At 37.7% G+C, this 72,089-nt stretch overlaps 3 protein-coding genes across 3 annotated transcripts; 1 reads left to right on the top strand and 2 right to left on the bottom strand.

Moving 5' to 3' along the window:
• Nucleotides 1-4,597: 4,597 nt before the first annotated feature.
• Nucleotides 4,598-9,286, bottom strand: LOC100888266. The gene has a single exon (XM_030978500.1). The coding sequence runs from the start codon at nucleotides 9,284-9,286 to the stop codon at nucleotides 4,598-4,600; it is 4,689 nt and encodes a 1,562-aa protein (XP_030834360.1).
• An 11,412-nt stretch (nucleotides 9,287-20,698) lies between these two features.
• LOC115921233 lies at nucleotides 20,699-26,156 on the bottom strand. Its single transcript, XM_030978499.1, has 3 exons — nucleotides 26,148-26,156; nucleotides 25,196-25,336; nucleotides 20,699-21,027 (listed from the first exon to the last, which is right to left on the bottom strand). Exons 1-3 carry the CDS (start codon nucleotides 26,154-26,156, stop codon nucleotides 20,788-20,790), a joined length of 390 nt encoding a protein of 129 aa, XP_030834359.1. The 3' UTR covers nucleotides 20,699-20,787.
• Nucleotides 26,157-27,843: 1,687 nt separating this feature from the next.
• On the top strand, nucleotides 27,844-70,028 carry LOC115918440. Its single transcript, XM_030978498.1, has 18 exons — nucleotides 27,844-27,982; nucleotides 28,918-29,031; nucleotides 30,336-30,523; nucleotides 33,195-34,730; nucleotides 36,745-36,932; nucleotides 38,424-38,572; nucleotides 40,720-40,856; nucleotides 41,907-42,014; nucleotides 43,585-43,743; nucleotides 52,022-52,218; nucleotides 53,046-60,106; nucleotides 60,585-60,872; nucleotides 62,281-62,414; nucleotides 62,578-62,741; nucleotides 63,389-63,475; nucleotides 64,696-64,825; nucleotides 65,070-65,165; nucleotides 66,267-70,028. The coding sequence occupies exons 1-18, from the start codon at nucleotides 27,844-27,846 to the stop codon at nucleotides 66,438-66,440; spliced, it is 11,049 nt and encodes a 3,682-aa protein (XP_030834358.1). The 3' UTR covers nucleotides 66,441-70,028.
• Nucleotides 70,029-72,089: the final 2,061 nt, after the last annotated feature.

Raw genomic sequence — 72,089 nt, 5'->3', positions numbered from 1 at the left:
CTTAATTTTCTTGACTTGGACAGGGGTAGACAATAATGTCTTACTGCCACACAAGCCTTAATTTTCTTGACTTGGACAGGGGTATATAATACATGTAATGTCTTTCTGCCACACAAGCCTTAATTTTCATAACTTGGACAGAGGTATATAATACATGTAATGTTTTTTTATGCCACAGAACTGGCTTTCTGTACTGGCTTTCTGTACATTGGATGAATTTAAACTTTGAAATTCACAAACTTTGAGATTCCAAATATCAAAATTCATTAAGATTTCCCAATTCCACATCAAAATTCACTTTAAATGCAGACATGTAATTTTTTTTTTTCCACAGAAGCCTTAATTTTCTTGACTTGGACAGAGGTATATAATACATGTAATGTCTTTCTGCCACACAAGCCTTAATTTTCATTACTTTGACAGAGGTATATAATACATGTAATGTCTTTCTGCCATACAAGCCCTCGTTTTCTTGACTTGGACAGGGGTAGACAATAATGTCTTACTGCCACACAAGCCTTAATATCCATGACTTGGACAGAGGTATATAATACATGTAATGTCTTTCTGCCACACAAGCCCTAATTTTCTTGACTTGGACAGGGGTAGACAATAATGTCTTATTGCCACACAAGCCTTAATTTTCATGACTTGGACAGAGGTATATAATACATGTAATGTTTTTCTGCCACACAAGCCTTAATTTTCTTGACTTGGACAGGGGTATATAATACATGTAATGTCTTACTGCCACACAAGCCTTAATATCCATGACTTGGACAGGGGTATATAATACATGTAATGTCTTTCTGCCACACAAGCCTTAATTTTCTTGACTTGGACAGGGGTATATAATACATGTAATGTCTTACTGCCACACAAGTCTTAATTTTCATGACTTGGACAGAGGTATATAATACATGTAATGTTTTTCTGCCACACAAGCCTTACTTTTCTTGACTTGGACAGGGGTAGACAATAATGTCCTACTGCCACACAAGCCTTAATTTTCATTACTTGGACAGAGGTATATAATACATGTAATGTTTTTCTGCCACACAAGCCTTAATTTTCTTGACTTGGACAGGGGTAGACAATAATGTCTTACTGCCACACAAGCCTTAATTTTCTTGACTTGGACAGGGGTATATAATACATGTAATGTTTTTCTGCCACACAAGCCCTAATTTTCTTGACTTGGACAGGGGTAGACAATAATGTCTTACTGCCACACAAGCCTTAATTTTCATGACTTGGACAGAGGTATATAATACATGTAATGTTTTTCTGCCACACAAGCCCTAATTTTCTTGACTTGGACAGGGGTAGACAATAATGTCTTACTGCCACACAAGCCTTAATTTTCTTGACTTGGACAGGGGTAAATAATCTTTCTGCCATGACAAGCTCCTTGGCTTTTCATTGGTTCCTCCACAGCATTGGAATATTATTGCATTACCTGTATTATATGTGTGTGATGTTTCTATTCAATGAGGAAAAAAGATAAATCAATTTTTTGGTCATTCAAAAGTCACAAATAAATAGTTGTATACTTTTTGGACATCAAGTTTTTTAGGCACACAAGCCTTAATTTTCTTGTCTTGGACAGGGTAGCTGATCATCTTTTCTGCCACACAAGCCTCAATTTTCACGACTTAGGCGGGTAAATGATGTGTTTTTGCGGGACACAAGCCTTAATTTTCCTGACTTGGATAGAGGTAGACAATAATGTCTTTTGGGCATACAAGCCTTAATTTTAATTTTAAAAACCAGTCTCAACACATATTGTATTAAAAAACACACAAGATGCATTTTCATTTAATTTTAGACAAACACACAAGAAGTTGGGAATTAAGACACACAAGTAGTCTTTAGAAGGAAAAAATGAAAAGACACACAAGATACCCCTTTTTTTCAGACACACAAGACAAAAATCTCACAAGCATACTGTCGTGAGTAGTACCGTCCGTCCGTCCGTCCGTCCGTCCGTCCGTATGTCCGTCCCGTTTGACCGTTATCACAATATCTCAAGAACCATTTAAGATTTAAACTTAAGACTCGGGAATAGTATTTATCACCATAGGAAGACGATCTGATTAGATTTTGGAGTACGTAGGTCAAAGGTCACAGGTCACAGAGGTCAACTTATGAAATTCCTTGTATTGAGTTTGTTAGCGCGATATCTCAAGAACCATTTGAGATTTAAACTTCAAACTTAAGGATAGTATGTATCACCATAGGAAGACGATCTGATTAGATTTTGGAGCACGTATGTCAAAGGTCAAGGGTCACAGAGGTCAACTTATGAAATTCCATATATTGAGATTGTTATCATGATATCTCAAGAACCACTGGAGATTTAAACTTCAAACTTAGTGATAGTGTGTATCACTATAGGAAAACAATCTGATTAGATTTTGGAGCACGTATGTCAAAGGTCAAGGGTCACAGAGGTCAACTTATGAAATTCCATACATTGAGATTGTTATCATGATATCTCAAGAACCACTGGAGATTTAAACTTCAAACTTAGTGATAGTATGTATCACCATAGGAAGACGATCTGATTAGATTTTGGAGCACGTAGGTCAAAGGTCAAGGGTCACAGAGGTCAACTTATGAAATTCCATACATTGAGATTGTTATCATGATATCTCAAGAACCACTGGAGATTTAAACTTCAAACTTAGTGATAGTGTGTATCACTATAGGAAAACAATCTGATTAGATTTTGGAGCACGTAGGTCAAAGGTCAAGGGTCACAGAGGTCAACTTATGAAATTCCATACATTGAGATTGTTATCATATCTCAAGAACCATTTGAGATTTAAACTTCAAACTTAAGGATAGTATGTATCACCATAGGAAGACGATCTGATTAGATTTTGGAGCACGTAGGTCAAAGGTCAAGGGTCACAGAGGTCAACTTATGAAATTCCATAAATTGAGATTGTTATCATAATGTCTCAAGAACCACTGGAGATTTAAACTTCAAACTTAAGGATAGTATATATATCACCATAGGAAAACGATCAGATTAGATTTTGGAGTACATGTATGTCAAAGGTCATAGAGGTCAACTTGAAAATTTCAGACTACATGTATAGGACTTGTCATGATATGTCAAGAACCACTTGAAATATGTTCCGTTACTTAACCCGTACTTAACTGGGCTATTTTGAGCACCTCCCTGACTGGGGGGGGGGGGAGGGGCCGATTGCCTCGAAATTTGGCACGCGTCTTGAGAAATTGCGCAAAGCAAGAGACCTCACTATTATTTTGCTGAAAATTGCTTATTTTATCAATTATGCTAATTTATGCAATTGCATAAAGGAAGAGACCTCACTATAATTTTGCTGAAAATTACTTATTTTATCAATTATGCTAATTTATGCAAATCAAATTCATGAATAATGATTTTTATTAACAATTACATAAATAAAGCTTTTACAGAGTTGATTTCGTGGCAAAAAGTTTCTAAAAAGCCTATCGGGCATTATCACTTAAAAAAAATTGTCCATGTCTATTTCAATTCTTATGTATTTCATTGTTTTATGAATTTCTTTTGTATTCTATTGTTTTTAATTCTTAATCTTATGTATTGTATTGTTTTAGGACTTCTGATACTTGAGGTTGTTACGTATCAATATTTTGCTTGAATAAATGATAACTAAACTCTAAAGAGTAAAATTATGCTGATTTATAGACCAAACTAGAAACTTCACTTTGCCATTCATTTTGTACACAAAATGACAAATTTCTCAATTTTCGGCTTGACCTTAGGTCACAATAGGTCAAGTAACTCTCTAGCTGAATGTCTGATTTTCAAAAACTTGGTGTCAAAAGATCCGTAAGACTTAAAAAAAAAAACTCATGAAGCAGCATCGCCGAAAACATGGCGGTTCATGCGCAACAAAATTTGTTTTGGGGGGGGGGGGGGCTCCCCCCTCCCTCCCCCCCCCCCCCCCCCCCAGTTAAGTACGGGTTAAAAACTTTTTTTAAATATGATAGTGTGTATCACCTTAGGAAGATGATCTGATTTAATTTTGAAGTGTCTAGGTCAGAGGTCAACTGACAAAATTTTAGGTACATATAGCTTTTTTAATGCAAAACCTCAAGAACCGTTTGATATATTTCCTTCAAACATGATGATAGTGTGTATACCCATAGGAATACAATCCGATTTAATTTTGTAGTAACTTGCTCAGGGGTCATAGGTCACAGAAGTCGACTCATAGAATGAATTTCCAGGTGTTGGCTTTTTTAAAGTTAAAATCTCTCTAACCACCTACATGTAGACATATAAACATAATAGGTAGATGATCTGATTACATTATGGACTAATTACATGTAGGTCAAATGTATAACCATAGAAAGACGATTCGATTTTTAGAATACAAAGAAAAGAACGGGATGGGTGGGGGTAAAGAAAAATCATTTGGCAGTGATCATTTTGTTTGGCCCACAATTATGTTTTATCAACCTATGAAATAATAAAATATTGAAGCGTTTAAAGTAATTATTCAAGTTTTAATCAGTGGGATACTATTGATTGAATGTAGTTAATACCTGAAAATGAACTTTTGGACCACTTACCTTAGACTGCGATCCAAATGACATCATGATCACTATAGTAGCTTGCAGTTTGCCATGTGGTGCAGGGTGTGTTGGAGTATACATGATCCAGCAGTGATCCACTGACATGTGTTGGATTGGTGATACATTGCTGAAATCCATAGTGTTGCAGTTCATGCTGGACTGCCATTGAATGCTGATCTTTTAGCAGGTTAAGATTGAAGTCTCCAACAATTATAGCCGGTATTTCTGTTGCTCCTACTGACCTCAGGAGTAGGCTAAATCTGTCACTGAATTCTACCAATGAAGATTTGGGATTTCTATAGACAGTCACCAAATGAAATGGAGAGCTATTGACTGGATGTAGGATGATGCTCTGAATTTCCATCCCAGGTTTGTCTTGTGATGAATCCAAGGTCTGATACCTTACAGATGAGCTGATATACATGCACAGACCACCACCCTTCTCTGTGTTGGATCTATCTCTGCGTAATTGGTGATAGCTTGGCAAATTGTACGTGGAAGCAGTGTGATGTGATTGAAGCCAGGTTTCTGTAAGACACACAGCAGTACATTTGTCAAGGAATGGAAGTCCCTTGAGATCATCGTAATGAGCAGGTAACGATCTTATATTGTGCACAGCAATGACTTGTGTTTGGCAAGGATCCTTGAGTGCAGTCTCAATTTCATCATGGAAGAATTGAAATGACATTTCATTGCTCATTCTCATCAACTCTTTGGTCACAGCTCTGCTTGCTTTAATCTTACTTGGTGTGAGCTGCAAAAGATGAAGACCTGACATCTTTGGTACTCTACTCAAAGCAACGTAGCATTGTCCATCATTGAACTTCCCTTCCATAGATACTACTATATCCTTGACAGTGAGTCCTTGCACCTTGTGTATAGTGGTGGCCCATGATAGTCGAAGAGGAAATTGTTGCCTTTTTATTTCTAGTCCGGGATTACGTGCTGAAATTGAAAATTTTGCTTCTATGACACCAATAGGGACTGCAGTAGGGTGTTGAGCCTTATTCATAGAAGTCTTTTCTCTAGCCATTGCCCCAACTCTTGGATTGTCAAACTGGACTAAGACTTCCTTAGGACTGGTAACTGAGGGATTGAATTCATTGAAGCTGACAATTGTTCCTAATGCACCATTTACAAGACCATCGTTCACATCAATATTCCTAATGAGCATTACTCTTGCCCCTATCTTCAATTCTAGGACAGCTGGCAATCCACCAGTGAAACGTGAGTCTTTGTTCATTACATGACCTTTCAGGGTATTAGGTTTCCTATCTATAGCAACACATTTCCTAATTCTTCCTTTCAGGTGTGCAAGTTTGTCCTCATTGTATGCATCAACCTTTGCGTTCGTTGAGTACACATGCAGTGCATCTGACAAATCATTTTTGTCTTCTGACGAGATACAGCATTGCTGCAAATTTGCTACATCGTCTTCTGTGTGGACACCTTCTCTTATTCTGTTCAGAAGTTCTGCAAATTCTTTATCATCTTTTTGTCTCATGATTTCTGTGAGCTCTGCTATCAGGAAATTGTCCTGCCATAGAGATCCTGCCAATCTAGCGAACAGGTCTTTTACTTCTTCAAAGACAAATCGCTGACACACTGGGGCTAACTGGTACAAATCTCCGAAGGCCAAGACTGTTATTCCACCAAAGATGATGTCTGTACCTTTTATTTCCCTTAGACGCTGATCTATTGTCATCAACATGTCACATCCTACCATTGATATCTCATCAATGATCAGGATTTCAAGATCTTGTAGTTTGCATCGAAGTGTGTTCCTTTTTTCATCACTCAACTTTTTGTATCCTTTAGTTTGGCCAAGAGGAAGGAGAAACAGTGAGTGCAAAGTACTTCCATGAATGTTGAATGCAGCAGTTCCTGTAGGTGCTGTCAACAGTACTCTGTGTGCATCAGGATTGGTTCCTTCCCTCTGCAAGGTACGTAGAGCCATTTGCTGAATTGCTAAAATCAGATGAGATTTTCCTGTTCCTGCTCCTCCAGTTACAAAAAGGTGTATGGCTTTGGCTTTGCAGGTTGTCTTGCCACTTTTCATGATATCAGTGCACCAGTTTTGCATGTAGTCAAACACTTTGCGCTGTTCCTGGTTGAGAGATTGAACTTTACTTCTGTATATCTCATCAATAAGATATTCAGGTCGACATTCCACAGCCAAAGGTAGTGATGCACATATTTCAGATTCGTTTATGTCTGTGTCTGTGTGTTCAGAGCTCGGTTGAAGGAAGCTGTATTCAGGGTGTATTTGACACTGTTCTTCATTGACCTCCGCGTTTTCTTGTTGAGTTCCTGTATCTAGCGTGTCCCAGGCATGAACAGGAGGCCCCTCTTCTTCATGTCGTTCAAGAGCATTTTCAATGATTTCTGTGAACGATTCTAATGCTGATCTTTTTGACTCAATCTGATCTGATATCGTGTGATAATGATCAGCATAAGTCAGATGATTGTTCTTGAGGTCAGTTTCCTCATTTCGCCATGGTAGGTACAGCATCAGCATGTGGTGGCAATATCTCTCTTCTTCTTGATTTTCACTGAACTTGTGATACCTGACAATACAAGGCTTGTTACGCTTCTTCATGTAGCCTTTTTTGTCTGTTAATTTGATAGTTTGTTTCGAAGTCGATGATTCTTTGAGTTGATTCGGTTGGAAATCATTCTCAGTTTCCATGTCATCAGTTTTGTAGGAAGGGACGTACCATCTTGCAAACTCGGCTAGTGTCAATTGCTCTAATTCTGTTGGCCGATGCTCATACTTCTGTGAGAATGTTTGTGCATACACATCTTCACTATCTGCATCCATTCCTTGTAGAACACACTTTGGTTTCAAGAACACTACCCTGTTCTCTGGTAGATCAGTCTGGATGAACACTGTTTGAAATGTAGACCTATACAGTGGTAGACCTAAGACACGATAGACAGTTTCTTGTGCACTCACTTCACGAACGTTTAGAAAGCATGAAGCTATATGCTTCATTCTTTTCTTAATGTCTGCATCACGAAAGGCTTTACTGACTTCCCTCAGTGCTAGCCCCATTTCTCTTTCATCCTTTGTAATGTATGATACAATGTAATGGATACATGCATAAGGATTGCACACATACTGAATATCCATGTTTGCCTGCCAGGCTTTCAGGAGAGTTGGGTTGTATGTGTTTATGTTGGTTTCTTGAGGTGTTCTTGCATACATGATGGATTTTCCATTGGAATTGACACGTAATGCATCTAGATATTCATCTTCACTGGTGTTTACATCACTGAGTACATCTTGCACTGATAATCCCTCTTCAGTGGTTTCATCCAGTGCATTTTTCACTTTATTCATGGTCTCAGCAGATGCCTCTACTATTTGTTTTCTTATGTTAAGATCTTCTGTGCTTGGTGTGTCAGCTACAACTGTGACAGGAGCAATTGGACGTGGATACTGAAATCTACAATTCTTGCCTGTCTTCCTGCATGAGGCTGAATGAGAGTGTCGCTGTAGAGTTGAAACAAGGCTGTGCATTAGTTCATCATCTTCTGATGGAGGAAGCTGACAAGTAACATACTTATCTATGAATCTGGAAATATTTTCCTCAGTATCTTCATGACTTGGTGCATTTTCTACCCACAGAACACAATGGGCATGAGGTGATCCCCGACCTTGGAATTCTATCCTTATCATGTGATTGGTCACCTTCCCTAGTGGCTGCAAGTCAGAAAGAATCACATCTCTGAAGAAGCATTGTAGTCTGTGATCAAAGTGTCTTGCAGCAGTTACTGGATTTGAAGCCAACAACTTGCACTTTTCTTCCCATGTCATTTTAGAAATGTCCTCATCTGTGAGAGTCCGTCCCTGCTGAAGTGCAATCACCTGTAGTGTATCTGTCCATCTAAGATCAGCTGCCGATAGTGTGAGGAACCACGTGAACATTCCAAGTTGTTTGACAGCAGCTAGTATTTTGTACATAACTCCTTGCCAGTAAGGTGGTGATCCACGCACTGTCTGTAGCATGTTATAGGCTTTGTCTCTGAAAATGATGCGATTGAGCTTCTCACTATCATTTACTATGCCAGCTGTCACATGTTCAGAATCATCCCTGCTCAGTCGCACCTTTCGTAATGCAATAGAAATGTTGTCCATGACCTGTTTGTACTCGGTGACAAACTGTGCGAAAAACAGGTATTCAATGTTTTGTGCAAATCTAGCATCTTTATTCAAAAGTCTGGCATTGAAGTACTTCTTTGGAGAGAGCTTGATGGTTCTGTCAACAGTGAAACCAAATTCACCAGTTGGAAACAAGGTTGGAAAGGCCTGCTCTTCACAATGTTCATCCATCATTATTGAAATAGGTTTCTTCCCTTCACCTGGAGCAATACTGAATATGCCATCAGAATTCATGGCCGGGTCTGTAGGCTGGATACATGTATCAAAGTTGACACCACGTAGTTGATCTCTTGGATCTTCATCTTCTGCCTCGGTCTGTTCACTGTCTCGTTTATCACATTCATTGGACTGGTAAATAGGATTATCCCCATCATTTTCATCATCAATGTCCATTGTAGAAGTTGACAGTACTGGTAGTTCATCAGCAAAGTGACTGCTATCTACCCCAGCAGGAACATCATTGGTAGATCTCTCTTTCTCTTCAAGTACTAGTTCCTTCCACATTTCTTCATCTTCCTCCATGCATTGCTTCTCCCACTCTACATTTTCTTGACTGTCTTTGTAAAATTTGTTTATCTGCTTTAGCATCTCTAGAGCACTTAGTACCACATTAGGTCTGATGTTTTCATAGGTTACATGACTTTTATACTGGATTTTCCTTTTCAACTTTAGGGGGATGATTCCAGCCTGTGAAGGAGTGCGAGGTAGACTTCTGCAAACTACTTCTGCTGTGACAGGTACATTCACGACAGCACCTTTTATCCCGCTTTGTTTTCCTTTTGGAAGTGCCAGTATTTTCATAAAGGGATATCTCTGTGCAAGAAGTCTAGATTCTAAGCTTGTCAGTTCTTTTAGGTCTTCTGGAATATCATGAACCCCCAGTTTATTTGATACACACTGAGGAGGCATTTTCTCTTTCTTTAAATATGTATTACAGGTTTTACATATCCATTCTATTCCACCAAAACTCTTGAAGTTGCTTGTGCATTTGTCAAGGAAAGATTCATTAGTTGGAAATGCACTTTTTCGGAAACAGAACACTGAATTTCTGTATAGTTGACGATGACAACATGTGCACACGTGTGCTGAAGCTTCATTTTTATGTTGCCAAAAAGTAGAAATCACCTTGTCGGTGTCAGACGAATGACGCATTCTTTTCTTCCGAGTAACATCTTCTTCTTGTAGTTTTCTCTTCTCACCTGTTTGCAAACCTTTGCGAACAGAACTTTTCCTCAGTCTGTCTTTTTCGTTTTCATATACCTTTGTGCTATTAGTTTGCTTGTGACGTAAAGATGCTGATCGCTTTCTTTCCTTTTCTGCTTCTATTCTCTTTACATCATCAGGTTTTCTTGATCTGGAAGAAGCTTTTCTTTCCTTGTCCTTTTCTGCATTTCTTTCTTTAACATCATCAGGTTTTCTTGATCTGGAAGAAGCTTTTCTTTCCTTGTCCTTTTCTGCATCTCTTTCTTTAACATCATCAGGTTTTCTTGATCTGGAAGAAGCTTTTCTTTCCTTGTCCTTTTCTGCATCTTTTTCTTTAACATCATCAGGTTTTCTTGTTCTAGAAGAAGTTTTTCTTTCCTTGTCCTTTTGTTTTTCATCAACCTTTGTACTATCAGTTTGCTTGTGACGTAAAGATGCTAATCGCTTTCTTTCCTTTTCTGCTTCTATTCTCTTTACATCATCAGGTTTTCTTGATCTGGAAGAAGCTTTTCTTTCCTTGTCCTTTTCTGCATTTCTTTCTTTAACATCATCAGGTTTTCTTGATCTAGAAGAAGCTTTTCTTTCCTTGTCCTTTTCTGCATCTCTTTCTTTAACATCATCAGGTTTTTTTGATCTGGAAGAAGCTTTTCTTTCCTTGTCCTTTTGTTTTTCATCAACCTTTGTACTATCAGTTTGCTTGTGACGTAAAGATGCTAATCGCTTTCTTTCCTTTTCTGCTTCTATTCTCTTTACATCATCAGGTTTTCTTGATCTGGAAGAAGCTTTTCTTTCCTTGTCCTTTTCTGCATCTCTTTCTTTAACATCATCAGGTTTTCTTGATCTAGAAGAAGCTTTTCTTTCCTTGTCCTTTTCTGCATCTCTTTCTTTAACATCATCAGGTTTTCTTGATCTGGAAGAAGCTTTTCTTTCCTTGTCCTTTTCTGCATCTCTTTCTTTAACATCATCAGGTTTTCTTGATCTAGAAGAAGCTTTTCTTTCCTTGTCCTTTTCTGCATCTCTTTCTTTAACATCATCAGGTTTTTTTGATCTGGAAGAAGCTTTTCTTTCCTTGTCCTTTTCTGCATCTCCTTCTTTAACATCATCAGGTTTTTTTGATCTGGAAGAAGCTTTTCTTTCCTTGTCCTGTTCTGCATCTCTTTCTTTAACATCATCAGGTTTTCTTGATCTGGAAGAAGCTTTTCTTTCCTTGTCCTTTTCTGCATCTCTTTCTTTAACATCATCAGGTTTTTTTGATCTGGAAGAAGCTTTTCTTTCCTTGTCCTTTTCTGCATCTTTTTCTTTAACATCATCAGGTTTTCTTGTTCTAGAAGAAGTTTTTCTTTCCTTGTCCTTTTGTTTTTCATATAGCTTTGTGCTATCAGTTTGCTTGTGACGTAAAGATGCTAATCGCTTTCTTTCCTTTTCTGCATCTCTTTCTTTAACATCATCAGGTTTTCTTGATCTAGAAAAAGCTTTTCTTTCCTTTTCCTTTTCTGCATATTTTCTCCTAACATTATCGGGTTTTCTTGATCGATATAAAGCTTTTCTCATTTTCTCCTTTCGTTTTTCTTGTGATTTTAAAGGAGTGGTTTGGTCAGCGGATTCCTTTCTACACTTCTCTGCTAGTACATGTATGTCATGCTTCCCATTTCTTTCTTTTATAGATGCATGTGCTTTCTGCTTATCTGCTTGATCACGGAAATATGTATGCATAGCATTGTTATTGGGGTAAGGTATTGATCTGTCTTGTTTGTGTATAGGGGACAGTGTTACTGGTGTCACTTCAAATTGGTCAGTAGGTATATGAAGAGATTGTGCCAGGTTGTGGATGTGCTTTACTACCTCCTCTATTCTGGTGAATGACATAAGAATTGCATAGCCATCTGTAGTACTAAGTCCTCTGTCATCTCGACTGTGGCTGTCAAAGAAGAAATACCTATCATTACAAGACATCAATCCAGTTGTATAGCTTGGGGTTGTAGAGCCAATTGTAATAAACAGTGAAGGGTGTAGCATAGAACCTTGTACAATAGCATCTAATAGGGAATATTGTCCATTCTCTGGATTTGTCTCTCTTTCAGTAAGGATCCCTGCTAGTACATTTCCTTTCAATAATTCATAGGTGTTCTTATTAGTTTCCTGATACTCTGGCAACTCGTCTATCATGAAATATCTTTCTGATGTACTTTGGCATTGTTGAAGGGTGTTGTAAATTCTTGCTCCAGTATGAAGAACTTTGTTCAAGATGTCGGTTGTCCAGTTTGAAAGAATGTTTTCTTGTGCAGTTGTGAAGAACTGCAGTACATTGCATGTACATTGCATCCCTGCTGCTGTACCAAAGATCCCATCTCCTTGATGATAGTCTGCAATGGCTACCAGTGATTGGGTTGAACATACTGAGGTACTTGAACGTGCACATTGCATTCGACCTCTGGCCAATGTACCTCTCTGCTTTGCACTCTGCTTTTTCACTTTCATCTTCATTCATATATTGGGACATCATTGTAGACAAGTGTGCCTGGATTGGAGAATATGTTATTATATTATTCTGACAGTTATATTGTTTTCTAGTTTGATGGTCTACAAGATTCCACACCAAAACATTTCAAAAGGGAATACATAAAGATAATCTTGTCAAAATATATCACTCCCTCTACTACATGTACCTAGGGGATGCCATTTTCTTGAGAATGTGATGTACCAGATGGACTCCTATTCCACTATTTCAAAACAGATCAATCATAAATTTTCTTTTTCAAAGCCTATTCTATCTTCTTTCTAATACATTATTTTTTTTAACAATTAGGATCTTATGTTATTGAAGAGTAACAAATTACTCAAATATTAAAATATGGTTGTTGCAAAAAAAATTCCCATCAGAACATTTACATGTATTAAGTCCGTCTCATGACATATTGTCAACAACAACAACAAAATAAAACAAATTGCAGCCTCCATGTATTGCTTTGAAACCATACATACATGTATTGACCAGATGATCTTGATGTATTCCTCTTTCGAATAGTTCTGAGTGAAATATTGCAGACCACACAACCATGTAACATCTACAATGTATGAGACTAAAGTACATTTTTTTTTATTTGAGATGGTTTCCCTTTAACATGCTATTTCAATTAAATGTTGAGCTGCGTCATTTGGGCTATGTAACTGGGTAAGCTAGGAAACTTTTCCCAATATTATTTCAAGAACCACTGAAAAATTCCTTCATGATCTTGTTTCGTCTTATGGAGACTACTGTAATACATGTAGCTTATTCTACATGTGTATAATATGCCTGATTCCAAGCTTAAAATACATGTACTTTAAGAAATTATTTCATTTCAATGCTGAAAACTTTTTTGTTTGTTGTGTAACAAAATAATTTGCTCCCAATAAATGGTCATTCTCTGACATTCAATTCCATTTTCATTACAGTTGTCAAATTGAAATTAATGATGATTCAATAATTCTTATGTGATACAAAAAGGGATTTTGTCATCTATTCAAGGGTCCTACATGTACATAATAATCACTTACATATGCCATATAGGTTGTTATGATGTCAACAGTTTCCATGATCCGCATGCATGTTCTCTTTTCTCATCTGTTCAGAAACTAAAAAGAAAGGGAACAGAGAAATGGTTAACAAAAAGTTTCATATGGCCTGCAATGTATGTAATACACTGCTTACATACCATAGCACAGACCGTACCACATGAATAGCTTGATAATGATTTCAGTCACCATGAATTGTGCTAAATAGATGAAGATATTCTTTCTGCTTGGCTCTATTTTTTTTTTTTTTCATTTAGAGATATAAAAAGTGTTGTGGGAAAGTTATTTAGGAAATCAGAATTTTAGCACAATTGTGTGTAAATTGACATTTATCAAAACTATTCATATGATTGATAATCTTTTTAGCCATTTTACTTTCAAATTTTCAAGTGCATATATTTATTTCACAATTTTTATTATTTCAAGTACAATGTATATGCACATTGTAAATAAAATAAAGCCTGTTACTGACAGATGAGTACTCTTAGTGCTAACATTTTACTTGATAAGTACAATGTTTGCCATGATATGTTTTGAGTGATATCATTTTCCAAGAGTATCTATATCTTAGATTAGATGGTCTTTCAGCCATATTGCTTTCACCCTTTTCTCTGCACAAATGCATTGCTTATAATATTGTTAAAACCAAATAATGAAATATTTCAATTTTGATTCACAAGTAGAAGTGATTTTACTCGGTTATGCATTTGTTTAATTAAGCAGATCACATCTTTATGATGATAGTGAGAGCAATATGTTACCGGCACCACGACAGGGACGTAGACCATTGTATCAAAGCATGTGCAATTTTGTATTGCCTTCACAACATACAAATTTGTAGGCCTTTTAAAGTTATATTGAACATGCTTTGATTGGTGCCATGTTTTTCTTTTCTCTCTCTTTATTGGATTCATGTCAAAACAAAGATTACAAAGATAACTTACATGTAACTTGCTTAAGGCATATTCTTACATCTACTTTCTTCTTCCTCGGTTTGGCAAATTCTTTATCTCTTCAAATAGCATTAAGATCTAATTTCTCAATATTTTCCTCTCTAAATACAGTAACATATTATGATTCGTTACAAATGTAGCCTTTATACCGCCACATAACCACCAAAAGAAGTTGTCACCAGATTGGTTTACATTTGGAAAAACAAGCATTTTGAAACCTCAGAAAATCTTAGTACACATGAATGAAATAAAAAGTGAACATATTTGTTGATAACCTTGTAACTGACCAAACTAATCCATTTTCAACCATCAATATATCTGGAAAAAATGGTGTAGACAAAATCCAAACTATTTGAGGTGTTATTCTTACATGTACATGTAGTTGTATTTCAAGACTTGTTCAAGACTTGAGATGATGCTTTACAAAGAAATTTCAAAATTAAAAATCTGAGATAACAATGCTGAACAATTGCGGTGCTCGAACGTTGTACGGATATTAACATGTCTTTATGTCATCAGTGAAAATTAGAATTTGACTGTTAGACCAAACGTAGCACCCTCTATCAGCAGGTATCTTTAGATCATGTAATGTGTAGGTAACGATCTAATATTGTGAACAAGCAATGAGTTATGTTTGGCAGTCCTAATTTCATGATGGAAGAGCTAAAATGAAATTTTATTTCTCATTTCTCATCAATTCTTTGTTTACTGCTTTGCTTGCTGACAAACCTGACATCTTTGGCACTCTACTCAAATGAACATAGCATTGTCCATCATTGATTGACTTTCCATCCTAATACTATACCTTTGACATGTTTGACAGCGAGTCCTTGCACGTTGTGTATTGCAGTGCTTGAAAGTGGTAGAGATATTAAGATGGCTTTCGTATATCATTACCCCCTCCCCACTCCCCCATGGAAAAAAAGGGATGGTACGATTTCACTTACATTTTCATGTGGAAAAAATGGTTCACTCTTTTTACACATGTAGGCATACAAGCATCTAAAGACTGCAAAAATTGATGATTAGAAGCAGTACTATACATGTATAAGTGTAAAACAATTTAAAGTTTACTCAATAATTTTCTCTTCTCATTTTGTTTGTTTGGTTTCTTATTAAGTTACTTTTTGTGTATTCACTTTGTTATAAATAATTTGAAGCTTATGTTCTATTTCTAAACATTTTTTTGAACAATAGATAAAACAATACATGCAAGTTCAAGGAGCTGATAGAAAACAATTAACATCAAACATACAGTAGTAACACTTTATTTACATGAAATCTAACAATTGAAAAGCAAACACAATGGGCTTTTCACCCATTCAATATACCAGGCACCTTGCGGTAACTTGGTCCTAGGACTAAAAGATAAACATACATTCTCAGCCCTACTTGACACAAGCCAGGGTTGTCTTCCCCAAAGGGAGCCTGATCGGCTAAAACAACAGCTTCTAACCTCCCCTTGTATTCAGCTTAATTAATCTACTAATGTACATGTATGACAGTTAGAAAGAATATATGAAATCTTCTTTTACCCATACAATGTTTGTGTTGAATATTAAAACCAATGAAGAAAAAAAAATAAAGTTTACAGTATACATGTAAGATATACATCAACCAGTAATATTGTATATCCTTCTCCTTAAAACATAGTATGAGCATGTTCAACATGGAGAATGTGGAGCACTGCAAGGCTTTCTTTTTAATGTTCCTTTCATTTCTAAAGTTCTCCTGTATCCATCTTTGGCATGGCTTTAGCTTTGGCTTCTACCTCTTTGTCATCTTCCGTGTCTGGAAACAAGGTCTGTGAAGTTGCTGCAGATTCTGTGTGAGTGTTTGACTCTCTGTCATTGTCATCATCGTCTGTGTCTTCATATAATGCTGACAAACTAAGCTGAGAAGACTGTAACTCATCTTCAACCTTCTTCAATGATTTCTTCTGATTTTCGATCTCTTTTGCCATGCTCCAATTCTTCTTCGATAATTCACAATTTCTTTTACGCAAGTCTCTGATGGTTTGGTCTGTAGTTGTGATTTTATCATCTATTGCTTCTGCAAAACCATGAATTCGCTTTATGCCATCAGCAACATTATAGCGACCTCCACTCATTCTAGTACACATTCCTATAATGCATAGTGTTGCGCTTTGAATTTCCTTCAAGGTATCCATGGCTGGTACTTTGTCCTGTGAAATAACAACAGAACGTTATGTAAATTTAAGATGAGACATTCTAATACTGTTTTTTTTTTTAATTCTTATTACGATTTTAAAAAAATTCAATTTTTAGGCCAGTCTGGAAGGCTTCTTCTTTTTGTTTGTATGTAAAATATCTACGGTTTGATACTCACAATTTAAGTTGTAAAAAGGACAGCAGATCAGAAGGACTGTCAATTTGTATCCATCAGTTTCTTGAGAAACAAGCTGTTGGCTGTTAAAAAACAAAGAAAGCTAAATCAGACTGACATGCATTTATCATTTCATATCAATCTGAAAAAGTGGTGATTGCATTGAAATGGGAGTACTGCTTTGATTTGACTCATTGTAATTGAGCACCGTACATGTACATCCATTTTATCTCTCTCTTTTTTTTTCTTTCTTTTTTTGTCCATAATTTCAAGCTACATGTACATGTACTGATTAGCTTTGTTGTATTATCTCATTATAATTCATTGACCTGATCTTTTTACGAAAGAGTATTTCTACTTTCATTTGGTACCCCAAATTGCTTTCGTTCTGAAGTTGCAAAACACCACTTTTTCATAACTAGAGCATATTACTGACAGATGAGTACTCTTAGTGGTAACATTTTACTTGATAAGTACAATGTTTGCCATGATATGTTTTGAGTAATATCATTTTCGAAAAGTATCCATATCTTAGATTAGATGGTCTTTCAGCCATATTGCTTTCACCCTTTTCTCTGCACAAATGCATTGCTTATAATATTGTTAAAACCAAATAATTAAATATTTCAATTTTGATTCACAAGTAGACGTGATTTTACTCGGTTATGCATTTGTTTAATTAAGCAGATCACATCTTTATGATGATAGTGAGAGCAATATGTTACCGGCACCACGACAGGGACGTAGACCATTGTATCAAAGCATGTGCAATTTTTTATTGCCTTCACAACATACAAATTTGTAGGCCTTTTAAAGTTATATTGAACATGCTTTGATTGGTGCCATGGTTTTTTTTCCCTCTCTTTTTGTTTTATTTATATCAGAACAAAGATTACAACAATGCCTTCAATACATTAATCTTACATATCATAAATAGCATTTTTTTTCTTCTTCCTGGCTTTTGCAAGTTTTATATTATTCAAAAAAGCATTAAGTTTTAAAGATGTAATGTCAGTGTAGTTTCCTCTCTATAAAACGAAGAGTATTGCTATTATAATACACTACATATGATATGTTATCATTTATTTGTCACTACCGGTAGCACCCACTAAACCAGAAAAAACTTGCCAATAGGTTGGTTAACATCAAACCTGGGTTATATAATTTTGGTAAGATTCAATAATATCAATTATATTGGTCTCTTATGAAATACTCAAACTCTAAAAAGGCAAAGTGACCGTTACAACAATTTTTTACACGCTGTATCTTTGTGAAAATTTGAATTTTACCGTTAGAGCAGAGTTAGCGCCCTCTATTGGCAGTGATATTATTTTCCTCAAAGTAGGCCACCCGAATAATTATTTCATAGATTTAGCTAATTGATATCAAAAAGCTGTACAAACATATTACCCTGAAATTTCTCCTCCCCATCCATGCCTGTGAAGTTCTTTTATATCAGAAAGAAAATATTGCTAATTTTCTTGAACCCTGACTTTTGATATACATTAAAGACACTATTATCATAATATCATGCCTATTTGTAATGATTTTTAAATCTCATTTTCAAGCGATATGTGTTTTATTATATAATCTTTCATTCTATCTTACCATAAATTAAAACTTTGAGTTTATATTTTGAGATTTACCAAAACTATACCCCAGCGTTAAACAAATGAAAAATTTTAAATTTCAGAGAAATACACTATAAGATAAATGACGATTAATACATAGCTGTTGCTAACCTTATACTAAACTCTGACATTTATTCTGCATCCGACACCCTGGTAAATTATCATCAACCTGTAACATTGCCTCATCTCTTTTAAAACATCAATAATATATATAGAGAACTTTGTACAAAATGTTATACAAAAGCCACTTATTTCAGATCATATTTTTATTTTGCTTGATTTCAAAGACTACTGTGACAATATTGCATTATGAGCTCTTTTGTTACGCAACTGGCAGAGAGTAAAATCTAAAAATGTTTTCTTATTAATCATTGCATCAAAATATGTCAGTTTTAGTGGGATAAAATCTTGCTTAAATGTTTCGTAAAATAAAGACTTGCAAAAATATTTCATAGATATTTCACCAATCTACATGTATAATGTACATGTATAAAAAATCTTTTTAAAAATATGAAGTTTTCTTTAACCTGTGTAATTTTTCTGTTGAGTAGTAAAAAGGACGAGGAAAACAAAACAATATACATGCTCCGGTAATATCATATTTCCTTCTCCTTTAACATACTTATATAGATGCTTTCAACATAGAAAATTTGGAGTGCTTGCAAGGCCTAAATAGATTTTACTATCTTTGTAGTTGCTTCAACATTCTCATAACATAATTCATCAATGCCATTTTTTTCTATTTTGTTTTCTCTAGTTAATGATTTAAATACGATTGCAGAGAACAACTTACATGTACTAAAAATAGAAAACGGAATACCATGCGCTTTTCCCTCATTCTATATACATGTACCAGGCACTTTGTGACAACTTTGTCCAAATATGAACATAAATTGTCAGCCCTATTCGACACAAAGCAGGGTTAAAAGCCTAAAACAGACTAAACCAACATCCCCTTGTCTTTCTAATTTGAATACTTTCCCCCAGCTATATCACTTCCCATAGAAGGAAATTAGATGATATCAATATATTCTCTTGACCTCCTGGTACATTGTACATGTACATAATGACACAGAGTTAAAACAATTGTTAAGGATGATACATTGTACATTGTATGTTATCCATCATTTTTATACATGTAGGCAGAATTAAACCATCATAAAATTTCCAATAGGTTTCACACTTAAAATTATTCTCCCATATAGATTTTACTTTCTTTTTAGTAGTTTCAACATTCTCATAACATGATTCATCAATGCCATTTGTTTAATTATTTTGTTTTCTCTAGTTAATGATTTAAATACGATTGCAGAGAACAACTTACATGTACTAAAAATAGAAAACAGAATACCATGCGCTTTTCCCTCATTCTATATACATGTACCAGGCACTTTGTGACAACTTTGTCCAAATATGAACATAAATTGTCAGCCCTATTCGACACAAAGCAGGGTTAAAAGCCTAAAACAGACTAAACCAACATCCCCTTGTATTTGTAATTTGAATACTTTCCCCCAGCTATATCACTTCCCATAAAAGGAAATTAGATGATATCAATATATTCTCTTGACCTCCTGGTACATTGTACATGTACATAATGACACAGAGTTAAAACAATTGTTAAGGATGATACATTGTACATTATACATTGTATGTTATCCATCGCTTGTATATACCGGTAGACAAAATTAAACCACCAGAAAATTTCCAATAAGTTTCACACTGATTATTATTCTCCCAAAGAGAAATGTGTTAATTTTAGAGATTGAGTAACTTTGTAACTCTTGATTTAAAGATATTGGCTAATATCTTTAGAATTTCAAAAAAGCTCATTTTACTAAAAACTTCAAAATGGTATAAACATATGAGTTATACTTCAAAAATACCAATCTGAATGTCTCATATTATAATATATATGGGAAATACTTTTAAATAGTGAAAATCTGACACAATGTTTGTAAACGATATAAATCGTTTTTTAACGGTCGATTCTTGCAACGGCCGTTTCAATTTCCTTGTTAGAATTTTTAAAAAAATCTAATTTTGTTACTTGAAAATGGTATTAACATACATGAGTTCAAATATCACGACGACAACCGTAATTTCCCTTTAATATAACGACGAGAATCAATACTCAGAATCTCTGTTTTGACCTATCTAAAGTGTTTCATTCCAAAATTTTGTTGGTTTCAGGGTTTTTGAGTAAATATTAAGCTATCCATATACATATTTCTTCTGGACTTTGATTTTTTTTTTACAACTATATGCCTACAATGTTATGTTATGTCTTTAATAGATTTTTTTTATTACTATACAATCATTTTCTTTTTTTTTTTTACTTCTGTGGCTTCATCTGCTTCATCTCTGCCCTCAACTCCTTTACCTCATTTGACAGATATTTTAGTTTCATCTCAATATGTTCTGTTAGTTGAACAATTCTCTCGGCCTTAACATTGATTTGCTCAATTGCTCCCACATCTAGGATCTTGTCAACTTCCATTTTATAACAGTCTCCTCTGATGAGCATTGCTTTCACGATAATTTCGGTAGTTTCCAAGATGGGGTCCATCTTGTCCTGAATATTAAAACAAATAATATTGTAAGAGATGGTAGAATAACTTATTTCAATATTTCCTAAGTACTATGTTAACAACTTTATTTAACCCCCCCCCCCCCTCCTCAAAAAAAGAAGAATTGATATCGACATGTTATCTGAATTTCAGTTAAAATATATGTTTTTATGGTACTCTTCCTGGTAAATAAATTCAACAGCAAACTAAATCCCTCTAAATCAAAAGGGCATAACTTTTTAACCATTTTTTGTTGTTGAAAATATAAGTCTTCCCAATCAGCAGCAGTTATTCTTTCACTCAATATAAAGCATCTTTGTCATGTGGGCCTTGTCCAAAGGCTATGCATGAGAGAGCACACATTTAAAGTCACAAGAGTTTTTTTTTTTTTTTTTTTTTTTTGGGGGGGGGGGGGGTCATTTTCATGAATTCTGTTTCTGGGGCATATTCAATTGCTGTTGTTTATCATCCATTGTTAGACTCCCATCCTAACCCTTTTTTTTCATCAACCCTCCTAATTTTTTGCAAAATCCGTTCAGTGTGCTGAAATAATTAACATCAGATATTAAATGACGATTTTGCCTTTAATTTGTGCTCACTTGTGTGTGTGTTTACAACAATAGTGTTACCTTTTCTAAGCATCTTAGCACCAGACTAAATTGATATACACTGTAGACAAGTTTAGCTATTCAATGAACGACGAGACAAAACAGTCTTGAAATAGAAATTAAAAATAGATTTAATAGATCCCATTCAAATATACATGTATACATGTATAAGACATTTTTACCTACATTGTAGTTAGAGGCGATGCTTATTTTTCAACAAATTCATGCAAACTGAGGCACTGGACTTCTACTAAAGGATTAAAGCCCCTTATACAAATCACTCCATCTACTACATTCCTCTACCATTAAAATTTTTCAGAAATGACTTCTATGACCTTCACCTTTAAGCTAACTACTCGAAATTCTAGTCGGATCATCTTTCTATGGTGATTTGTACGCCGTGACGTAGCTATATCTACATGATTTGTACACATATCGAATATAAAGTTCATATATTAACCTTTACGAAATAGGGGTGTTTTCAGCTTTCAGGGGGGGGGGGGTGATCTGTGGGCCCCTCCTAAAGATGCGAGCCGATCGTCACAAAATTCAGCACCCGCCTCGGAAATTATGCGAACGAAGAGATCTAATTTTCTTTTTTTAATTGCTTATTTCTTTAGTTAAATGTTACAATATTCCATAAAACTTCAAAAGAGTTATTGACAAATTGCCACTGTCCGTTTCATTTCTAAATCTAAATGTATTACATTGTTTTATGACTCCTGATACTTACAGTTATTAAAAGGGGTAAATTTCAGTTTTGAAAAATGATAAATCAAGTCTAAAAAGTGGAATATTACTTATAGACCCAAGAGTTCAAGCAAAAAAGACATGAAGTGGCATTGCTGAAAGCACAACAATTTTTATTGCCCTACAAAACTTGTCTAGGCGGGGGGGGGGGGGGGGGGGGGGGGGGGGGGGGGGGGGGGGGGGCCTCAAATACCCTTTTACAAATAAATAGATACTGCTGTGTATTTCATTTTATAATGCAATGTTTCTCAACAAACATTACAAAAAGCAAGACTTAAAGGGACTTGGTAACATTGTTCAGATGAATCAATGCTAGATGTACAATTAAAGGGCAAGTCCACTCCAAAAATAACTTACTTTCAATAGAAGCAGAAAAATCAGACAAACCAATCATAAAAAGTTTGAGCAAAATCGGATAACTAATAAGAAAGTTTTGAATTTTTAATGACATGACAAACTTTGAAAATCACTAGATAAATTGGCAACTCACTCATAAGTCTGTGACGTCATGTCCTCACTATCCACTAATTATTATCTTTATATTGATAATATAAATTTCCTTTTTCCCCCTAAGAATCTTATTTCTTCACTCCAGCATCCAAGTTGGATTAATAGCAATATTTTTGTGTCAGGATGCACTAATAAAGACTATTTTTTTTCTAGTTAAATCATGAAAAATTTGACTTTTGATAAACCATTTAAATAAAAATCAATAACGAAAGTAGTATTAATTATTCAAAGTTCATAAAAGATTGTGTGAAATGTCATGCACGCAATATGATATAAATCATATAACATGGGGAAATCAAGTTTTGGGGGATAAAAAGGGAAATTAATGAGATTAAACTACATAAAGCAATTAATAAATAGTGAGGACATGACTTCACAAACTGATAACCGAATTGGCAATTTGTGTAGTGATTTCCATTGTTCCATAGTTTTACATACTTTTTCAAAAATTCATAACTTTCTTATTAGTTATCTGATTTTGCTCAAACTTTTTTCGATGGTTTGTCACATTTTACTCCTATATTAAAAGTCAGTTATTTTTGGAAGGACTTGTACTTTAAAGATAATCTGAAAGTTTGAGTAAAAACAGGACATTATTAATGATACGAATTGATTTTTTTTCCAGGATATTTTGCATGTTAGAGGGTTAGTACAGTAGAATATAATAAATAACATTTCATACACAAATTACAGTTTTTTTATCAACCTTCAACAATGCTACCTAGTCATTTTAAAGAAAAGGTCGAGTTCTGGGGAGAGGTGAAAATTAATTTGTTAGCATTGTCATTGTAAATGCAAATCTAAAAGAACATCAGAGAAAAAAATCTTCCCTGAAAAGCATGGCTCTTCAAATGCCTTAATATTCTAAATATGACAAGTTGAGCAACTTTAAGATGAGGCCAGATTTTTATGCCACATGTTTGTGTAGTCCCATATACATCTTTCTGTGTACAGTGCTTGTTACGTTACCAAGACTGGGCCAAATTTCTAATCATTTTGATGACTCCAGAGCCTAGCAGTCCACACCAATCTTTAATATATGCTACATGATCAACTTTTTATGATAGATTCAACACTGTTTCTTTCACAATGCAATCGCATGACCAGAACTCAACTTTATCTTTAATAAGAGCAGTTAATTAGTTTTTCCATGCAGCTTTACAGTCCATTGCTCTCTGATTTATAGAATGTTTTTTGAACTCGAGGCTTGCAAAAGGAATATTTACTACTTCTAACTATTTGGGGGGACTTGCCCCCTACAAGCTTAGAATAGCCCTAGTTCGTGGGATTCATTTGTTTCAGATTATTTGTATGATTAAGTTTATTTGTACAAATGTTTTATTAGACTTATGTGTGTTGCACAAGCTCATTGCATCTGGCATGGGTTCTCTGGGCACGGGTGACTCACCAGTCAATAGAATTCTTTTCACTTTTCATTTTCAATGGCTAAAAAAGTTTTTCATCGATTCCATTCACATTCAAACAAAAACTATATATGCTTGTTGTTGTTTTTCTTCACAATTCACACTAAATTTGAATACTAGTTCAGGGGAAAGTTATAGTAAAAAAAAAAAAGTAAAATAAATGTGTACACATTATAGAAGTCTTGAACCAGTCAGAATAGATACAACTGTATGACACCATGTACCTATAAGAGGCAAGTGAATGTATAGTAGCCGTTTATATCTAGTGTTGGCCAACTGTAGATCACTATAGATATTTCAGATTTCCATGGTATTTGGCAATAATAACAGTTGATCAGATTCAAAGTCAGTTTTCGATTTATAAGCACACTAGTTCTCTAATTTGTTTAGAGATTGATAAACTTGATATATCATTTAGTGTGAATAAATATAAATAAATCAAACCATACCAACCAATGACTTTAGTAGTTTATGCTTGTTGGCTATCAATTTCAATGTGAATAGGATCCATGAAATGCTTCTTGAGATATTGAAATGAAAAAAATGCAAAGAGATCTATTTAACTCCTGGTGCATGCTGTATGCAATGAACTTAGATGCTTTCCCTATGTTAACCCTATGTTAACCCTAGTCCCTACCATATTGTTAGGTCCTGTCCTAGTGCCGTTCTGTAGGGAGCATTGGCGACTTACTTGTGTTGAGCCTATGCTCGGTCGCACCACCATACTCCTATACTAGGCACCGTGTCTTTTATTTCAATTGTGTATGACCGGAATTCTGTATTCGTACGCCCTATTAGGACTGTTGGACTTCAGCCACTTGCTTCGGCACGTACTAGCCCAGAATTCTTCGTACAGGTCATATTCACAGGACTATACTAACCAAGTGTGTTGGCTTCTCAGATGCTCGGATGCTAGGATGTTCTGTTGGCTTCTCAGATGCTCGGATGTTAAAATGTTTTGTTGGATTCTCAGATGCTTGGATGCTAGGATGTTCTGTTAGATTCTCTGATGCTAGGATGTTCTGATGTTGAACTCTCAAAAATTGATAACTGACTGTAAAATTAGCCTCTATATATACTAATTGGAAGGATCCTGGGCACTAAATATACTAATTAGAAGTTCGTCCATAACCAATCAAATTTCCAAGTGACATAACGGACCAATAAACTTACACATGCAAATAAGGAACTTATCAGACATTTTATGTCTACCTTTGTTTGTGGATCCTAAGACAATAATGTATGGCCAATAAAATCTTAGATGCAAATGGGTAGCTTCAAAAGCAAAAACTCTTAGCCAGTTAAATCATTTGTTTTTCCCTCCTCATATGCAAAGCATATGCAAAACATAAACTTATCAAAGAAGCTGAGGCTATTGGTTCTTTGTGGATCTTAAATAGCAAATCAGATCTATCATGCAAATAAAAGATCCCTCATATTTCCCTCCTAATATGCAAATCACCCTCCTAATATGCAAATCACAAGCCTATCAGACATGCGCAGATTTGGTTAACTTCTTCCTTGTCTGTGGATCCTGCAGCAAATCTGAAAGCCAATCAAACATCATATTCAAATAGATAGATCCTGGGACAAAACTCTTAGCCAATGAAATTTCTTTATTTTTCCCTCCTATATGCAAAGTATATGTAAATTAGACAGGCACAGGTGCTTCTTTGTCTGCACAAGATTCTGGTGCAAAGCTTTAGCCAATCAAAACTACAGCTCATACATCCCTTAGACATGTGCCCTGGGCATGTACTATGTGTTAAAGGGATAGTTGGGTTTGGTATAGAGAGTACAGTTTTGGTCAAACTGAATTTTAGTAACCAAAACCTGCACCATTAAAAACTAGTAGTTAATAACTGCACCATGCTCGAGAGGTATACAAAAAATTACAAAGGACTTGGTAATAAGCCTGTTAACAATTAAAAAGAGCAGTTAAACCACATGGGAGAGTTCTCTAAAAAGTCATCGGTTTCATCCAATTTTGATAATACAATTGAGCATGTTATGCTTTGTTAAAATAATGATTAAATAGAGAGATCATCAGCAACTGCTTAAAAGCATCGGCTAGTTAAGAATTATTTAATATTTTCGAGGCCCCACAAATATAAAAAATGGTTATATTTATGGATATTTCAGCCGTATCTGAACTGATTTTGACCAAACAAAAATGATTTTGTCATTTAAATTGTATGCTCTTTCAAATTTGACACTCAGTTTTTCATTTTCTTCACTAAAAAACAATTGTGTAGCGCCCTCTATACCAAAACTCAACTATCCCTTTAACATGTATGTTAAGACTGCATGCTTTTCTGTTTCTCACCTTTGCCCTTTTTATGCCTCCGCCACCGAAGGTGGTGCCGGAGGCATCATGTTTTCGGGTTGTCCGTCCGTCCGTCCGTCCGTCCGTACGTCCGTCCCACTTGACCGTTATCACAATATCTCAAGAACCATTTAAGATTTAAACTTAAGACTCGGAAATAGTATTTATCACCATAGGAAGACGATCTGATTAGATTTTGGAGTACGTAGGTCAAAGGTCACAGGTCACAGAGGTCAACTTATGAAATTCCTTGTATTGAGTTTGTTAGCGCGATATCTCAAGAACCATTTGAGATTTAAACTTCAAACTTAAGGATAGTATGTATCACCATAGGAAGACGATCTGATTAGATTTTGGAGCACGTATGTCAAAGGTCAAGGGTCACAGAGGTCAACTTATGAAATTCCATACATTGAGATTGTTATCATGATATCTCAAGAACCACTGGAGATTTAAACTTCAAACTTAGTGATAGTGTGTATCACTATAGGAAAACAATCTGATTAGATTTTGGAGCACGTATGTCAAAGGTCAAGGGTCACAGAGGTCAACTTATGAAATTCCATACATTGAGATTGTTATCATGATATCTCAAGAACCACTGGAGATTTAAACTTCAAACTTAGTGATAGTGTGTATCACTATAGGAAAACAATCTGATTAGATTTTGGAGCACGTAGGTCAAAGGTCAAGGGTCACAGAGGTCAACTTATGAAATTCCATACATTGAGATTGTTATCATGATATCTCAACAACCACTGGAGATTTAAACTCCAAACTTGTTTAAATTGCTCTATGGCGGAGGCATCATTTTCGACTGCGCGCAGTCAAAATTCCATCTAGTTTGTCATGCTTTTAAAGTTAGAACATGTTTTTTTGTCTTTTTGAATTCAAAATGGGCTCATGAATTGTTATCCTTCATAATTCGTAACAAAATTAGGATAAACATTTGATGTTTGATCATTTGAATTGCATGTGTCATTACTTAAAATATTTAATAAACAAAAAAATCCCTAGCCCTATCAGATACATGTTAGGACGTTGCCTCATCCAATTAATTCAATTTCTATGTCTGTTCCTTTATTCTGTTGCTAGCATTGCTTGTATAGTCAATTAGGTCCCCCCTTTGAAAAATTAACCATGATTTTGATCTGTCTCATGCAATATGAGTACTGACTGGTGATCAATTCATTTAATGAAATGATGCTATCCCCATTACAGGTGTGTTCTCGCTGTGTTAGATGCAAGAGTTGTGGTGCTACCACTCCAGGCTCAGACCCTAAGGCTCAGTGGATGCATGGTTTCTCACACTGTCAAGAATGTGGAAAGCTCTTTGAGAAAGGTCAGAATAATGTTATGTGTTTTATATCTTGCTCATTAGTGAAATGTAAATCATGGTAACAAATATATTGGTAATTTTGTCTTGGGTCACTATACTTAACTTGTCCAGTACTAGGTGGATAATCTAGTCAGCTTCTGGCAGGTGAGGGCTGATTATAAAGCTTTTTATTGTCTCACTGATTGTCCATCTTTATAACCCTATTTCTGCTTACAACTTTGCATATGAATATTAGCTAAATCGTACTTGTTTGCTGTTAAGTAATATAATAAGTTTCATAACTGTTGATAATAATTTGGGGGGTGTTTCACAAAACTTCTAAGTCTAACTTAACTCTAAGGTTGAACTTAAATATTATGGAGAGCCAATTGTAGCCTTATAATGAAATATATTCAAAAGCAAAATTGAAGTATTTTAGACTTTTCATAAATTTCACATCAAGAGCATGAAATCTCCCATGATAATAGAAAATATGAATGCTTTGAATCAACATTTTATGCCTTTTAAAATAACTTTTACAAAATATTTTCAAGGATGCTAATGGCTTTCCATAATTGTTTAGTCCAACTTAGCAGGTAAGTTTGACCTATGATCTTTTTGAAACACCCCCAGTTCTTTTATATTTGTTTGTATGTTAAATGTGAACTAACCCTTCATCATTTCAGTCTGTGTATGGTTATTGCAAATATATTCATGATTTGATTGTATTGTGTCCTGAAAAAAAGGTCAGTAGATCTCATCTGATTATCTCTATACTGTACGACTTCAATACATCATTACAATTTAGTTTTTTTTGCTTCAATTTGTTACGGTATTATGTTCCTCACAGTCACAGGTAGCTTCTGTCCTGTGTGTAATAAATACTGTGAAGGTGATGACTTTGATTCTTAGTACATTCGGTTTTGATAATTCTTGTAATGTGGTTATATTCTTGACAGGTAACTACTGCCCAGTCTGTAAGAAGTGCTATGAAGACGATGACTTTGAGTCTAAGATGGTGCAATGTGCAGACTGTAATAGATGGGTCCATGCTAAGTGTGAGAACCTCTCAGGTAAGCCCTAGGCCCTTCTCATTGGGTGGTATTCTCATAAGTTAAGCCGGGACTAAGTCCAGACTAAACAAGAATTTTAGTTCACACTTCTATGAAATGCTAGGTTTCATCTTCCTCCTTCAATATTCATGACAAAGATAATCTACCAAAGACTTTGTTGAAATTCAGTTCATACTTGTATTATCTTTTTCTTCCCATTTCATTGCAAAATTAATTTTTTGGACACTTTTCATTGAAGGATTAAAATAATCTGTACAGGGTAAATAAGTTGGCGACAGGCACTCCATAAAAGTGTGGATTAACTTAGTACGCGCTAACTTAGTCCGCGCTACCGGAATACCACCCAATGATCTTATATCCTTCAAATAATGAATAATTCAAGTCTTTCAAAATTTAACAGATCAGCCCTGTAGAGCCAATATTTCTTAACTCTGAGGTTAAGAAGCACTGTGTTCTAAATACATCTGTTGATTAACTTCCTTTGTTTGGAAACATCCATTTCTAACAATCGTAACCTGTTTCTAACCCCTCCCATAGATGATCTGTACAACATTTTGACACAGCTACTGGACCCTATCCCCTTATGCTATCCTCCCCGTGCCATTCACATACCGTATGACTTCCTACAGCCCCCCCAAATATACCCCCAAAAAGATTGAGCCCCCATTAATTGATTACTGTTCCAAATGTAGCTGTTGGTAAAAATACCTGCCAACCCTTCCTAATTATTCATAATATTTTGATTTTCTGGATTCTTAGGACCTAAAATTTCAGAGTTTTCAGATTTCAAATTTTGTTGAAGCCAAATTTAGCTTGTTTTATCATGTGCCACGATTTGAGAGTTTGCGTGCGTTATGTGCATGCATTAAATGGCTGGAGAATCAAGCAGCGAATTTGTATTCCCTTTTTTTGTACTGATTATTGCGTATTGCCAGTTACACTGCCGCTGCATACATGGCCATGGTGAGGCCGTGTGAACGCCTCAGATCCCTGCTAGAAATTTCTAATTCTTATTTTCAAATGTTGGAATGTATGGGTTAACCTCTTGTCTAATGGCATATCACTGGCTTAGAATGTGTAATTGTATCTTTATCACCTCTTTCACAGAGGATCAGTACCACATCCTTACAGAGTTACCAGACTCTGTCCCCCCTCCCCCCCAAAAAAAGCAATAATATATAAAAGAAAAAAAATGAAGCCCCCATTTACTGATTACTGTTCCGAATGTAGCTGTTGGTCACTGGCGTTTCATTGGCTTCAAATTTGTGATTGTATGTTCGACATGTTTATCCCCTCTTTCACAGACGACCAGTACCGCATCCTGACAGAGTTGCCCGACTCGGTCCCTTACCGGTGCCCACCCTGCGCCAAAAACAAACCAACACCATGGAAGGGAGAGGTAGATGAAGAGCTCCAGGCTGGCTTCATGAATGTCCTCAATGCTCTCTACTCCTGCAAGAATGCCGGTCATCTCATCTGGCCAAACAGGAGGGTAAGTGCAGAGAGATAATGGGTGGTATTCTCATTAGTTAAGCCGGGACTAAGTCCAGTTTAAACAAGAATTTTAATTCACACTTCTATGAAATGCTAGGTTTCATCTTCCTCCTTTAATATTCATGAGAAAGATAATCTACTAAATACTTTGTTGAAATTCAGTTCATACTCATATCATCTTTTTCTCTGCTAGGCTACCGATTTGGATGCTCACAGCAATCAAGGAATTCCTTCCTATAGGTACCCATTTAACACCTGGGTGGAGAGTGGCAAATGTAGATAAATGTCTTGCCAAAGGACATAAGTGCCATGGTGGGACTCAAGTCGAGAACCTTGTGATCCACAGTCCAAAGACATATTCATTAGACCACAACACCTCTATGATGCCTACCATATAATTATGTTTGTTAACCCTTACTGTACTGGGGGGGGGCCTGGGAGGCCCCCCCCTCGACATTTTCGGAGATCGCGCCGCAACCGCTCGGAATTTCGAATTGCCGTTTCACGACTTTTTTCCCTCAAGTCTTACGCACATTTTGATACCATTTTCGTCGAAATCGGATATACCTGTAAGGTGTTACATAACAATTAGTATGCGCATGTCATCAAAAAAGTGCTATAATTGCATATATTCATGTACAAGCAGAAATGTGAAGATATTAATTGATATCAAATTGCTTTTATATGTTTCTCAAAGTAACTTGATGTATTTTAGAACAAAAGAATACATTAGAAATAAAACAATAGATATAATAACAAATAAAAAACAATGAAATACATAAGAAAATAAAAAGTTGAAAAATCGCGTCAAATTTGCATAAATTATCATTATTAATTACATCAAATAACTATTTTGTGTTAGAAAAGAAGTTTCATATGAATAATGAGTTTCAACATTACAAAAGTGGAGTCTGACAATTTTTGTAATGATTCTAGTTCCCTGTATATTTCCAGATTAGATATTCATGAATGCGTAATTTGCATATTCATAATTTATGCAAATTAACCTATGCATTTTCAAATATCATAAAAATAATGAAACCTCATGAATTTGAGATGAAGGAAACATTTATTCAATACATTTTCAAGATTCTTCACAAGTCTACTGACAAATATGTAGAGTTTTCTGTAAAATGCATAAAATTAGCATTTTGCATAATTAATTAGGCTATAACGACAAAAATTTGCATATTAGGAAAAAACTAATTATACCATCTTGTTCCTTACGTAAATATCTACAAACATGCAAATTTTCGCGTTCATCGGACATTCGACGACCGAGATCATAGGGGGGGGCCTCCCAGGCCCCCCCCCCAGTCAGAGAGTGCTCGAAATAGCCCAGTACAGTAAGGGTTAACCCTTACTGTACTGGGGGGGGGGGGGGGCCTGGGAGGCCCCCCCCCTCAACATTTTCGGAGATCGCACCACAACCGCTCAGAATTTCGAATTGTCGTTTCATGACTTTTTTCCCTCAAGTCTTACGCACATTTTGATACCATTTTCGTCGAAATCGGATATACCTGTAAGGTGTTACATAACAATTAGTATGCGCATGTCATCAAAAAAGTGCTATAATTGCATATATTCATGTACAAGCAGAAATGTGAAGATATGAATTGATATCAAATTGCTTTTATATGTTTCTCAAAGTAACTTGATGTATTTCAGAACAAAAGAATACATTAGAAATAAAACAATAGATATAATAACAAATGAAAAACAATGAAATACATAAGAAAATAAAAAACTGAAAATCGCATCAAATTTGCATAAATTATCATTATTAATTACATCAAATAACTATTTTGTGTTATAAAAAAAGAAGTTTCATATGAATAATGAGTTTCAACATTACAAAAGTGGATTCTGACAATTTCTGTAATGATTCTAGTTCCCTGTATATTTCCAGATTAGATATTCATGAATGCGTAATTTGCATATTCATAATTTATGCAAATTAACCTATGCATTTTCAAATATAAAAATAATGAAACCTCATGAATTTGAGATGAAGGAAACATTTATTCAATACATTTTCAAGATTCTTCACAAGTCTACTGACAAATATGTAGAGTTTTCTGTAAAATGCATAAAATTAGCATTTTGCATTATTAATTAGGCTATAACGACAAAAATTTGCATATTAGGAAAAAACTAATTATACCATCTTGTTCCTTACGTAAATATCTACAAACATGCAAATTTTCGCGTTCATCGGACATTCGACGACCGAGATCATAGGGGGGGGGGGGGCCTCCCAGGCCCCCCCCCCCCCCCCAGTCAGAGAGTGCTCGAAATAGCCCAGTACAGTAAGGGTTAATCGGAAAGCATCAGTATATTAGGCCTCCAACTTAGGGGATGTTGTGCAAAAAAGTATTTGCTTTAAGCATATATTAGCCTTTAACAGTGTACCTCTTGTGAGACTAATTCAAATTACCTAGTGTGGTCGACTCTGAATGTAAGTGCCAGGTGTCATGTGGATGAGAAATTCTTTCAAAAAGGGTGTACCAGCCCTGTAAAGATCCACTATTCAGTAGCTTTGTAAAAGACCATGATTGAGCTTTCATTCTTTCTTAGTAAAGTTAAAGTGCAGTTATGCAGAGATTGTACCAAACACAGATTTCCCAATAGTTGCTTGAAGTGAATTTTTACATTATCTTCTTTTACAGTTCAAGTACATGAGGAAAGTCCATAATGGCGATTCCAGCCGGTCATCCAACGGTCCTGAGTCTAGAGAGAGTTCATCATCTCCAGCTCTAAGCGAGGCCTCCTCTCTGGAGAGAGAAACACCAACACCAGACAGGGGCTTGGAGGCGGGCGGAGACGGACAGGATGACGTTGAGGAGACGTACTCCTTCAGGAGAGGAAGGACAGTGAGGAGAGTTCTGAGAAGAAGACGGCAGCAGAGGAACGCCGGTAATGCTGATGGAGCAGGGAAAGGAGACGAGGATGGTGGCATGAGGAGCAAAGATTCCGGAAGGGAGGATGTAGATGTTGAGGAGGTTGGTAGAACGTTAATAGACGGAGATGGATCAAGGAGTGACAATGCTGAAAGTGATGTTGTCATGGTGGATGGAGATGATGATGCAAGATCCTCTGGATTAATTCATCCTGTCTTTGACAGAGATGCAGAGAGAACAGATGGTGATGTTCAAAAGACATCATCAACAGAACCATTTGTTGCAGATGCTGATAAAACTGAATTAAATGTATCTGATGATGATAGAGTAATTGCAGTTGATGATGAGGAAGATGATGCATTGAGGACTAAGAAAGAGGAACAAAAACCAGAGGATGGACCCATTTCTTTCAGTACTACAGCCAAAGGGGACGTTGCGTCCTCCGTAGAATCAATACCAATAGACACATCTCAAGAGAACATCTCCTCTGAAAGTCATGTGCCAAAGGATGATAACAATGCAGAAAGGACTTCACATCGTGTTTCTATGTCTTCCGAGGATATTGCTATGACAAGTGCAGATGACTTGGAACCTCCTGTTGTGGAATCATCTCCTGCCCCTGTTGTAGAAGACCAGAAGCATGAATCGCAAATGGTAGTCGAAAGCAAAGACAGAACTGAAGTGGTTTCTAGTGAATCTAAATGTACAGACAACTCCAGTTTGGCTGACTCTCAAGGCGTTGATCACCAAGATGGTTCAGGAGGATCTCTTGGTGACTCGAAGATGGACACCTCAAATCTTGCTAGTGATGGTGAGACTTCAGCTGCCGAAGAAGTAGACATTGACATAAAGAGCACCGATGTCAAAGGGAAAAAGATGGAGGTGGACGATGTTGATGATAGCGGTAGAAGATCCTCCGTTGAGGAAAGAACTAGTAGGGATACCAATACACCTCTCCCAGAGGATGCCTCTGGAAGCCTTGTGGATACTGCAACGGTTGCTCCTGATGATGCGGCGTCTCCAAAGCTTGAGAAGGAAGAAGCAGAGACTGTCTCTGAGTCAGAGACCAAGGTCAGCATCGTTTCTCCTGAAGCTGTTCCAGACGTGGACCCTAACATTCCAGATGCAGTCTTGGAGGTTACGACATCAACGCAGCCTGAGCAGGATGCTTCTAAGACACCCGCCAAGGTAGTCACCATTGAGATAGGCAAGAAGGAAGAAGAGGAGAAGAAGGAGGAGGAAATCAAGCCAACAAGTTTCCAGTTTGTTAAAGCCAAGATGATGGCAGGCTACTACAAGTCAGTGGTATGTACATGAACAGTTTAATATTTTCTAATTTGTAGAAAGAACTATAACATTTTATCAAATGAAATATTAGTTTTGATAAAGGTGAGAGCCAACAGATCTTCGACCTTTGCCGTACATGTCAGATATCTTCATAGTGGAGGAAATTTAAACCACTAAACTGCATTGAACATTAAACTTTGTTATTTGCCGTCAAAGACATTAACATATGGTCTGGGGTCGTGACTTTGGTTCAAATTCACATATTGGAAGCATATGCGATCCTATTCCACTGATCATTGTCGCGGTCGAAATCGACTCTGAAGTTATGAAATTGTAAATAATAAACACTTTATGTTGTATAGCTCCCTCTCAAGGTCAAGATATTAATTTAGGTCTAAAACAATGTTTTTTGACTAAAATCGACCGATTGGCTATGCCCGTTCAGAAATTATATACATGTACCACTACTACATATTCTGAGATTTTCATGGTCGCAGCTACCATTGTATGCCCGTAGGAGCTATTTGAAATTTATCAAAATTTACCGGAGCACCGGTTAATCTTTATATTCAATTTTTCTTGAAAGCAGAAGTATTTCAGGGGCTAAAGATTCTAGTGTTTTTAATACATCCACAGGGGCATCCAAATATATCAAAATTGTAAAGAATCACTATCCACCCATTTTTCAAAATTTCCCAAAACTTTGTATTACCTTTAATAAAGATGCAGTTCATGGGGAGATCTTACAATAGAAAAGGGAATCATGCTGGCTTGAAATTAACTCTGTAATCTTGATCCATGTATATACCCTTCCATCCACCTACAGAAGTGTGAACGTATTATTACAAAGTAGGGATTAAAAGTAAAGACCAGTTTTTGAAAAGAAATGGAAGCTCTTTAGGGTAGCGCGCCCAGTATTCGGTCCATTCCCAGTATTCGGTCAGACAGCCGTTTCAACAGCTGTAACAATTTATAAAATAATTTAAGAGCCACGAAACTTGCACAAATCAGGCAGCTGAACAACTTTTCTTAACTCTCAAAATTAAATCAGATTTAGGGCCCCGGAAAGATCTCCAACTTAGCTCGAAATTGGTCAGTGTCGCACAACTTTCTGCACTTCCGCATTCTCTTAGCACATGCGCTAACATGCATAGCCATATGTAGAAGTCTATTGCGAAACAACTACGTGTGCTGTCGCAATGAATTTAGTATGTGTGTGAAGAGAATCACTTCCGTATTCACTCCATCGCAGTGAATTTGCAAATGACGAACTTGCGGATGTGCGAGAGCTATTTATACGATACCCTTGCCATGCGGTATCGCTCGGCCAGTATTCGGTCAACGCATTGACATTCAGTGCTTTATCGCGCAATTGTGTGAAAATAGTGCGCAAATACGCTTCGCTCCTTTGCAACGGAGATACCACGCACAAATCGTGTGACCGAATTCTAATCGGCGCGACCGAATTCTGGGCAGAAAAATGCTCCGTCTTCTTTCGGAAGTATTTTGCTTATCATTATTCTATATTTTAAGTGACTATAAAATCCTGTTAGAGGAATAAATTTCTTTTCTTTTGATTGGTAGATTGCCAAATAAAAGAGGTAAGAATTCAAAATATTTGTGATTTCCCCTTAAGTGACCGAATACTGGGCACTCTACCCTATACCAATCATGTGAAAGAATATGTTTTGACTATACGTGATGATACAAATTTTGACGGGAAACCGCCTACTAATTGATATATTTGGTAAATTATTTTATCTATCTGGACTGGATAAATATAGGGTAGTCCCATATACATATTTCTGTGCACAGTGCTTGTAACTTTACCAAGACTGGGCCAAATTTGTTATCATTTTGATGATTCCAGAACCTTGCATTACACACCAATACTTATATGCTAGATGATCGACCTTTTCTGATCGATTCCACAACATTTCTTTCACAATGCAATCGCATGACCAGAACTGGTCTAAACCTTTCATTCCTTTTCTTCCTTTTCCTCCTTTTCCTCTGTCCATAAACTTTGCAGGAGAAATTCACTAAGGATTGTGTGACCATCTTCCAAGCCTCTTTCAATCAAGAAACGAGCCTGATTCCTGGACTCTCCAAGTCCAACGTGATAGCCAAGGGTGCATTCTTCAAGATCATGATCCAAATGTTCCCGTGGTTCAACATTGAAGACACGCGGCTCTGGAACGGCGAGGAGAGGTTTGAGGAGTGAGTTTGCCGTGATCCTTTCCATTTCATTACTATCAGCCTTGCTTTAAAGCGGGACTGCAACACTTGTAGCTAATTGCGCCCTCTATATAGCCACCAATGCCTAAGTGGTACCCGTTGATCCTCCATGGTCTTCTTTTTCTGATGTTAATTGTGAGCTGATTTGATGAGATAATCACCTGCCAGTGAACACGCAGGGAGGTCTAATCCTCCTGGCGAAACTAGTGCAGATAGGCTTTAAAAACAAGTAGAATACCTTTAAATGGCTTCAAATAGCTTGGCTTACTGCTTTTTATCTTGTACCGATAAATGTTCATTTTGAATGTGATTAAGATGCTATGCTAAAAACTGATGGCAGGAGTGAGTTTTCGTAAATATAAACCTACTACTAGATAATTGAATACTACTACTACTTCTACTACTACTACTTCTTCTACTACTGCTACTACCAATACTTCTACTATTACTACTACTACCACAACTAATGCACCTAAATTGCACCATATATCTAGTATGTACATAATCCCATACATTATATTACCCTGGCTTAAGCACCACTGCCCATGTAAGATGCTACCCGGGCATTTTAGGAATCAATTCTATATTTGTACCTATTTGTTTACCTTGAGTTTAGTGTGATTCAAATTCAAAATTTGATTCAAACCCTTTACCCAGTGAAAGCTACATCACCCCCACAACTTATTCATTAGACCTTGGCATAGCACCTATTCAGAGGCAACAGTTCAGTTTATTTTTGTAGTCCACATTTCACACAAGATGAAAGTAATATTGCAAACATATGTTGATAAGAAATAGATACATTTAGTATAGAAAAATAGATTAGTTTGTTTGTAGATACTTCTATGTCAAGGGATATGTTAAAGGGATCCGGTAACTTTGTCTTAGATCCTTAAAAAAAATCCTTGATTTAACTCGTGCTGCAATGATAATTATAAACCTTTAGGTCAGTCAGAAACCCCATGACTTTTACAGGCCGATCGCCTGTCTGATTATCAAGATATTTATGATTGGAAATCAAAATCAAATTTTGCATTTGCCCTACAGTCTATTGGGGAAAAGGAGTATGGTAAAACCAGTCACTCAAAGGTTTTTAATTTTTTGAGGCCCTTCTTGATCATTTTGGATAGCAATTTTGTAGGGCTTCAATATATCACCATATCACAGACACGGATAACACGTACACGTGTAGGGCCATGCGTCTCAGATTTAACATTGTTAAATGATCCCTTTAAAGAAGGGTAATCAGGATATAAATGTGACATATTAAAGCTTACATCATCTAAAAGTATTCAACGAAGGTCCTAATTCAACGAGTCCACCTTTCATTCTCGAGTTGCGAGAAACACAAAAAACATAAAATTTACAAGGAGTATACATAATTTAGTTGTTAACTTTATTCTTAACGAAGTTGTGGATACCCAAAATGTACAAATATAGGTCGATGCTGTAACAATTTCATCTGATTTTCAGGAATGGTGTGCTACAGGTAGCAGTCGAGCCTCCTCACAAGGATCATGAATACGCTCAATGGAGATACAGAGCCTTGATGCCTGCAATCACTGCTCAACCTTCACCTTTCAAGAAGCTACCGACTCCTAGGAGAAGACATTCCATAATTGGTAAGTTAGTTAGGGGAAATTTATTGATCTAAAAGTTTTTCAATGTCAACACTGTGTTGACAAAACTTTAAAGGTAAAGACCAGTTTTGGAAACGCCCCAATTTCAAAAAAATGAAATGGAAGCTCTTATTACCAATCATGTGAAAGAATATGTATTGACTAATACATGATGATAAAAAATTGCCGGGAATCCGCCTACTAATATATTTGGTAAATTAGTTTATCTACATGGTCTGTGAGAGATAAACGCACGTGTCGTGTGCGTATAGTCCCATATACATCTTTCTGTGTACAGTGCTTGTAACTTTACGAAGACTGGGCCAAATTTCTTATCATTTTGATGATTCCAGAACCTTGCAGTACACACCAATACTTATATGCTAGATGATCAACCTTTTCTGATCGATTCCACAACGTTTCTTTCACAATGCAATCGCATGACCATAACTGGTCTTTACCTTTAATATGGTGGTGACAGGAAGAGGGGGTGATTAGTGACCTTCTCCGGCATGCTTTGTGAACTTATAACAGTTGTTGAAAAAGAACTAATGCCTTATATATATTTGTTTACCTTCTTCAGCATTCTAAAAAAACATTTATACCAAACCGTATTCCTTTCATATTTATAACCATAAGGCCTTAATAAAAAGAAGATTATGTGTTGCCCTTTAGGTGCCAAAACTAGGTCGGTCGGTCGGTCAAAATCTCTCCCTCTCTCTTTGGGCTGATATTTCTCAGTTTTTAATGCTTTAATAAATACTTTTTTATTCATTAAACATTTTCTTTCTGAAAAACAGTAAAAATAAACTTTTTTAAAAGCAGACCTTACATTACAAAATGTTTGGTTCGGTCGCAAAGGGCAATACAACATTTTTTTTTTAGGCCTAAGTGTAGTTCCTATGCACTTTTAGTAAGAGAGCAAGAGAGCAAGAGAACGGAGTAGTGCAAATATTTTTGATGGTGTATGGTGTTAGCTTACCGAGAAGAAATCTCCTGTCACTAAATCACAGCCTCTTCACACATGGGTAAAATTCATTGTATCTAAAGCTGTTTAGTTTAAAGCTCTTTAACTAAACAGCTTTAAATTAAATATTCCCTGTGTGAATGTCGATTATACGATGTTGATCTAAAGACAGGCCGGAGCAGGCCGCAGATATGAAGACCGTATCTAAGAGGCAAGACATGAGGCAAGACATTGGGCCGTATGCATTAAAAGTAGCAATTGCTTGCAAGCAATTGCTTAAATCCGTATGCATAACATTTTGCTTGAGCTCAAAGCTTTTGCTTGCCTCCAGCAAGCAATTGCTTACGATCTCAACAATAGCGACGTCACGCCGGTGCGAACATCATTCATGGGAGAACAAAGGCGGGTTTCGCATACTAGTAGTGTATTCAAATGTCATGCGTGTGGGGTAGCCTTTCCTGACATGACATCCTCCCCGTTTTTCATCATGTTCAGGTATGAACCTGTGTGCTAACCACTCAACGTTCTCTTTGTCGAAACGGAATAGTTTCCGATAGGTCCCGGGAGCAATTTCTTCTCGATTTATTCTACTCCTGTACAACTTTGGTTTTAACATGATGCTTAACCGCGAACGTCCCGATTAAGCAAGAGCTCAAGCTGCTATGACGGAGCTTGAAAAAACGTAAGCAATTGCTTATAAGAACAAGCAAAAGGTTCGTTTTATGCATACGTTTTTAAGCAATTGCTTGATCTTTAAGCAATTGCTTGCGGACATCAAGCAATTGCTTGTGCTTGCTAGCAAAAGCATTTGCTTGCAAGCAATTGCTTATGTTTATGCATACGGATTCAAGTAAAAGGCTAGCACAAGCAATTGCTACTTTTTATGTATACGGCCCATTTTGTGTGTGAACGGATACACGTCCTTACTGGGTGGCGCTATTTAGCATGCGTCGATCTGCCTGATAGTAAACACACAATGCGCAATGGCCCTACTGCGCATTTAAGAGCAGTGAATCTCGAAATGATCACAATGAAATTTTCTGTGTCTGAATGATAATGAGCTTTAAAGAATTTTCCCCCTGTGTGAAAGCGGGGAATATCACAAACAGTGTGAACATGACCAAGGAAGCATTGAGAACTGCCCTCAACGAATCCTCAATCTTTTACCATTCTGTATTTCTAGGTGGTAACCGGTGTTCTGAGGATGACTCTCATCTTACAGCTTTGGATGATGTCTCTGACCCTAGACGATGCTGCCTCTGTGGGGTGATGGGGGATGATGATCCAAACAATGCAGGACGTCTGCTCTACTGTGGACAGGTAAGGCATAATAATATTAGTCTGTCTTATATAGCAGGCCCTCTAAAAGGACTTTACAGATATATGATATTATTACCCCGGTCATCGGATTCAGGCTTACCCGCACACAATGTATGCACATTCTCCACTCCCTAGGGAGCATTCCAGCCAGGCGTCATTTTTACAAGCGCACACTTGCTAATCTAACCACATTAGCTTTCGCGTCCTACCGGGTACCCATTTACCACCTGGGTGGAGAGTGGCAAGTGTAGAGAGCTGCCAACCAGTACGATTTAATCGTATTTCGTACAATTTTTAGAAGTAAACACGACAGTACAATTTTTCCTCAATAAAAACGACTTTCCTACAAGCATCTCACATCAGCAATTTGGGATTGTTGATTGGTTCATTTTAACACACCAGTCATGACGAAATCATGCATATTCAACCAATGATCCATAAAAAAAATTATTTCTGTGTGTAGGAACTGTAAGAGGCATTGATTCGTGTTTTATTTTTTTAATACAATTTTGTCAGTTAAATTAAAGAGTACAGTTTTTGAACTCCAGATGTTGGAAGGTCTGGTAAGGAAGTGTTTCATCATCCCTTGGTGCCTTCGTTTGCACCAATTATCTATCCAATCCAAATGGAAGTATTTTTGATGTTGACGCTGTGTTTGCATAATGTTGTGGATAAAAGTGTATGGCTTTGTGGTAAATATTTACCAACTAACAATCTGTCTTATTTTTAAAAATCATTTTACCTTTCAATGTAATTTATGACGCTTCAAAGATGTGCAGTAGAAGTGATAGTAAGATCAAGAGGCTGACAGGATTGTCCTTGGAGAAGCGAAGTAGAACAGCTAAAGACTGAAAGTTATGAAAACCTGTTTCTCAAGATTCATCAAAGTGTCGTCGTAACAACCTCAAGTTTGAAGACATACCTATAAAAAGATGGCACAGTACCATGCGCAGTACCCATGCCTTGCGGTTTGCCAAAGTCTTTTTTAAGGAGATGGATCTATCCCACATTTAAAATTCTAATTTCTTTTGTTTGCTTTTCTGCATCCAGGATGAATGGATCCACATAAACTGTGCCTTATGGTCAGCTGAGGTGTTTGAAGAGGTCGATGGTTCTCTGATCAATGTCCATGCAGCCATCTCGAGAGGGAGAATGATGGTAGGAAACGTTGCTAATGCTTTATATCACACAATAATTGATTCCAAGTGTTAAATCTTTTCAATTTGCAAATTTTTGATACCATGACATACCTGCTAACCTTTCACAGCCTCAATTAGGAATCTCTCAAGGCAAAATTAGGAATACAGTCAATTTTGTATATTTTTACACAAAATTCAAAACAATAGATTGAAGGCCAAAAAATAGGAATCATTCCTCTAAATTAGGAATGGTTGGCAGCTATGCCATGATATAATAAATTCACAATACTAAATCTTTGCAAACCACAAAAGTTTCTTATTTAAAAAATTGCTGTTTCACTTGTAGGGATAAACATTTCTGCAAAAATTGTAGACTCAAATTGTAAAGCAGAATATAAATATGGTGTTTCCTGAGAAAGAAAATTAGAAAGTGCAAAAGAAAAGGAAAGATAATAAGGGGGGAAAATGATACATGCTCAAAGTCACTCAATTTACTAATTAAATAGAAAGCTCAAAGCCCCTCTAAAGTGTTGAGAGCCCCAAATTCGCCAACAATTTGTGGGCAAAATTTCACTTAAATTGTATCATAATGTGAAAGAGGATGTCATTTAAGACACACTTCTGCAAAGATCCCCCCCCAAAAAAAAAAAAAAAAAAAAAAAAAAATGTTTTTGAAGACAAATATTGATAAATGAATACATAATTTGGGTTATGTTTTACGCAGAAAACCTAGATTTTGTCATCAAATTTTTGGATCTCTCAACACTTGATAGGGGCTTCAAGAAAATTCTAGTTTGCTTCATTTTAGAAAGTAAAGAAATAAATAATCGGTACCATTGAACATGTTTCTAAATTTCATTTTGTTTTAATGCTTAATATATTTAATAATAATATAACATTCAGCTTTTATAGCGCTTAATACATCTCGGATGTCTCTAAGCGCTTTACAGATATACTATTACCCCGATCATTGGATTCAGTGCTTACCACTCCCTGGGAGCATTCCAGCCCGGCGTTAATTGATGCTCAAAAACTGTTTGACCAACAACAACGGTCGCATCGTACCGGGTACCCATTTTAACACCTGGGTGAAGACTCTCCACCCAGGTGTTAGAAGCAAATACGACAGTACGATTTCCTTTAATAAAATATGATTTAAAACAAAAATTAAAAAAAAACTATTTAAAAAAAAAAAAATTAAATTAATATTTTGTGTGTGCATTTGCCATTTTCAATGGCAAAATGTCCATTCTGTCCTGTAAAGTATCCTACAAGCATCTCACATCGGCAATTTGGGGATGTTCATTGGTTCATCGAACACACCAGTCATGACGAAATCATGCATATTCAACCAATGATCAATAACAAAAATTCTTCTGTAAGAGGCATTGATACGCGTAACAATCCGTGTTTATTTTCAAGAAGACAACTTTTGTCAGTAAAATACAACTTTTGGGATTAAAGAATACAGTTTTTGAACTCCGGAGGTTGGCAGGTCTGGGAGAGTAGCAAGTGTAGGTTAATATCTTGCCAAAGGATAATTACTGTTATAACTCATTGCCTTGTATTTTGCCTTGTGTTTCCTACAGAGGTGTGAAGTGTGTAATAACTTGGGTGCGACCGTTGGTTGCTGCAGCAGGGGCTGTCCAGCTAACTTCCACTTCATGTGCGCCCGCTCCAGGAACGCCATGTTCCAAGAAGACAAGAAGGTCTACTGCTTCCAGCATACAGACAAGGTCGACAAAGCTGTAAGTATCCATCAATGTGGGGAAGGATCTTCACTCCTGGGGGTGTTTCACAAAGATCCTAAGTCGCACTTAACTCTAAGTTGGACTTCAAAATTATGGAGAGCCATTTCTAGCATTAAAATAAAATATGTTCAAAGCAAAAATCCAAGTAATTTAGACTTTTCATGAATTCCACATCACGAGCATGAAATCTCCTTGATAATAGAAAATATGAGTGATTTGAATAAACATTTTATGCCTTTTAAAATAACTTTTACAAAATATTTTAAATGATGCTAACGGCTTTCCATAATTGTTAAGTCCAACTTAGGATCTTTGTGAAACACCCCCTCTCTGCACGGTCGGGCGCTCATATGACCCACATGCAATTTTGCACCAAACAAGAGGCACCAATTTACAGAAGGATTGCTTTGTGCAACACAAGGGCTTTGCGAAATTACCCATTTCCAGTCTTCATTAGCTCCAACAACCCTTTCAGCATGGGTATAGATTATTATTGCACTGGTAATGGTTGTATAACTTGAATCCTTTGATTTATCCCATAATAAATACAATGTGGCACAGGGAGATTATCTGTGTGGTATTCAATTCAATTCAATTCATTTATTTTTCCTCCTTCAGTCGTTCATATTTACAATGATGGTACATTTTAACATATTCGCATATTTATATATATATATATATATAGATCAATTTGCACAATACAATACATTAAAAAAATAAACATGAAATTGAAAGGGAAGGAGGGCCGACTAAAAAGCAGAGCAAAAAAACAAAAACAACAATAATAACAAGTGATTCATTAATACAAAAAAAATCACTTTTAAATGCAAAATATTGATACAGTATTGCTCGAAATAAAGTAGACACCGTACCGCCGTGTACCGCGCGGGAGCAAATTACCACGGTAATTTATTGAGTACCGCCACCCAACTGGTTACCGCGGTACTCCCACCTACCATAATGTCCCGCGGTAATGTACCACATTTGGGAGTCCGCAGTCTCGTAGAACACGAGATTCTTGTATGTTTAATCTATCCTCAAAACATAAATAAAAATGTGTGTGTTAATGTGAGTGAGAGATGTATGGGGATTTCAATTTTTTGATCTGTAATGAATGGAAATTGCCGATTGACTGACTTGATTCTACAAGTTCGCACGTACTGCACATGATGGTTGTTAGCCAACTAGGCATCGTTTGTAATTAGCTGAAAAAAATGTTCATTGATAATGAGAATAAACGAGTTTGGGTAAGATTTCACCATACCATCATTATTTCAGAACAATTGTTGAATATTTGAATAACGAAGAGCCTTTATTTCAAGAGGTAAAAGCAGCCACAAATACATTGAACATTATAATGGTCTGATAAACTTAAACTACCCCAGCGTGTAACCTGGTAACCAAACACAATGAAACAAAGGGATGAATGTAGGTCAATTCATTCATCGATACGCGAGGCACGCAAGTTTGATAACTACATAGGACATGAGTTATAAAGTATTCCCACATCGCTTTGCTCATTCTGGTTTGAAAATACAAACGACTTAACTAAGCATAATCACGTAGCTGCAATTTGTTTAGCTACAGATTGATCAATGATTGCATACTTACCTGATTCTATGACGTGTCCCACTTTTAAAATATCCATGTTTAACTATAAATCCGAAAATCAGATGAAAGTTATCCCAGGGACATCCATGGTTATCCGAAAGATTAATTCCCTTACACACGTTGTTGGAACCACCGATGGTATAAAAGCTAAGTCTAGTTTCGGACACAATAATTCCATTTTTAAAACCACTACAACAACGATTCGTACAATCTCGTTCTATCTCTAAATGGTGATTTTCAGATGAAAAGTTAACTCTTCTCATTGGCTAAATAATAATTTGCAACTTTATTTTTTAAAAGCAAATAATTATTTGCTCGTTTTCAGTTGTCATTTATGGTATGGCGTCTGAATTGGCAGACTATGCAAGCCCTTTCAGTTTCAGCTGGCTGGGGCGTGTCATATTTCTTAGATAAGAACTGTCAAAACATGTCTGGGAAATGTAATCACGTGCAGGAGGGAGAGAGAGATAGAGAGAGAGAGGGGGAGAGGGCAGAGAGGGAAGTAGAAAGACGGGGTTAGGTAGAGGTGTGGAGGACAGTGACCTCATGTCATTTACTTGTTAATCAATCAATGTTTGACGGTACTTGTAAACATCCATGAAGGGTGATGTCTTCAGATGACGAATCAAAGAATAAAGGATAAAAGGAAGGGAAATACATGTAGATATTAAAGATTAAATGATATCAGAGATAGGAAATATATGGAACGAAGAGGCGACTGTAAAGGAATAAAGTATACAAGGAAATAGATGGGAAGAATCAGAAACTGGATAAGAATAAAGGATTCGTGGGAGAGGAAATCTACATGGGAGGAAGAGGAGACTTGATATAAATAAAAGGGTTATAGGACGAACACCCCCGGCCAAGGCAATTATCCCCTCCCCCTCGGAAAATTACCCCCTTTGATTTTCAGCCCCCCCCCCCCGAAAAAAATGCAAATTATCATCAGGGTGGACTTCCCCTTCAATGAACGGGGGGGGGGGGGGGGGGGGCGTATATTTGTCCTTGGGGCATATTTGTCCTAGGGGAGCTAATTCTCCTCCGTGGATATTCGTTCCGGGGGGGGGGGATATTTGTCCTCGGATGTTAAAGCCCACGGGGGTTATCGTTCCTGGGGGGGGGGGGGTGGTTGTCCGAAGGTTCGTATTTCCGAAAAACGCAATAGGGTTCATAATCCGAAAATGAAATAGGGTCCATAATTCCGAAACTGGAAAAAGGTACCTAAAAAGAAACGAACGTTTAAATGAATTCAGGAGGCCGAGACGGCCTCCCCCCCCCCCCCCCATAAGACTTAAGAGATCCTAAATAACTGTAGAGAGAGACATAGACGGGGAGAAATAGTAGAAGACAACAAAAGATAATAGAAAAGTATAAAGGACAAATAAAAAAAGGAAAGGAAGGAATGAAGGAAGAGAGGAATATTAGAAAAGGAGGGATAAGAGCGCAATCGGTGATATAGAGTGAAAGATAGAAGGGGGTATCATTATTGATTGATTAATAAGGTGATAATTGGAGGTCCGAGGCCATCTCACCGATTTCGTAATATTTTCTGATTGTTTGTTGCTATTTATTTGGTATTTGTTATTGGCTCCCCTCCACCCTCTTTCTTGTATTCATGGGATTAACCGTCTCCCGTTATTATGGGAACAAAATGTACATCATATTTACCCCCCCCCCCTCCCGCTGGATCTAGTGTTTACAAATAAACTTGATTAATTTTAAAACAAACAAAACGGAACAGGTCAATATATTTCACGAGTTGTATAAACAAAAATAGTTACAATAGAGGATCTCCTTCCCCCTTTCTTTCTTCTTCCTCTCTTCTTTATTTCCCTTATTCTCATTCTCTCTTTCTCTTTTATTTTGGCGGGGAGGGGAGGGGGCCAAGCACGCTCCTTCCCCTGGATCCGTGCCTGTATTTCAGGCTTTTCTTGAGCGTTTTTAAATAAACCACGTCCGCCTTCTAATGTCAGCTAGTGCTTTGAATCTTGCCTAAACATTGAAAATGGATAATTTTGTTAATATTTTCTCTTCATGTGTAGCCCGATAACCCAGGCAATACCTCATTTGCACTCAGCCATTAGAAAGAGAAGACGATAGAAATAAAGCAACATAACATATGGAAAGAATTATCTTGCGGCCGCCAAATAATCTAGCTATATTTCCTCACGTTATGATGCAGATAGAAAGAGACATAAAACAAAGAATAACATGAGAGATAGAAAGAGAAGATAGAAAGATAGAAACAAAGAATAATAACAGGAAAGAACAGAAGATAGAAAGGAAAACAAAGAATTTCAAAATGAAAATAGAAAGAGGAAATGATAGAAGTATAAAAGCAAAGAGTAACATACAGAAAATAGAAAGAGAAGAAGGTGGTAGGATAAAAACAAAGAATACCATAAGGAAAGGTTGAAAGTGAAGAAGATAGAAGGAAAATAACATAATCATGATAAGGAAAGATAGAATTATCTGGCGGCCGCCAGACAATTATGACTTGGTTCGTAAGTATATGTAAATTGTATTGGAATGGGAACAATACAGTTCAGTTCATCTGAAGAGAGAGAGAGAGAGAGAACCCCTTACACATCAAAATGTGAGCTGAGCCTGAAAGAAACCGGACTTCAAGAAATCTTTTATGAACAAATTCTAAAGGTCCCCTTATTTCAAAGAGCCCGATGACGAGGGCGCTGGCTGGGAGATTAGAGAAACAATACACCTTTTATGAACCAATTCTAAAGGTCCCCTTAATGGTATTTAATGGCATTAACCGATTAAATACTGATTGCATATAGTGCTCGATAAAATCTTGGGTTTGGGCACATTTTCTGATGCAAGTTTCACGTCAATTATAGGACAGGAAGCAATGTGTTTGGACGTGTCGTATGTTTATCATGACGCCGAGAAAATATCGATTGGGAAATTGAGAGAAAACGTCATGTACATCGTTGATTTATCCTTTGTGTTACGATGTAAATCCTACTAACATCGTTTGCCATTATGGATTATTTCGGATATGAGAGGTGGTGAAAAGAGTAGAAGAAAGATTGGGAAAGAATGAAGTAAACATTTTGCATGAAAAAGCGGGTGAAATAGATGATCAAAATTAGAGGAAGAAAGAGGATGCAAGAGAGAGATGGAGGCTGTTGAAAGATCAGAGGACTGAGTAAATGATACGTTAAGGTAGAATGAGAGAGGATATATGAGAATTGGTGAAAATAGTAAAGCAAGCAGTGGCGGATCCAGGGTTTTCCAATTGAATGAGAGAGGATATATGAGAGATGATGAAAATAGTAAAGCAAGCAGTGGCGGATCCAGGGTTTTCCAATTGAGGTGGGGGGGGGGGGGGGGGGGGCGAATATTTAAACATTTTGTTCTTGTTGCTCGAGGGGGGGGGGGGTAGTGTGAGCACTACAACTATAATCATGTTTTTACTCAACAGCCCCTCCCTCCCCCCTTCTTGAGAAAAAAGTAACTTTGTGGTTACCATCTTATTTTAAAACTTGTTTGGGCAGGGGTGGGGGCCGTCAGTGTTTTTTGCCAGGGAGGAAAGGCCCCCGTTGCCCCCCCCCCCACCCCTATATTGTAAAATCCTGAATCCGCCAATGCTTCCTAAATTTTGTTAATTTCCAATCTAAATGGTCCGTACGCTCTAATAATTGAACAATGATGTTCTCATGCCACGTGGCATTACTCTGTATCGTTATCCAGTCACAACAAACGGCTTGTAAAATAATGACATATTTATTACATTCCCGCCATGTCCCGAGTCGGCGCTCTCGGAACAAAGGTGCGTAACACTTCGCGGCGTTTTACTTTTAGAACTTTGGTGTTGATTGACATGACACCACATTTAAGATACGCAATCGGCATATACAGTGCCTCCCAGGAAGAAAAAAAAACGAAACCGACAATTGTCAATGTTTTATCATAACTTAATCACAATTATAAGAGGAGAATGGGTATGAATAAAGGACACTATAGAGAGAGGAAAAAGATGGATAGAAGAAGAGACTGGATAAAGGATACTAAATAGAAGGAAATAGATGGAGAGAAGAAGAGACTGGGTAAGAATAAAGGATACTAAAGAGAGAGGAAATACATGGAGAGAAGAAGAGACTGGGTAGGAATAAAGGATACTAGAGAGAAGGAAATAGATCGGGATGAGAAGAGACTGGGTAGGAATAAATGATACTATAGAGAGGGGAAATAGATGGGGAGAAGAGGAGACCCGGGGAAGAATAACTAGAGAGAGGAAATAGATGGGGAGAAGAGGAGACTCGTTAAGAATAAAAGATACTAGAGGAAATAGATGGGGAGAAGAGGAGACTCGTTCAGAGTAAAGGATAATAGAGAGAGGAAGTAGATGGGGGAAGAGGAGACATTGACGTTGTTATTTTTATGCTTCTACTTCTTTCTCTTGTTTCTCACACCGCATCTTATTTTTAGTATGTTTGAATATTTACACACATTCGTTCTCATGATTTACCCTTGACTTCACTTGGAAATCGATAAAAAAAACCTACGATTTCAGCTCTGCATAGCAGTTTTTTCAGCATGTCCGTACTCATCAATATTCATGAGCGCATAATCACGCACGCTGTTATGTTGGCAAGGCTCCAAGAAGTCATGTCATATCGTGGGAACCAAAACTTTCTCCCTGCCTGGGTACGTAGAGACCGTACATTGCGTAACATACACTTTCTCTGTCATCAAGTCACACAGAAGAGATTGAGATAAGAGTCGAGTTGTTAAATGATTTAATTATGTCAAGAAGATAAGAGATAAATTTGTTTCTCTGGGGACTTGCTGGTTGAAGACTGGTGGAATGTGACATGGGCCACGGGGTGGATCCAGGATTTTCCAATAGATGAGGTTGAAATATGAAAATCGCGCCGATCGATATTTCGGGGGAGGGGGGAGGGGGATGAGCACTAATTTTTGTTCTTTCTTTTTGGGGGGTAGTGAGCCTTATTTTAGGAGAGTTCGTTGTGCTTTGGCATGCGAAGAAATTGAAGTGGCTTATCGGCAATCTTTACAAATCAATATATATTTCTTTTTAAAGAAACATGATTTTCAATGCAAACTCATGGACAGTGCTATCAAGAAATGACAAAGGCCGTTTGAGACCATGAAAGATAGAGCATTTCGGAGTGCGATCATGTTATGACCTACGGACGGTTATGCTTCTCCAACTCCAACATTAGTAACTGAGCTGATCGAGGCGATTGGAGACGCCGCCCGCCGGCGAGCATCAACTGGTCAGCTAATTTTTATAAGCCCACGTTTTCGCGCGGCGCGATCACAACCTTAGCCGTCGACAGAAATATAAGGAATGAAAGCATTTCTCCCGGCGTCATTCATCGTTTACATGTAAGTGATTAAACAATTATGGTAAAGCGACGTGCGAATCCTTTCCGTTTGATACATGACAAAGGGAGTGACGTACGTGATGGTTCATTACGAGATTTTCTTGAAAATCTCGTGGTACATTTTCGTGGTAATTACCGCCATTTGTGTACCGCACAGGGAAGAGTTACCGCGGGAGTACCGCGGGACTCAATCTTGGATTGATTCCCGCGAGACCCGGCGGTAATCTGTCTACTTTATTTCGAGCAATACTGTAAATACATGTTTATAAAAAGAAACAATCAAAGTTGCATAAAGTCATACTACAAATTATATTTGATTGGGGAATGCAATAGCCTAGTAACTATTCAGAAGAAAGCTTTTAAGTCTCCTTTTGAAAATTTCTATCGAATTACACTGTATAATATCATTTGAAAGAGAATTCCACAGTTTTGGACCTGTAAAAACAAATGTCTTTTAAAATGTTAATACCTATTTATATTCTCTTATGAAATGTTGATAATCCCAAGGAAACCATGTGTCTTCTTCATTGAAGAACCTTATAAAAAGTGACAGGAATTGCATCCACTGTGAACATTATGCGCTGTAGCATGGCTCACATACGGGTATGATACCCAGTTATATAATATTACATGCTCTGCAGTTCTGTATTACATGGTGTATGAACCCACATATGCAGAATTTCCCAAGAGATGTAAAAGTGAGTGCAGGGATGCCAGTTTTAAGCCAAAAACCTGAATTCAGGTCCTAACAAATTTATTTCAAGCCAGATTTCAGGCTTGTTTGTGTACAAAGTAGATAGTTAACGGTATTAGTGATATTCAGGCCCACTTTCAAATCCCAACTGGCAACCCTGTGAATGGTTATTTACAATTCAAACTTTCAGTCTCACTGTGTAGTAGCCTTTATATTGACATGACAAGACTTGGTATAATGTAAAAGATAAAGATTGATATACACTGTAGAAAGATGAATAAAAATATGTTTAAATGTGTTGACCGGTGTGTTGGCTCAGTCAGTAGAGCATACGCCTCACAACCAGGAGGTCGTGGGTTCGAACCCCGGCCGCGTCATACCAAAAGACGTTAAAAGACGGAAGTTGCTGCTACCTTGTTTGGCGTTCAACAATAAGGGATAGAGCAACGTCGATCTGGCTCAGTGGCTGCCGGGCTCACAATCAATTGGTCAAAAAGAATTTCCATTTTCGGTTTAACTTAATCATATTTGGAGTGTACTTTAAAAGATTATTATTATTATTATTATTATTATTATCTGTTATTTTATTTCTCACTAGATCATGGGTTCTGACCTGTTCGGTGTCCTTCGGCGCGTGTGTGTCAGTCTGGACAACATGAAACCAAACAGGACATTCTCCCAGGGCCTGGAAGCTAAGAACATCAATGTGATGATTGGTTCCTGGTCTCTAGAGTCTCTAGGCCACTTAGGGTTCCTCTCGGACACTGAGAATGGAATCTTCCCTTTGGATTTCGCGTAAGTATTGATAGTTCTCCTCGACCTTGCTTGGTGACCATCTTTGTTTAGATTTGACAGTCGATCACTTTTGGGTGATGGAGACATTTTCCAAATTCTATCGAGAGAAAGAATCACCTGAGTAATACTACAGCATTTATTATTCGCCATTGATCTAGTAAACTATTCTGAGGTGCAGAGGGAGATTATTACCCTGGCTTTAGCACGGCTACCATTACAGCGCTCTAGCATTTCAAGGAATTAATTTCTGCCAGGTACCCATTTACGTCATCTGAGTGGCAAATGTAGATCAGTAGATTAACATTAGCCTTCTGGTTCTCAGCAGAAGATTTGGTTCTTGGTCTTTAGAGGGTCTAGGCCACATAGGAGTCCTCTCTGGCACTGAGGAAGGCCCGATTCCCTTGGATCTTGACTAAATATTGATATTTTTTCTTGCTGGGTAACCCCTCTACATTTTATAGTCAAACTATCAATGATATAACAATTGTTTTCATATGTATGATCTGAGGATGGTACTACATGGAAAATATTTGATGACATAAAGCTGTCAATAATTTTAGTTCATTTCATTGTCATGTAACGGCACAGTGTTGGCTAATGGAAATACTGACCAGTTCAGAGATGAATGATCCATTGATGTAAAAGAAGCGATTGCTTTGTCATTTATGAGAAAGGAAAGATATCATCTAGTCTGAATTTGTTCATTTCCCATTTATTAAGAACATCTCTTGTGTACAAATTGTAGACTTTACGTCATGTTGTTTCCCTTAAAAAAGGAAAATGTGCTATTCAATTATGCTAAGTGTTCATTTATTTTATCTTAACAGATGTTCACGGGTGTACTGGAGTACCGTGGATCCTTGCAGGCGTTGCATCTACACCATGCGCATCATAGAGGTCAATCCTTTGACCTCACCTACGCTCCCTCAGGAAATCAACCACACCACCGAGCACAGCCCAGGCAGCTATCCTTTCAGCAGGAAACCGACCGTCCAGGATGATGACGATACCGATATCCTCGCAGATGCTCTCATGGAGGCTACCAAGGAGAGTAACGAGGCTGCGATGGCTCTCGATCAGGTAGCGGCCCTCCTGGCAGGGTCGCAGACAGTCAGCGAGATCCAGAATGCTGCGGATATCCTGGCTGCGACGTCATCACTGTTTGAGATGGATGATGGTGTCCTGGACTCCTTGAACCTTGATGCTAATCTGAATCCTTGTCTGGATGGTGACGGTATTATGGACATGATGGCTGATCTGGACAACCTTGATGGCCTGAACTCTGATGCTGCTCTTGGCGATTTCTCTGAGAGTGGCGAGAAGTTCTTACAATCTGATAAACCTGTCTCTCTGCCTTCAGCCAATCCTACAAATTTGGACACGGATGATATTGTTTCAGCTGTGTCAAAAGAAGTGCAGGAAGAAACCAGTACTCCTCAGACAGATTCTGCAGTAACTTTGTTTATGGATGATAGTGTCAAGGAAATGGAAGAAAAACCAGATAGTCCTGCTGGTATGATGGAAACAGAGGAAAAACATGCAAAAGTTGCGGTCAATGATGAAGCAGAAATTGAAACAGACATTGCTGAATGTTCATCCAACATCAGACCAGATTCCCCCTTGACAAGCCCTAAAAAGGGGCCATATGTGAAGTTGGTGGACATCAAAGACAAGCAGTTGGCCTCTGTAGTGACATCAGATTCAGCAGAAGCTTCTGACGTGGCAGATGCATCCGACACCTCCATGCCTCTTCATGATGACCCTGAAGTAACACAACCAGATTCTCCCTTGATTAGCCCAAAGAAGGTGCCCATGTTGAAATTGGTGAAGCTGGCCTTGGACCAACATGAAAAGTCTTATCCAGAGTCTGAGGATGACTCCTCTGAGGCAGCCTCAGACACACATAGGAACACAACACCACATTCTGGCTGTAGAGAGTTTTTGGACAATCCTCAGACTTCTTGTATGCTTTCAACAAATGTATCTCCTTTGCCCAATCAGCCAGATATTGAGTCTGCAATGAGCCAGCCTTTATCACTCCCCTCAGTCTCTATCAGTCCAAGTGAGAAAGAGTCTTCTCCAAGGTTGCCATCAAAGGATAAAAGTTCTGAGGTCACGGCTACATGTGAGGCAGACGATGATTCAGAGCTCTCCGCCAGATCCAGAGAAGAAAAGGGTACTGATCTTGCCAGCCGTGATTTTGAAGTCACCAAGGGTCTTACAGCTGAAATCAAAGAAGCTGAAACTGTGGGAGCTGATGGACCTATAGAACAAATAGAGCAGAATTCCAGCACTGAACGACTTAGGATGGAAACTGATTCCACTCCAATCATTGTACCTGTGTCACCAAATGAAAAACCTTGCAAAGTGACACCCTCGAAAATGTCTGTTGGTGCCAATGCAGAAACAAGAGAAGTCACCCCTTCAAATGAACAAATTACATTAGAACCTGAGATTCAGAATGACCTTTGTCTAAATAATGAGGCTGTAGAGCTCATAGAAGGAAAATCTAGTGATACTGCAGCCCCAGGATACCCTGAGGAACAAGAGCATTTGGGAATGGAAATTGCACCTCAAGGGCAAATTAAATCAGATGAGGAAGTGGGTAATGTTGTAACCAGTTTTGAGGTGGACATAGTCGCACCTCCAGAAGGTAAAACAAGAGAAGATGACACTCTTGTAATTTCTGACTGCTCAGCAGCAACTACTCTAGCAGAACCTGAAGAACCAAGGGATGGTGGCACAGGTTGCCTAGATGGAGCTGAAGACCAAGCAGATGGACATGGGTTACAGGTTGATTTTCCTTCTGAATCTCATGATGCTATAGTCGGGACTGAAGAGACAAGTATGATGAAAATACCTACAGGAGATGCTGCACAATCAGTATCGATGGCTTCCTACCAAAATACAAAGACAGCAGAGTCATTTGAAGAACCAAATGTGCAACAGTTCAAGCCACAGTTTCCACTTCATGAAAGCCAATGCCCACCTATAGATGAACAGCATCAGGTTCAGAGTCCTATCAGAGGAGAAGATGACGATAACAGCAATGAGGAAGCAAACGTGGGAAAAGTGTCAGAGGAAGAACAGCAGCGATGCATAGTAATACACAGTGTAGATGATTCACCAACCTCTTCTCCAGGAGAACTTGGCACTTCTGATTCATTAAGCGGCACCCTCAGTAATCGGGCAGAAAACCTTACTCATAGTCCAAATGAAAGTACTGCTGTACAAGATTTACCAACTCAATCTCCTGTAGATCTTGATATTGATGTGATGGCAGTGTCTACTGACTCTTTGAGCAGCACGGATGTTCCCAAGCAATTCAAGAGTCTCGGGTCACAAGATGCATCTCAGCCAAGTTCACCAGATATTCCTGGCTCAGACCAAGAAGAAAATACAACCAAAGAATCTTTAACAGACAGTACTAGCAATGTTGTGACAGTTCTCGATGATGAAAGTTTGTCAAATCCTGATGATATCTGTCATGAAATACAAGATGTGAGCAGTGATGATGAGGTAGAAACTGTACAATTATTAGGAAAACGTGACCCAGATGTCGTTGCAATTCTAGACACCAAGGATGATAAATCTGCTTTACCACTAGACGTACCAGCTGATACTCCCCAAGACTCTCCAGAAGACATGGAAAAAGAGCCCCAGATAGACAAGAGTGCTACTGATGTTACCATCCTATCAACAGTTGAAAACGACTCAAATATAATAGAAATCAGTGAGCCATGTAGTGAGACAGCTTCAGTTGGCAGTCTTAAAAGTTGTCTTACATCAACTGTAAGTGAAGAAAATCATTTGCCTGAGGCACCTGCAGAACAGAATAATGAAGTTCCGGGGAAAAGGCCATCTATCAACAAAGAAAGCACTAATGAGCCTATCGCTACTGGTTGTGCAGCAGAACGTTCATTTGATGGTGACATTAGCACAGCGGCTCCTGATCATGTTGAGCATGGTGCAAGATACTTAGAAGACAGTACTCCAGACAAGACAGGAGGACCACACGATGCAGGTGATTGGTCAGTAACTCCAGTTGATGCTCAATTAGAATCATCTGCGCCATTTCCTGAAACCAAAGAAATCAACATTGTGAATGAAGAGCGAAGCGTACTTGAAAAGCAAGAGCAAACAAGGAACTATGATGTTGAAGACAAAGTTGAAGCCGAAGAAGTCAGTCCAGAATTTGAGAGATTAACAGAAGAACTAAGAGTGCAAGGAGTTGGGGAGGAAGATATCCTGAGCATCGTTGTGTCCCAAAAACATCAATCTCCTCAGGAAGTTTCAGAAAATGCCAATCCAGTGATATTTGCCAAGGATGCCCCTCCAAGACGCCTCAGCTCAGACCCAGAGCACGAGTCAATCTTCAAGGCACTTGCTACATCACTATCAAGTTCAGTGACAAGGAAAAACAACAATAATCGGGAGAGTCTTCGAAGACAGGAAAGAGAACCCATTTTGTCTGCATTTGCTTCTGATCTTAATTCAAGACATCACAAGCATACACTAGAAGATGAAGAAGAGCCAGAGAAAGTTGAAAAGATTGGGTCTCCTACCACATCTAGAAACATATTTAAGAAACTTGACAACCCAAAATTTGCCAATGCTTTCAAGGCATTCATGGAAACAAAACAGGACTCCGCCAGAAATGTAGTGGATGAATTGATAGATGGAGACTTAGTGAGGGAAGAGAAGAACGCTGGAGACATAAAGAGGAGGAAAAGCAGCAGGCTTTCAAGTGCTGATTCGACTTCTGCAGACAAATTTCACAGTGTGTTACAGAATGGAGATGACTCGCATATAGCAAGTTCCTTCACGAACTCTGACCAGACCAAACGGAAAACACGTCACAGTTCATCAGATGTCCTGGAGAGTGATGATTCATCTTCAAAACTAGATGTCTTGGATGTTGGTCACAGAGGAAGGAAGAAGTACCCCATGCGAACTACTTCATCTAGATTGCTGAGGATTGCTGACAGTGGGGATCCGGACAACCAGGTGTTTTCAGGAGAAGAGGATGTGGAGAGAAGTGATGCTTGCCATGATCAACAAACACCGGAGGGACAAGAAGATGATATAACTTCATTGACAAGGAAGTCTAGTGATACTTCCCATGATGGTAGAAGAAGACTTTCCTCTGATGACAGTCTCAAAAGTCCAAGATCATTCTCACGAAAAAAGTCCCATCATGCCAGTCAGCACGATGAGTTTGACGGTGACCAGGAGGAGAAGGAAAATGAGGCTGTCAAAGGGAGAAGAGGTCGACCAAGAAAATCCTTAGATATCATATGGAGTCCAGAAAAGGAATGTGGAACACTGAATCATATTGAGGCTGAAGAGCTTGAAGGGAGACCAATGAGAACCAGAGGCCTGTCCAGGAAGTCAAGTTCAAGAATGAAGGAAATCATAGCGGCAGAGCTTGAGGATGAGGACGATGGAGATACAGAGGAAATTGTACAAAAGAAGGGAAGAGGAAGAGGAAGAGGAAGGCCCAGAAAGTATCCTGTAGCAGACCAAATCCAGGTTGGTCATATCAGTGCAAGGGAAGGTGAAAAGCCAAGGGGTAGAGGGAGACCAAGGAAGTATCCATCTGTCAATGAAGTTTCTAGGGACCAAATTGAAGCCAGGAAACGGGGTAGAGATAGCGCTTGTGCTGATTTTGAAGTCCTTGAAAAGGGACAACAGGAAGAAGAGGGCATGCCTAAAAGGAAACGAGGTCGACCAAGGCTCTCGGATAAGCAACCAGAAAAGGATCAATTTGTTGACAGTGAGAATGAAAATGCTGGTGATGATAGCAAGAAGAGAATGAGAGGTGAATTAACGAGCACTTCTGATGAGGAGCATCATGGCCCTGAGCAGGATCAACCAAGACTGCGGACAAGAAGCTCAGCAAAAAGATTAAAACCTGGAGAGGAGCCAGTAGAGGATGGAGAGGAAACGTTGGACAGTAAACCAAGTGTTAGCTCCCGAAGTGAAGAGAGACAAGTCCATCCACGGAAACAGTCTGTCGTTGCACGTAGTTTCCCAGGAGAAGATGCTCAGTCAGGAACACAGAGTCCTTCTAAGAAGGGACTGTTGGCAGACAGCAGAGACTCATCCAAGCAAACCAATATGTTGCCAAACAATGATGTAGTAATGCATGGTGAGGCTGCAATAACTCCAAAGCTGAATCAGATGAAGCAAGTACAGGAAACGCCAGACACCTCCAGTGAGACCCCAATGGCAGAGTCATCCTCTTCGGAGAAACAGGTGAGAGTCACTGTGAAGATAGATCCAGTGACTGGTGCCATTTCTGAAGCCTTTACCTACACAGATGATGAGTCAATGGAAGTTGACATGGGATTGAATGATGATCCACCACCACCACAGGCTCTTTCTGTTGAAGCTAACCCAACACAGCCTGCATTGCCTTCCCAGACGCCATGGAATATTTTGGGCAAATCCACACAAGGGGCATCTGACCTGAATAGCAGTAACCAGCTAAAGGGTCGTAACATCTACCACGTGCAGTCCAACATTGGAAGCAAGAAGGTGATCATTGGCAAAGATGTCACTACAAATCAAGTCATTTATTCCAACGGGCCGACAAGTGTTAGGAATCCTACTGGGGGACCAAGGATTCGGGGGCCTAGTATGATCCGGTATCCAGGATTGCTCCCTAATAATACCAGGCAAGCAAGGACCAGAGGACCTTTCTCCAGAAATAGTTCAGTTGTATGGCAGGGAAATACCGCCGCCTTGAAACCTGGTGTCAATGCCAAGATTCTTAAAACTCCAGTTGCTACACAACAAGCTATTACTAGTATACAAGGCACAATCCCTCAGAAGATGCAAGTTGGTGTATCAAGTGTAGCTGCACAGTCTATTGCTCTGACAGGACAACCAATATCCAACCTACTCCCAAACACCGTTCCTGGCATACTTTCATCTCAGGGAATGTCTTCCGCCATGAACCTTCCACAGGGTTTCCAATCCTTGCCCCAGGCTGCTCTAGTAGCTACTTCCATTGTCACTACTGTCGGTTCTCCTGATGTTCTGTCCGTCGTCACCACCACGGCCAATACCAATACTTTGACGAGCTCCGCTCAAGAACAGTATCTATCTATCCTTCAGAGGTCATACCAGGTGTCTCAAATCCAGCAGGTCAACGCTTTAGCAGGAATCATGCCGCAGACTTACCCTCAGCCCGGTCTTCTCCAAAACTTTGGCGTTCCGCAGATAGGTGTTGCCAGTCCAGAGGTCGCACCGTTCATCAATCAGACGTATCCTACCCTCATGGCATCGTCAACCCTCCAAACCCTGCAGACCCTCATTCAGCAGGCTGGAGTCCAATCATCCATGGGGCAGGTGACACCAGGTGTACAGCCACTCACACCAAGCCCTACACCTGTAATTCCAGTAAACCCCCTCTTACCAACCACCCCAATGGACACCTCCCTCTCTGGCTTTATATCTTCACTTTCCCCACCTTTTCAGCAACAGCCTGGCATTGTTCCGCTCACTAGTTACACTGATGCAATGTCTCCGTTCCACAGAGAACACATGTACGCAAGGCAGAAGTCTGGTGGATCTAACAAGAGGCGCAAGTCCCCTCACCAAGTCAAGGTCTGGTTTGACTCCTACGGCAGTTTGAAGAACGAAGATGATGAGAACCAGGAGGAGACTTCCAACGAGGTCCCTAGTCCTTCTCCCGTCAAGACACCGGTAGTCAGAATGAAGAATCCGTCCAACGTGCCGAGAGCTCGTGTCAAGAACCCTACCTTTGGCATGGAGGAGACCCGAAGCAACAAGTCTTTGATCAAAGTGAGCAAGAAGAAAGTCAAAGGTTCTGATGGTTCATCTAGTTGGAATTCCAATGCCAGTTTTGATCCATTCGCTGGTGAGTAACTGCTAATTTCACTTTTCATTACACCTGGCTATAACAAGTATTTGTACAATTAACTCTCATTGTAGAGAACATGGTTAAATACTAAGTAATTTACAAGGTCTAAAATGATTTTTCTTACTTCTCTTAGAATATAATTTAAAAAGACAAACGAGTACAAAGATAATTTGAGAAGGATAAGCAGTTGTACCAAGATCAGAAATTTTTGCTCCATATCTGAAATGTGTGGTATAGTCTCAATGTTTATGTTGTTGTATGTAATGTAATATGGGATGAACAAATTGAACCTGAAATGTTCAATAAATCAAATAATATCTGGTTATTTGGAGAGAAAAAATTCACTCCCTTCATTTTATTCAAAATTATATGTCAATTTTAGATAGCTCTCAAAATTTATCCTATTTACTAAGTTTATTTGTTGGTAATTTTTTTTCATTAGCAAAATTTATGTTTTCATTAAATATCTCTCTAGGCCTGTCAACAGACGATGCATTCTTTGCTGCCATGCCAAACCTGGGTCAGTCTGATCACCATGACGACAGTCCCTCCCTGCTGCTCACCCTGATGGAGCAGGAGAAGAAGCGTGGCCCAAGCACCACGCCCCGTAGGCCGTCCAACCGACCCCATCTCATGTTTGAGATCAGGAGTGATGATGGGTTTGAGACGAGGGCAGAGACGGTTGAGGAGGCGTGGGGGCGGGTCGTAGAGAGGGCTGGGGAGCTCCGCACCAACACCAGGAGAAAGCATTTGTCTTTCGATGGTAAGTAAACTTTAAAACATCAAAGAAAGCTGTAATATCCTCATTTGGGCATATTTCAATGATACACCTGTACAGAGGCGCGATAGCTCAGTCGGTAGAGCAGTGGTCTCATGATCCGGTGACCAAGGTTCGAAACCAAGTCGATGCGCTAGTGCCCTTTGGTAAGGCATTAATCCTTATTACCTGGTCCCTCGGAGAGGACCTAAAGCCATCGGCCGTCGCTTACTTATAAGCATTTATGCTTTCTTAGCAGTCAGGTAAAAAATAACAACCACCACCACATACCTGTAACTTTAAAGTTCAATGTTGAGTTCTGGGAAGAGGTGAAAAATAATTTGTGAGCGTTATCATTGCTATTTTGCAAGTGTGGAAGAACATCAGATAAAAAATGTTCCCTGAAAAGTATGGCTCTTCAAATGCTTTAATATTCTAAATTTGGCATGAAACAACATATTGCACATGTTTGTGTAGTCCCATATACATATTTATGTGTACAGTGCTTGTAACTTTACCAAGACTGGGCCAAATTTTGTATCGTTTTGATGATACCAGAACCTTGCAGTACACACCAATACTTGTATGCTAGATGATCCACCTTTTCTGACCGATTTCACACCGTTGCTTTCACAATGCAATTGCATGACCAGAACTCATTTTTATCTCTAAGCATGGGTGCGCCTATTTGTGTGTAACATTTTTGGTTAACCCATGAGATTATACCTATTTGGCAAATCTTACTAAGTTACTATCAAAGCCATTCTGCAAAATATTATTTAGGCTCTTATTCATAAACAGGTGTATAGTCATGAAATTAAATCCATGAAAAGTTGTAAATTTCTTAGTTATACAAATTAACACTTGATTATTGTGAGATTATTATAGATACGACTGCTATGAGAGGTCTGGCTGTTTGTATAGGCTCAAGGGGACGGGACATTGCATCCTGCCATGACCTGAGCAAAATAATTGAAACTGATGACTGCGACATGTCAACCCCTCCCTCTTTCTACCATTTAAAATGGATCTGGTAACTTTGTCTCAGATTCTGAAACAAAATCCTGGATTTAGCTCATGCTGCAATGATAATTATAAACCTCTAGGTCAGTCAGGAACCCCATGACTTTTACAAGCCAATCGCCTGTCTGATTATCAAGATATTTATGATTGGAAATAGAAAGCAAATTTTGCGTTTTCCTAATGATTTTCATAACACTACAGTCTATTGGGAAAAACGAGTGGTAAAACCGGTCACTCAAAGATTATTACTTTTTTGAGGCACTTCTTGATCATTTTGAAGCTTTTGAAGTTTTGTAGGGCTTCAAAATTACACCATATCACAGACACCGATAACACGTAGGGCCGTACATCTCAGATTTAACATTGTTAAACGATGCCTTTATCACTACAGGTGTGAAGGGGCTGAAGATGCTTGGTATCAATCATGAGGCAATCATCTTCCTCATGGAGCAGCTCTACGGAGCAGGCAACTGCCAAAAATACAAGTTCAAGTTCCACAAGCATGAGGAGACGGCTGAAGATGATGTGAGTATCATTATGGAGTTAAGATTCATTGAAAGCAAATGTTATAAAGAAGTTTGCCCTTACCGGTAATTACCTTTTGAAAACTAATATTGTATTGTGTGATCTTTTTCACATTCTGTAGAAAAGTTGTTTACATTTTTTTTCTTTTTTTTTCTTCAATCAGGAACCTCCGGTTAACCCACATGGATGCGCCAGGGCAGAGGTCTCCAAGCGAACTTCGACCTTTGACATCTTCAACTTCCTGGCTTCCCATCATCGTAACCGACCAATCTTCAATGAGTTTGAACAGCAAGATGAGACGTCTGATATACAACATAAATCATCAAGGTAAATTCCCTTGTTACACTGTCCTATGCCAGTTATGTGTTTGAATAGGCAGTTTGGGATTTCTATTTGTTCCCCTTCTTCAAAATTTAATGATTATGTACCCAGCAAGAATCTCACAAAAAGAAAAATCTCAAAAAGAGTTGCCTGTAAATAATTTGTTGGCTCTTCTAGATGTAACTTATAATTTTCATTAAAGCCCATCTGCACAAGTTTGGCCAGGGGGGAATTAGACCTCCCTGCAAGGTCACTGACAGGTGGTTATCTCGTCAAATCAGCTCTCAATTAACATAAGAAAAAGAGGATCATGGGGGACCAACAGGCACCAATTAGGCATTGTTTGCTGTATAGAGGGTGCAAGTAGCTATAAGTAGTACAGTGGGGTTTAAAGCAACTATGTTATCAAAGGAACATTATAAGCCCATTGTGCACACACATTGGCGATGTAATTTGTAAAATCGAATGTTTTAAATCGCTTGATAATTTTTGGTACGAGTAACTAAGTTATGCAAAGCTTGCATTGCATGTGCAAAAGGATTAATATTGACGCGAAGTGGTCTTGAAGATGATTTTGATACATTTAGTCTAATGCACCTTGATGTATGACCATCAATACTATTTGTTAATTTGATTGTATTTTGTTTTATCAGGAGAGCAACAAGTCTTCAAGATCTGCCTATGGCTATGAGGTTCAGACATCTCAAACAAACAGCTAAGGAAGCTGTCGGTGTATACAGGTAAATAATCATTCCCTTATAGAGTCAATAGGAGTGTTTCACTAAGACTAAGATCCACTTTAAGTTGGACTTCAAGCCATTCATGCCACTATTTTCTCTCATCATTTAATGGCATTGGTTTCTCAATGGACGTACTAATCGTGGTCACAAATCTACCGAATTTACATTTTTTGATAGTTCATTATTGTAGGAAAGAATATTATCTAAAGATCATAATTGAGAGACCAATGGTGAGAGCAACTAGTGGCATGAACGGCCGGCCATAGTTAAGTCTAACTTAAAGTCGATCTTAGTCTTTGTGAAACACCCCCAGGAGTAATCTGTTTTGTAATGTTAAGTATAGGGCAATATGTAAGCCATCAAAACAAATGTACCAAGTAGCCAGAATTTTTGATGTCTCCTGTACCTTCTAGATATTTCATTTTGATACTGAAATCGGAAATGTGCATAGTTTGCCAACCTTCCTTATTTTGGAGGAATGATTCTTTGGCCTCCAAACTATTGTTATGATTCCTATCTTTCTCTGAAAACTTCTGTCAAAAACAAATGTGTTCCAGATTCTGTCCAGGAAAGATGTATAAGGTGGAAATTCGGGAAGTATAAATGTGTTAGCAGTGGACTCAAAACCAATAAGTTACAAGAAATAATTTTGGAGGATATTTGTACTTGTCTAAAACTAGAGATTGCAAGCTTTCTGATCACACTTACCGCTTCTGGGCCACTGCATGACATCTCCTGAATTATTTGTCATTGTAAGAGCAGTTAATTTATTCATAAAAGTATATTTTACCCAAATTACCCATTGTCAGATTTGCTATTTTGTAGTGATTTTGAGTTAGCCGCTCACATATTTGGTTTAGTTAAAAAGAATTGGAAATTTAAAATTATTATCGTTAGTTTGTGGTATGACAGTGTTTGTCATGCCAAGATCCCTCTGAACGATTTCATTGGAAGGCTGCAAATAGTTGTATTGGTTTCATCAAATTATCCTCTAATCAGTAGAGGTTTTATTAATAATAATAATAATAATATGGATATTTATATAGCGCTGGTATCCACCAGGCTCTGGCGCTTTACACATATTACCCTGGTTATAGCATAGCTGCCAAAGTAACTAGCGCTCAAGCATATCAGGTACCCATTTACCCCTGGGTGGAGAGTGGCAAATGTAGATTAACATGAAATATTGAAATAATTTACTTCTTTCTGACCCACTACAGATCTGGTATCCATGGGCGTGGTCTGTTTTGCCGCCGCCTCATCGAGGCCGGTGAGATGGTGATTGAGTACAGCGGGATCGTCATCAGATCTATTCTCACGGACAAGAGGGAGAAATATTATGAGAGCAAGGTAAGCACCTGTTCACATGTACATTGAATTCATTAGCTCTCCAGTGTTCTCTTTCTATATCACTACGAACATCATCTGGGAAAGTTTCATTACTTGACTACAATATATAACTTGTCCTCAGATTCCATTCAAACTGTCTCATACTTATAAATCTTTAAGTTGAATTTTTTTTTTTTTTTTTTTAGTGTGTCATGTTGGCATTCTTACTTGTGTCATTAACAAAATGATTGTCTCTGTGTCCTAGGGTATTGGATGCTACATGTTCCGTATTGATGATTTTGATGTTGTTGATGCCACCACCAGCGGCAATGCTGCTCGCTTCATCAACCATTCATGTGACGTAAGTATTACACACTTTATTCAAACTTGTAGCAGCGGAAATAATAATAACTTTTGATTTATTTACCGCATAATAATAACAATAATAAAGTTTTATTTACCCAGGGTAGCCAGTTCAGTTATGAAACTGCTCTTCCAGCGGGCCCTGCATAACATAATATGTTATTACTACCCTTCTCCAATCTAATATGCTGAGCACCGAGCTAGAAGGCAGAAGGTCCCATTGTTATAAGTCTTTGGTATGACTCGGCCAGGGTTCGAACCCACGACCTCCCGTTCATGAGGCGGGTGCTCTAACCACTGAGCCATCATGCTCGGTTTGAATAATAAACACTCAATTCTCTATGCCATTTACATTAAAAGAGTACGCTTACAATCTGCATCAACATATATAAGAGGACAAATAACACCACTACATGCACACCGACACATCAAAACGAGCATTGTTAAACTACTGTAAGAAAATGTGTGTCCTTAAGGCTCTCTTTCATTATAAAGGAAAAAGATTCTAATGCAATTAATCTTAAAGCTTACAACCAGATCATAAATTTATTTGATCATAAAGGAAATACAAGGTTCTGCGTCATTCCTTGAAATAAAACATTTATGACAAAATGTTCATCCCTATCGAGTTTCTCTTCATTCTCGTGTTCAATGTCACCATGTTTGAATACTTACTTCTATTTTTATGGAAAGATGTAGAATTAAAGAGTTTAAAGCCGCAAAAAACTATATTACAGGATATTCTAAACTATAATATCCCAAGTATCTAATTAAACTACATTCAAACTTGTCTACAGCGACTGCCCAAGGGAAACACAAAAAGTGGTCTTTTAATACATGTTTCAATGAGATACCATTTTCAATGGAAACAAACAAATGTGCTTTTTGTTGACAGGGGTCACTAAAGCAGGTTTGACTGTATTAGATGCTCATTCAAAAGTAGAACAAACTTGCCTAAGATTCTAAAAGGATAAAGACAGTAATTGGACAGTTAAGAAGAACAATATCTTGATGCCAGAACAAAGATTCCTGTTACCAGATAATCAGTCTTGTGTCAAAATTTAGAAAAATAATTGTTTTCTGCTCTCTTTTCTTCCAGTCTAACTGCTTCTCCCGTGTGATTGAGGTCGGAGGCCAGAAACACATCATCATCTTTGCCAGCCGACGCATCGCGAAGGGAGAGGAGCTCACCTACGACTACAAATTCCCCATTGAGGATGTTAAGATCCCTTGCAACTGTGGGTCCAGGAAGTGCCGCAAGTACCTCAACTAGGGGAACCAACCCTGTTTGAGAAGCCAAGTGAAGCAGAGTTGTCTCTTTCAGAAATCGAGCTCTGCTACAGCGAAGGGAGAGGAGCTCACCTATGACAACGAATTCCCTGTCGAGAATGTCAAGATCCCTTGCAACTGTGGGTCCAGGAAATGCTGCAAGTATCTCTACTAGAGGAACCAACCCTGTTGGAGAAGCCACGTGAAGCCAAGTTGTCTCTTTCCGCTACAGCTGTGGCTATGGACAATACCGCCAAGGACCTCAACTAGCAGGACTTTCAATTGGGCAGAACAAGTCCTTCAGAGAGATCCCCTGCAACTTTGGCTCCAGGAAGTTCCCAAGTTCCTGAAGTAGGCCGCCTTCAACTGTGGGAAGCCTCAGAGTGGTCCAGGTCCCCTGCACCGATGGCTCCAGGAAGTTCCTGAAGTAGGCCGACTTCAACTGTGGGAAGCCTTGGAGTGGTCCCGGTCCCCTGCAGCTGTGGCTACAGAAACTGCCACAGATTTCTCCTTTAGGCTACCTACAGCCATTCCTACATCAACAGAGATGGCGATGAACTTGATGAGGAAGTTATGTAATTTTACTGCAGTGAATAACTAATTTTGACCTATATTGGACGTAACTTCCGACATGAACCAACTTGAAATTGTTTTGATGGAGACGAAAGAAGAAAGAAGGTTTTGACTAGATTCATATGAGCTTCATCACGTGGCAACAGTTCTTGCAACTCGTAGTCAAGGAGAAAGAAAGCTCCTTTGAAGTCCAAAGTGTTGGAGCCAAGCCCTACATACTGCATATCTGATTGACAATCTTGCCTGATTCTGATAATCGTACCTGATATTGACAAGATCGCAACTTGAGTGTACTAATTCTCCTGGAATTGACACCCGAACTCATACTATGAATTGCTCTCCAAAGCTTTGGCTTGAGTTAAGTCACGTTTCCAAGGAGAACATCATACATGCCAAACTTAGTCTACTTTCATTAAATATTACACCAGACGGCTTACATCTATTTTGTTTTGAAGATGAATGCATTAGGAACCCATGATGTATCAGGTCACCACCTCCCCTCGGCAAACTTGTATATCTTGCGACCTTTGACCTGAAGGTCACTCAGAAGACACAAACTCTCAGGACGACGTTAAAATGAAATGTACAGTGCTCATAGATATTATTGTTCACTTATTGATTTTTTTTTAGCAATAAAGATGTGATGTTTTTGAAAAGCATTTCTAGCAGAGTTCTACAAGAGTTTATGGAAGTACTATGTGCTAGATGTTTATACCTCAGTGCTTGTGTTGTTGTTGTTGTCTATGCAGCTTGTTAATCATTTAGTGCAGTGTTTGTATAGTTTATGTGTAGATGTTTGAAATTGAAACATGATTATTTATTTGCTGTTAAGTTGTTTGCAATTGTAACCCTCAAACAGAAAACTCTTAGAAGCATACCGGTAATTAAAGCAGCACAGGTTTCACGTTACATTACACGTTACTTTACAGGTTACAAAACAGGTTTTACGTTACAAGACATTACATACAGTTTTACTAGACATGATTTTATGCTCCACACATCTTTATGTTCCCTATTAGATTTGGTTAGATCAGAATGGGAGATTTTATCGTACACAATGGACTGATAAATGATATCTTTAGCAAAGGAATAGTCACCTACCTGCGTTCTTACTTGTGATATCACTTGTACACTTCTTACAGTACATGCGTCATCTTTTGCATGAGGCAAGATTAATTTTTGAAAGTCATTTTTGCTGAAAAAAAACGAGGTGTTATAATGTTCCAATTTATTTCACATTAATTCTGATGGTATTTTTTAGCACTCCGCCTTACTATTGTCGTATTTTTTTTTGTCATTCTTTATTTAACAAAAAAAATTGTTCTCACACTGAATGGATATTGTTTAGAGAACTTGGTTGAAGTGATTTGTGTTTGTTTGGTCATTCTGAAGCATAGTGAAAGGGTCAAATTACCTTTCTGAAAAGTTATTTGATTGCTGTAGTTAGATAAGAAATAAAATTTAGATTGATTGTGTTACAAGAAATATATTTCAACTCCCTGTATATTTATTTTTGGCTAAGGGAAACTCAGAGTGAAAAGGTAAAGGTAACTCATGAATTTGATTTTTTTTAAATTGTTATTATAATACCTGTACATATTCCTGGGTGTCTTTGCTTATATTTGAAAAGTGTTTCATTTTCAAAACATTCCTACCAGACTAGGATTCAGTATTAGTCTGTTGCTGCAGTAGAGGCATTTTTGTTTGTCTGCGTAATTGTTTCCTTATTTAAATCATTTTCTGAATTTGGGCCCGCCTGATATGTGTATTAAGGCGGTCACTACCTTTTTACATCGCCTAAACGTTTTGTGTGCGTGTTTATAAAAAGATTTCGCCAAAGTTTCATGCCGTGAAATAATTTAAATCACCGCAAACACCACACAAACTCTGACAAATCACTCACAAATACATTAAGCATCGCTGTCATTTATGATTCACTAAGTTCTGGTTTTACTAGAGAGATTATTATCTGATCATTATTATAGTTGTTATTTCTACTGCTATTATTATTATTGCCCTTTGGGAAATCGTGCAATTCCCAAATTATTTATGTTGCAGCATTACCAATGATGTTTTCTATGTATTGGGCATAAGATGATACCTTACTTTTCTCTAATGTTAAAAACCAAAAATCACGGATCATTTCAGAATTTGGGGCACAAAGTGGCAGGGAGAAAGCATGCACAAATATTTAAATGCTGTAACTTGTACACATATAGCTCAGTCAATCTGATATTTGAAAACCCTTAGAATCCAGCATCCTTGAAATTGATTCTTTACTTTAGCTTGTATTCAATCGTAGTCATTCTAAAAAATTGCCAAATCTAGTTGTTTGTTTTTCGACAGACTATTTAAAAAAATTCATGTCTTGTAAGTATCTTTGATGAATTTTGAAAGTTGAAGTGAATTTCAGCTTTATTTTTGTATTCCTAGTTTTTCTATTTAGCGCTTCCTCAAAACCTGATAAAATAATGATATCATAAGTGTTCATTTGTGATTTATTATTTATTTTTTTGAAGTGCATTTTTGTATCTGTTGATATCATGATATATCAGGAAACAAGGAGTTATTCCCATTGTTTGTTTCCTTGTTTGTTACAAATGTTTACATCAGTTGTCAATGCAAATAAAAGTACTTTTTTAAGTTTAGTAGATACTAATTTTCATATTACTTATCTGCATTGCCAAGATGAGAAAATAACTCAAATTTGATATGTTAGTGGGTGGTAAAACCGCAGTCCTGTAAATACCGTCTATTTGAATTCATTTGGATTTACTGTGTATGTTCAGAATCTCTCCACTTTTTCTTGTTGTTTTTTTTTTGTTTTGTTTTTTAACAGATCCTTGGTGTAAATGTTTTTTTTTCTTTTTACTTTTTGTTTGTTTGAATTTGTACTTTTGTGTGTACTTCTTCAAATAGGAATATATATTCAAACAAGTTATGATCATATTTATTCATATTCTGAGGAAAATTAAAAGGTTGATAGTGTTTTTGAACAATAAACTGTTTACTTGTGCAATGTTGTATTCTGTTCATTTGAAGATTTGTCAAACGATCAAAACAAAAATTGAGTACCGTAGTCATTTCTACAGATCTGCATGAACAGACTGAGAAAGAAAGAGAGAGAGAGAGGGGGGGGGAGAGAATAGCTGCAAGATTGAATTCAAATTATATGTACTTAAAAAATAAATAAAAAGTCAGTTACTGATGCAACTTTCATATCATGACCTAATTAGACAAAAATATTCCATGTTTAAAAAGAATAAACAGCATGGCCAGACACAGTGTGTACCACCCCCTCCCCCCCCCCCCCCCCCCCCCTCTAAATAAAAAAGGCTATTCCTTTTTATTTTGTAAGACAATAGTGGGGCACTTATAGAGTTTCAGGGATTCGCCACTAAAGGCAAGTGAAAGTATTTCGAAACATGTTTTTAAAAAAATGGAATTTACTCTGTCATTCTTCGAGTAATTCAATTAAATAACAATTTAATTACATAATGAATACATATATAACAAATACATTTTTTGGGAAGGACGCTTAAGAAAGCAAAGCTTATTATATTAGGAGGGGCCCTGTATAAACATAAAGAAATAAATGAAATGTGAATGAAATTAATCAACAAACGATGATTATACAATAACAATCATACACAAACCACCCCCCCCCCCAAAAAAAAAATGGCATATATATATACAACAAACGCAGAACAGTTACATAGAAGAAGAAAAGGGATATTAATTAGTATATTTATAGGGTTTTTTCAATGTGTTTGTTTATTTGTTTGTTTTTAGAATAAACAGTGAAGGCCATGCAATCATGTGTTATGTTCTCAATTTTTATTTGCTATTTCTGAGAGACCTTAGACATAGTAACTAGAATCACTACAGGTGGAAATGGGGGAAATGCCTTTGGATATAAGAAGACAAATGCTTTCAAGTAAATATAGACAAAACATCGAAAGATGGGCGAATCATCCGTTGTTAAAAAACATTGAACCATGTTGGCATTTTGAATACTTGAAGGGGAAAAACGTAAACAAACCTTTTGGATATAGAATACAAAGCAAGCTGGGAAAACGTATAGAAACGATAACCTACTCCCCATTTCCACCATGGTTATTCTACCCTCCGGCAGTGTCAACGGAATTAAGTACTCGAATAAAGAAAACAGATCATCCTACACAACAAAAACAAAGCAGCCTGGAAATCATACATACTAAATGGGCGACTCAATTACATATATACACCGATGGATCAAAAGTACCTGAAAGAGGGACCTCTGCAGCTGCTTTTTACGTCCCTTACTATTCTGTACATCGGAGCAAAAGGTTAGCAAATTTCACCTCTTCGTACAGGGCTGAATTGGCTGCCATCATTCTTGCTCTCAGATGGGTAGATGAATTAGACATATGTGGGGGTTGTTATTTTTAGTGATTCACTGAGTGCACTTATTGCATTACAACAACAGAAGGACGAATCTTTTATTCTGGAAATTCTCACCATGACTACTCACTTAAAGAATAAAGGAGTTGATATATATGTAGAGTGGATACCTGGACATTGTGGAATAAAAGGGAACGAGATGGCGGATTTCCACGCAAAGGCCGCATTAGTAAAGAAAATAGAAGTCAATAATAACCTAAATATGTCAGAAATGAAAAGCTTAATTACTACAAGTTCCAAACTCCTTTGGCAAGAAAGGTGGAACAAAACCAACTCGTATTTGAAAACATATCAAAAGATGTTAATAAACCATATATATGCTCATTAGAGAGACAACATTCAACAATAATACATCGACTCCGCTTTGGAGTCCTTGGACTTAACCAGGATCTCCTCAGATTGGGAATTCATGCTACTGGTTTCTGTAATAGATGCCCCAGTGAAATAGAGACTGTAAAACATTTTTTAGTACATTGCCCTAACTATATTATAGAAAGGGCTATGTTTCTAACAGAAATTAACGAATCCCAACCTGAAAAAATTATGGAATACTTAAAAAAGAGTGAGTCCAGTATACAAAAAGCTATTGTACGGTTCTTTCTCAGAACGAAACGGTTCCCTATCAGGAAGTAATACC

The sequence above is a fragment of the Strongylocentrotus purpuratus genome, unplaced genomic scaffold, assembly GCF_000002235.5.
Source record: "Strongylocentrotus purpuratus isolate Spur 01 unplaced genomic scaffold, Spur_5.0 spur5_scaffold_1, whole genome shotgun sequence".
Lineage (NCBI taxonomy): Eukaryota > Metazoa > Echinodermata > Echinoidea > Camarodonta > Strongylocentrotidae > Strongylocentrotus > Strongylocentrotus purpuratus.
The sequence above is the reverse complement of the archived record's forward strand: the minus strand, read 5'-3'. Positions and strand labels throughout refer to the sequence as shown.

Coding starts and splice junctions, on each gene's coding strand:
- LOC100888266 (XM_030978500.1), bottom strand. CDS start 9,286: ATGGAGGAAGATGAAGAAATGTGGAAGGAACTAGTACTTGAAGAGAAA.
- LOC115918440 (XM_030978498.1), top strand. CDS start 27,844: ATGCTATCCCCATTACAGGTGTGTTCTCGCTGTGTTAGATGCAAGAGT. Junction 40,857..41,906: donor GTCTGCTCTACTGTGGACAG/GTAAGGCATAAT, acceptor TTCTGCATCCAG/GATGAATGGATCCACATAAA. Junction 60,873..62,280: donor AAAGCATTTGTCTTTCGATG/GTAAGTAAACTT, acceptor TTATCACTACAG/GTGTGAAGGGGCTGAAGATG.
- LOC115921233 (XM_030978499.1), bottom strand. Junction 21,028..25,195: donor CTGAGAAGCCAACACACTTG/GTTAGTATAGTC, acceptor TTTAATATTCAG/GACAAGATGGACCCCATCTT.